Source organism: Carya illinoinensis, chromosome 4, assembly GCF_018687715.1.
Source record: "Carya illinoinensis cultivar Pawnee chromosome 4, C.illinoinensisPawnee_v1, whole genome shotgun sequence".
Taxonomy (NCBI): Eukaryota; Viridiplantae; Streptophyta; class Magnoliopsida; order Fagales; family Juglandaceae; genus Carya; species Carya illinoinensis.
Window position 1 is genome coordinate 36,243,831 of NC_056755.1, and position 72,089 is coordinate 36,315,919.

Here is a 72,089-nt window from a genome sequence, read left to right on the forward strand (position 1 = left end):
CCTCCTCAAGGTCCCTAACACCCACCCCTCATCACATGGGACACACAATTTATTCCAGGTCCGCCAATGTCTTTTCTTTTTCTGGTCCTCAACACCCCAAAAGAAATTAGCAAACATGCTGGAGAGTTTCCTCTTCATTGTCTTAGGCATATGAACCACTGAGAGCAAATGTATAGGCATGTTAGTTAGGACGTGTCTCAACAGGACTAACCGGCCACCTTGCGATAACAACCTGTTTTTCCAACCCGCCAGCTTTTTTGCAACTCTCTCTATAAGAGGATCAAAATGAGCAACTTTGAGCCTGCCATCCACTATATGAGCTCCCAAATACGTGATAGGAAAACATCCCTGAGAGAACCCTGTAGAAGCAAGGATGTCTCTTGTATGACTAGGCAATAACCACGTAGACCAGAACACTGCAGACTTATCATAATTAATCTGTTGGCCTGACCAAGCCTTAAAAGTACAAAAAATCTCCATCAAAGCCCTGACTGTCTGCTTAGAAGCATTAGAAAAAACCACAATATCATCAGCATACAGGAGATGAGACAACATAGGGGCACCTGAAGGCAAAGAGAAGCATTTAATTCTCCCCTCCCTCACCCTCAAGGAGATAAGCTGAGAAAGAACTTCCTGGACCAGAATAAAGAGATAGGGGGACAAGGGATCACCTTCGCGAAGACCCCTCTCTGATTTAAAGAAACCTTTATACGTACCATTCATCATGACCGAAAACCAAGGGGTAGAAACACAATTCCACACGAGCTTATAGAAATGTTCAGGAATCCCAAAAGAACGAAGGACAATCATAAGAAAATGCCAATCAACTCGGTGGTAAGCCTTGCTCATATCAATTTTCATAAACAAATTACCCCCCCTTACCTTCTTATGCAACATTTTAAGCACTTATTGAGTGAGTGAAATATTCTGAAAGATGCTACGCCCCTTAACAAAGGCACCTTGTTCAGGTGAAATGATCTTTGCAAGGACAGGAGACAAACGATTAACCAGCAACTTGGCAAAAACTTTATAGATTACATTATACAGGCTAATCGGCCGAAACTTATCAAAACTCAATGGGTTCGGCACCTTCGGAATCATCACAATAAAAGAGGAAGAGTAAAAACAAGGTAGACTAGTACCTCGAAAAAAATCCTTCACTGCAGCCATGATATCATGCTTGATGAAGTCCCAACATGCAATATAGAAAGCAGATCCTAGCCCATCGACTCGAGTCCGAGGCAATAGAAGCAAACACCTCTCTAACCTCAATATCCGACGGCTCATACAAGGAATCATCCCAATCACAATCCCCCAGACACGGCTAAATGAGAGAAGACAAATCAGGGGTAGTACCATTTCCAGACTGGCCCAAAAAGTCCTCAAAGTACTTCATAGCTCCCTCATGAACTTGATCCAGAGTAGAGAGAGTAACATTATCTGAAAGACTCATAGAATGGACTTTCGAGTTCCTACATCGTTGAGCAATAACTGCATGAAAAAATTTGGAATTAAGGTCTCCCTCTTGAAGCCATTTTTCCTTAGCCTATTGGGAGAGCCTCGCATTTTCCCGTTGCATCAAAGAGTCCAACTCTATCTTGGACCTCAACAAATCATTGTCAACCGTGGTAGAAAAGTCATTTTGGAGACTCTCCTCTAGCAATTCAATACGTTCTTCCAGTTCACGAATGCAACAATCCATCTTGCCAAAAGTATTCTTATTCCAGGCACGTAATATTGCTTTCATCCTTTTCAGTTTACCGGCGAGCTTAATCAGATTATTATCACCTGGAGTCTCTACAAACCAAGCCTCTCGAGCCACCCTGAGAAAATCTTTATGTAATAACCACATGTATAGGAAACAAAAAGGAGTCGGGCCATACCTGGGAAAGGAAGAAGTCAACTGAAGGACCAGGGGCGAGTGATTTGAAGTGCTGCGATTCAGAAGGCTGGCCTCAGCACCAGCCCACTTGAGCGTGAAAACATTATTGACCAAGATACGATCAAGTTTTGCCCAACTACGGGCAAGGCCCTGTTGGCCATTACACCAAGAAAATTGTTTACTAGAGAGCTTCCAATCTAACAGACCACAGCTATCAATAAAAAAATTAAACTCGCTCATAGCCAGCTGAGATCTAGGATTACCACCTCTTCTTTTAGAGTCATCCTGAATAATATTAAAATAAACCATAACAGCCCAAAGAATACCCGTACAATTGATACTGCTCAGATGGGCCCATAACTCACGACGTTTGATTAAAGAACATTTAGCATAAATAAAATAAACCAACAAAGACTCTCTATTGAATGAGAACAAACTTGTAAAGGATTGACTAGACATTGCAACCAAGTCCATATCTATCTCCTCTGACCAAAAAAAGCCATATTTTACCTCCCTCTTCTTCATTCGAAGCAGACTTATGAAACCCAATACTACGCGCCCACATTTGGATTTTATCCACTGCTTGAAACGGCTCAGAAATAGCTAATATTGAAATATTCCTCTTCTGTATCAACCCACGTAACCTTCTCTTAGACTTGCCTAAACCTCGAACATTCCACACCAAAATACTGTCAATCATTGAAAAGTTTGAGAGGGAGAGCCTTAGCTCTCTTAGATCTCCTTAGGACAATATTACTTTCATCATTGGAAACTCCCTCCCCTATCCGCGAGTCACCGAGGTCTGAGGTGTAATCCTTATTGCCATCACACACCAGAACCTTTCCTCCTCTAACAAAGCATCAAACCTGTTAGTAACTAACAAAGCTTTCCCCATACCCGAACCTTCCACTTCTTCCTCATGTGTTTCTTGTTTCTCCCTTTTTCATTTTTCCGGATAACTCGGAGCTTGGCTTTGCTGCTAGTTCAAGAGATTATGTAACACCCAGGTCCAGTATCAAGCTATTTTCAAAATTTTTTATTTTTTGTTTTATTTATACATGCGGAAAGCCCATTTGAGTTTACAATTATTTTTTTTTTTACTTTAAATAGATTTCGAGCCTAAAATATCTCTCTTGGTGGAATATAATTTTCTTTGGGTTTGATATTTAGGTTAAAAATCTTTTTTTGGGCTGAGATAATTTTTGTTTATTTATTTTTTTTAAAACAAGCTTAGTTTTTTTAAAAGTCTTAAACCAAGGCCTAATAAAGGTGCATTGTACACTACCATGAAAACAGCCCAGCCACCGTGTTAGCTCCACACTCATGGCCAATAGCCAAGCTGCACCACCCTGAGGCAAATCCACTGCAAAAGCTACCGAGATCTCCTCTGCACGATGGAAGGTGCAAGCCTTCTTCACCCTCTACTTCAGGCACCCCAAAATAGAGCATTACCAAGTGAAAGAAAGCCACGTTCCCTCCTTGGACAGCCACCGTTCTTGCCGGAAACCACCTAGATGAGTCACAGAAAGCTCCGTTTGTGGCACCCCCAGTCCGTCACGTCTCACGGTGAGCATCATCTCCCTCCCTCCCGTTAAGCTCTCTCTCTCTCTCTCTCTCTTCTTATCTCTCTTTCTCCATTTCTCTCTCTCATCACTCTCTCTTTGTAGCTCAGCCACTCTAATCGGCGCACCACTCTCAACCCAGTGCTACCGCTACTCCTAGCCACGCCATCGACATATACCCAATGCCATTCTCGAATCTCTATCGAAAGTTTTCTTTTCTCTTGGAGAGTTTATTTCGGTCGCATAGTTTTATGGTTTTAACTTCAAAAAATAGTGTTGAAAATTTCTACTTTAGTCCATGCATGTTATGGTTTTTACTAAAACACCCTTTAGGTGAGTTTATATTAAATCTAGTTTTCAAATAGAAACAATTTTGTTGCCTTCCCGTAAGGTTCTCTTGAAGAATGAATTTTGATGAAATGACAACTTTGCCCTTAGTTTTAAAACATGGTGTTTTAAGGATTTATTTTAGTGGGCTTGTTTCTACTTGGTTTCTTTTTATATTTTCTTTAGTGTGTTATGTTAAGTTATTTTGAAGTAAAAAGTTTTTTGGTTGAGTTTGGGTTCTAAATTGTTTTGGGTCGGGTGTTATTTCTATTTTAGCGACTTTTCATTTTTTTAAACGGGTTAGGTTTTATTTTTTCTTAAATAAACCTTATGAAAAATTGGGAATTAGGTTAAGTAAAAATTAATTGAATATTGAGGAATTTAGAAAGTGTTAGTATTTTCAGAGTTAAGAGAATTTTAGGCTTTGGGGAATTAAAATAGGTGTTGCAGGTGTAAATACGAGTTATATGCACATTTGGAGATTTATTCAAGTTACACGAATTTTTATAGGATTGTTAGTCGTTTGACACTTTTTTGGGGATATTCAAAGAAGCTAAGAAGTTCAGGTAAACATGGTTCCTATGCTAGACTTTGCATAAAAATAAAATGAGCTGAGGTTGATTTATGAAAATGTGCATTTTATGTTATGAAAAGAATTAGGAAAACAACCTCAATTATTTGTTTTAACATCATTTACGAACTCCGATGAAAGAGAAAGCATTTTTGTTATGACTGGTGTAGACTTGAGCTTATTTTCTGGCATTTTGTTTATAAATTGTGCAAAAGAGAGGGAATATGAAATTTTGTGCATAAATTATATTTTTGTGATCTGATTCTATTCTATTCTGAAGGTGTTCTGAACTCTGATATGATATGATGTGATTTCTAAAAACTTTTGGCATGACATTCTGACTCTAGATATGGTTTGTGGATGGTGATCTGTTTGACCTACCACGGGTGCTAATAGTGGCTTCTATTTGGGTTGGTACCAACTGTTCTGTTTCTGGTGCACCCACTTTAGAAACAAAGTAGTTTTTTTGGTGGTCTTTCCTGTATGCACACTCGGGGTTTCGAGAATAAATAAGGGGAAGAATCACATCTATTTCTACTCGATTGGTTAGCTACTGGGGTTTGCACAACCCTACCACAAGGGTTAAACATGACCTCTGATGTGATATGATGTTCTAGTATGATGGTGGTTAGTTATGCTATGCCAAGAGAATTTTGAATAAGAATATTTTTTTGAACTTTTGCACAGGTTTTTGATAACATGTTTATGCTTCCACACTATGAAAATGAAAAGTACAAATATTTTGTTTTGCATTCTGAACTCTGTAAATGCTCATGTTTGCACACTAGTATATGTTCTTTGCCTATGGAATTGTTGATTAGTCAACCCCTTATATTCACAATAATTTTCAGATGATTTTGGAATAGTTTAGCTGAGGATCAGGATTATGGAGCATGGGTGAGATGATTATTTAAGCATAGTGGATTACTTGTAGAAGATTTATGTGGATTGGCAAATTTTATTAAAATATTTTGTAGTATTTTGACGACTTTATATTTTAAAGTTTGTAAATATCTGGATGAAATGTGAGTTTTAAGTTTCAAGAAGTAACTGTCTAACCCCTCCAGGACCAGGGCGTTACAGATCAGATTATTTAAGCATAGTGCTTTAGTGATGGTGTTGTATTTTGTTGGAATTGGCATGTTTTAAGTGCACTTGTACTGAATTATGGAATAAAGTGGGGTATGTTAACTGTTCTTTCAGGAAGCACTTTGACATAGCATGCTCCCATTTCTATTGCAAATAAAACAAGATGTGTGTATCAGAAATGTGGAATATTTGGAAAATGATTTGTACAAGCTTAAGCTCAAGGTCGTGCACCTCTCGAGTAAGCCTTTTGAAAAAAAAAAGTGAGATCCGTTTGAAAGATTTCACATTTTTCTGATGATTTATACGTTATGTGTTTGTATTTAACATTACTCTTTCACATTTGGAAATCAACAAAACGAATCAAATTGCTATTACTTTTTGCAGGAAGAAAGTACCTTCGATTATTTCAGTTATATAAGTGGCCTGCCTGGCACTTAAGAATTACTGCCTTTAAGTTCGTACATCTACTAACAGGATCTTTGTCCATGTGATCGACCTTACAAACCAATTTAAGAAGAGTGATTATCCCTTGCATAAAGAATCTCACTGCAAGAAAATACGCTTTAGCCAGTGTTATTTGAAATGCTGCAAATAAAATTGTTGTAAATGGTTATTATTTACAGCAATTTTCACATTGCTGGAAAATTTTTAACACAAACCTGAACTTTCCAGATTGACTTCCCTTAAATTATTTGTTACAATGATTTTTCCTATAGTCCGGCAATTAACGGTGCTACAAATAAAAAAGGCTTGTTACGACGCTAAGAATTACGTCGGGATTGAAGTAGGGCCAAACATCTCTTTATTTCTCCCCAACAGTACATTTCCTTCCACGTGTTCAGACAATTCCCCCAACATGTTCTTTGGTAGAACCTTTTCTCCCCACCTCCACCTGCAAATCCCGACGGTAACCTCTATTTTGGTGCAAACAGAACGTTCGGTTTGAAGGCTTCACAAGGCATACATGTTCACGTACCCCTCTTTCCCTTTTCGGAGTCCCATTTTCCCACCCCCTTCTCCCCCTAGTTCTTGTTTCTCCACATCTTTCTCAATTCAATTCCGAGTAGTTCTCTCCCTTCGCTGAAAATTAGCGCACAGTGGATCTATATTTGGCTGGGAACTCACGGAGTGTCAACATTTTGCTGTTGACCGAGGCTAATTTTTAGGTCATAGGTTCTTTGTGAAGGTATATTTTCTTGTCCCTCTTATTTACATAATCACTCCCCCTTTGTGGTTGTCTTCCGAATCTGAAAACTACCACTAACTCACTGCCTCCACCCATTTGATGCCTACGCAAGGAATTTGTTACATTTCCTCTTAGCACGGCAAACACCAGTCCCTGTGTTTGATAGAATCTTCTGCGATTTTTTCCACAAAAGCTCCCCTTTTATGTTTTCCTAAATCTGCTATGTTATTGTTGCAGCATGATTCTTTTCCTGGTGGCAAAGGGATTTTGGTATCGCCTCTTCCCCTTCCTTTCCTCCACTCAGTTGCAATGATTTATCCATGGTAAGAACCTCTGTTTTTTTCCAATTTTATAAATGCATTTAGGTCAAGTAGAAATTAGTGTGTATGTTTAACATTAAATTTGCTCAGTTGTTTGGCTAAAGTAGTTAACATATTATGTTAATGAAATAGATGTGCTTTTCTCTTTCATTTTATTTCAAATTGCTATTTTATGCCATGGTGTAACCAAAATCAGGTTTCTTCATAATTTTCTTCAACACTAGTATACTTTCATATTCTTTCAAATTGCTTCGTCCAATATGCGTGCAACTCTATCCTCTAAATAAATATTTAAATGGAAAGAAAGAAAACAAGTGAAGCTGAAAATTGCATGCAGAGGTGGGTCTGCTGTGGACTTGTGTTAAAAAAACATTGACAACTCGAATGATAGAACAAAATGGCGATGTCCAGTTACATACAGAAAACATAAATAACTGTCAAAGTCTTGAGGCGCTTTATTTGCTATGTCATTTCCTGAGAAAATTCCAAACGTTTCCCTCCCATTAGGATATGGTCTTGTCGAAAATAGGACACATTTAATTAAGCTGCTTTTACTCGTGATAAATGAGGAAATTATTCTTCTAGTTGTAGTTTCTTTTCATGAAGTACTGCTCATGATGTTTGGGAATTATTATTGTTATCTATTCCATGCAGGAATTAATCATGAGCATCATGATTAGAATGAATTAATTCTTGTAGTGTGGCAGCTCCGGGTGATGTTTTCTTATAGCATTTCTATACAAGGTAAGGTTAGTCTTCAGTCCGTTTGCTGTACACTAGCAAGTGTGGAGAAACGGCCATCCTCATGACATCGAAAAAAAGGAAATAATGCGAAGGCAGTAGTACATAAAACAGTTAGTAAAGCCCCTAGCTATCCAACTTTAATTTAGTTCTGTACCAAAAGATATACATTCATGAGTCACATTAGTATTGGAAGATTGGAATAGCTAGGGACCTTAAATATATTCCCTAGAATCAATGATCACTGTCAGGGAAAGTTCCATGTAATTCAATATATAAAGTTCAACTTTCCAGGCAAGTTTTGAGAAATTCTCAATTAACTCCTCCTTGATTTGAATAAATATATCGAACTCTCTCAGCCGGACTCCTGATCTTGTACATATCACCCTTAATCCAACGTCTAATTAATATAAAAACAGCGAAAAATCACCAAAACGCTCCCCGTCCCTGATCAAAAGAATCACCATTATGCTATAATTTCTATTATGTTCTCGTGTGACAAAATGTGCATTTGAAATGTGATAGTCTCCGACGATGTTTTTCTTTCAATCTGAGTTTAGTGACATTTGTTTTTAGATTCGGCTGTATTGTTGTCTCTGTTTTCATTTCGAAACACAATGTCAACAATTAATTTCAACTGTCTTCTCTCTGTTTTCTTTTTTTGTATATGTGGTTTTTTGATTCGCTTGTTTTCAGTTGTATAAGTGGGACTTTGCACTTTTCATTATGTGGTTTTCCTCCGCTAAAAGTGAGGTTTTCTTTATAAAATTGGAGAGGGGCCACTCTTGGACATGTGGCTCTGACTCTTTCTTAAAAAAAAAAAAAGAAAAAAGTGGGACTTTGCACTGCCATTGGACATTAGGGGATTTTGAGAACTTGGCAACCATTATCTTTGTTTTGATCTTTGGGCTCCTGTAATGTTTTCATACTTAACCAAAGGCAGCAGATTCTGTCCCTTGTTCCACAGTCCAGAACAAAAACCCATGTCCAAAACTTAAATTTACCGATGTGAAAAAATTAATCACATTAAGAGCTAGAAGGTAGAACCACTCCTTTAACAATTTGTCTATTCAGCTATTAGCCCAAAGAGCATCATCCTAGATTTAATCGAGCGTTGGCAAAGGTGAGCTTCTGACTATTGGAATTGGCATTCTAATAACTTATTTACTTCACCCACCTTTAATTAGTTTTTGAGTATAGAAAAAAACTATTGATATATGGAGTGATGGTTCAGTTTGATACCCTTAATTAATATAAGTATATTAACTAAAGTGTAACTTTGAAGATAGAAAAATTGAAGAATAATATTAAATACAAGTTAGTTATGTGCAAATGATCTTATAACCCTTTTAAAAAAAAATGTGTCAGTACTCCATCGAAAGAGTAGAATTATATTCTATTTTGAATTTGCTTTTTCTATCGAGTGATATACATTATTTAATTTCAATTACATGATAAAATTCCTTAATTAAAGAGAAGGTGTCGGTCAGCTAACCTGAAGAGGGTAATTACAAAAGTTAAATTGTTTGAAGTACAGATGGGTCCAGGGCACAGCAAAAGCTAGCTTTTGGAATGATATATGATCTCAAAGACACAAGTTGGTAGTTCTTGGAATATAGATCAGGATAATCGGTGAGTAATTGTCCCGTTGTGTTTTCCATCTTGCACCAAATAATTAATTTGTAAAGTATTCAGGAGGAAACTTTCAACAGATGAGAGATATTTCAGGATGCCAACCCCGAACCATGCATAGGGCATGATACATATGTGGGTCCAATATTTCATTTTCATTCTTCTGAGAAACCCACCAATCTTTCTATCTGTTGCCCTATTGCCGATAATGCTAGCTAGCTAGTCATTGGTCAATACCCACTATCTGGCCATCCTCATGATCTCAATTGTCAGTCTGTCAATTGGCTGCAAATAATAAATTGCCAATGCGTTTAACTAATATAGCCTATTAATATAATTATTATATTTGTTGTAAAATAATATTGTTGTAAAATAAATTGTATGACCACCTTGAGCTAGCTGACATATTCACAGTGCATTGTGTCAGCATAGTACTGCATAGTAACTGGCACAGTGAATGGCCGACATATGCACAGTGCATAGTGCCAGCATAGTACTGTATAGTAAGCTAGCATAGTAATTGGCACAGTGAATGGTCAATATATGCACAGTGCATAGTGCCAGCATAGTACTGCATAGTAACTGGCACAGTGAATGACCGACATATGCACAGTGCATAGTGCCAGCATAGTATTGCATAGTAAGCTAGCATAGTCCCCTTTGTACGCCTATATATATCGTTGAATTCTTTAAGAAATTCATAAGTTTCATAACCTCTCTGAGCTCTATATCTTTCTCTCTCCTTTTGAAAGTTTTATAACACGTTATGACTCTCTCTTTTGAATGATTTCATAACACGTTATCAGCACGAAAGTTCTGACGATTTTGAAGCTAGTAGTCGTCTACTTCAAGTAAGTTTTTCAATATATTTTTGTAGTTTCCAAAATGAATATGAAATATTACATTACTTAATGAAAACTCCATCTTGTCTTCTATTAGCTGAGCAAAATAATGAGCTTTTGTTAAGAAATCACCAGTCACGTCCTACTGGTTCTATATCATTCCCTGAAGTGAATGGTACTAGATTTACATCATTCCCAGAAGCGAATGGTGCATCTTTTCAAAGAAAAAGAGGACGTGGACGTGGTAAGAAAAACTATAGAAGTGGAGGTCCTAGAAGTGACCACACTAAAAGGGACAACAATAGATATACACCGTACCACCAGAAGTGGTTCAACTCAGAGAAGGGCAAAGGTCCTCAAAACAAATTTTTAAAGAAAGATGAAGATGGATGCCATAGATGTGGTATGACTGGACATTGGGCTCGTATCTGTCGTACAGATAAGCACTTGGTTGACTTATACCAATCTTCTATAAAAGAAAAAATAAAGAAATTTGAAACAAATTTTGCTGAACCATCATATGCTTTAGATTCTATAGATGGAGAAGATATTACAAGCCTTGATGTTTCTAATTTCTTTGAGGATTCTAGTGGTAGAGTTGATCATGAAAGTGTTCATTTTTAATTAATGTATTTCCTTTATCTTATTATAAAATATTTTTATATTCTGCAATGTTTTGTAGTAATGAAAGTTTTATTTATTCTTTTATACTTGTTATAAATTATTGATGATATGATTTATCTGAGAATGGAAATGGAGCATCCCTGAAGGATCGCCCTAAATCAATAATTTTATTGAATATCTCATATGTGTGATACTTGTACCAAAAGCTCATTATGATTTATGCACCTGAAGTTGCATAATTAAAATTGTGGAAAGAATATATATTTGAATGAACGTCTCGAATGTGCTCCTGAAGTAGCAATATCGAGTATGCTCCTGAAGTAGCAATATGAAATGCAAACGTTCACAATATATTCTAAATTTGTATCAGGTCTTTCAGTGACTGAGCAAAATAATGAGCTTTTGATAAGAATCATTAGTCACGTCTTACTAGATCTATATCATTCCCTGAAGTGAATGATAATGAATTTATATCATTCTATTACCTGAAGTGAAAAGAATGATGCATTTCATTTAAAGAAACTAAGAGATTGGACGTGATAATGAATATCTTTTCGGACCAGAAGCTCGTATTGGAAAAGCTGTAAGCTTTCTCTTTGAGATGATATTATACAAATTATTGAATCAAATATTATGATGCATCAAAAGGTTATATGATTCAAAATATTTGTATCTTTTTATGGTTATCTTGATCATCCAAAATCAATTACGATAAGTCGAATGATTTTCATATGGACGTCCATAAAAGAACCAGAAGATTCTTTTACTATAAAGTCTTACCACCAGAAGTGGAAAAAAAATTTTTCCAGAAGCAAATAAGATGAAATAATTCGACGTTATCCTGATGTGAACCAGAAGTTCAGATGATAATTAAATTTTGGATGCAATAAGATAAAAATGTCTCATATTCTAGCTGCTAAAATTCTAGCGATGATTGAAGTCCCTGTAGGACAATTAAGAAATTCAGCAGTATAAAGACATGTATAAAGGCATGTGAGACTATCGATACAAAAGATAGAGTATCTCAAAAGAGAAAGGCACAAATAATTTGGTGCTCCTGAAGAGGCCATACCCACAAAACAAGCAATAAAGTCCATCCAAATTCTCTGTATAAAATTCTCCTATATAAACTCTTGAAGAGTGCCTCCTGAAGAGGTTTTTCATGAAAATGTCTTCTTTTGAAGATGGACAGGTACCTGAAAATAATGAGATCTCGTTTCATTTCATGAATAATGGAGAAATTATGGATAGAAATAAAATCGTTGTCGACAACGTATTTCCATATGAGATGGCAATTGACATTACCAGAAGTAATGATGAAAGTGAATCAAGAATCGTCGAAGAATACGACGTAAAATATTGGCCAAATTTGAAAGAAACAATTCCTGCAGAATTGATTCACTAGTAAAATATGATGCATCGGGACTTATAGTCCAAACACCTAAAGATGTGATGCTTGTTGAATATCAGTGGGTATTTATGGAAAGGAAATAAAAATGTGATATATAAATCACGAGTCAGTTTCTCAATTCCTGCAGAATTGATATCACTAAGTAAAATGTGATAAATATGGACTTGAAGTCCAAACACCTAAAGAGGTGATTTTTGTTAAATATCAGTGGATATTTATATACATGATATAAAAAGCCTGAAGCTTTTAATATGAAAATGTGATATAGAAATCACAAGTTAGTTTCTCGAAGAAACAATATTGATATGAATTTAAAGTGGTTGAAATCATATTGAGATTTTTATTGGCTTGAAAGTTACACTACAAAAAAAAGCAAAATTGGCGGCGTTTATATCCGTGGCGTTTGTTTATGCGCCGGTAGATATAAAATGTTACCGGCGCTTAATATTTCCGCCGGTAAATTATTGAGATTCCCGGCGTCTACATTTTTACGCTGGTAATAATGTATAGGTTTAGCGGCATTTATAACAACGCCGCCAAGATAGCAATTATGCGCCGGGAAATTAGTAGTTTCTCGGCATTTAGATTGTTACGCCAGTAATAATATATATTTTTGGTGGCGTTTACACAAACGTCATATTTTATTAATTATACGCCGTTATATTAACCGTGTTTGCCGGCGTCTTTAATGTACCGTCGGTAATAATATATAGCATCAGCGGCGTTTCACAAAATGCCGACAATTAATAAAGTTTACGCCGATAAAGTATTGAGTGTTTTGGTGTTTATTTCGTTTGAACAAATGCCGGCCATTGATTAATTTTACGCTGGTAAATAAGTAGTTTTTCAGCGTTTATATTGTTATGTAGGTAATAATTATATAGCATTGGTGGCGTTTACCAAATGCTGAAAATTGATCAATGAAATGCCGGTAATTGAGAAATGCGCCGAAGTATTTATTGTGACGCCGGTAATAATATATAACCTCAGCGATGAAGGCTATTATAAATTTATTGATAGTAAAATAAATAATAAAAATAATAAAAAAACTTATTTAAATGATACGAAAATACCTACAAAATCTTAGTTTAATTTCTAGGATGCCCTACCTGTAAATGCCATATATCGCATTCCAGTTCTGGAGGGAGGGAGGTTAAATAGAATTAAAGAAGAGAGTTCACGTATCGAGATCTTAATATGACGCTGTTTAATTTTTTCCTTTAATATTTAATAAATAATGTATAATACAGTAATGTAAGTATTGTGCATTCATTTTAAAAATTGTGCAAGTGTCGTACAATATTCCTTTTGAAAAAAATAGTCTATTATTAAAAATGTAATCTTTTAATATGGATCTCTTATTTATTCTAATTTTTTAAAAAAGAATGTGGCGTTTGCGAATTTTATGACAAAATATGTTAAACATCATACTAAGATTCACAACTTCCAAAAAGAGTAGTAAAACATATGCATAATCTAGCAGTTATCCTTTTATAATCCATCCTAATTCCAACTTAGCAAAACAGAGCAAACGTCAATATATGGCATAACCATAAATTTAGTCTTAATTAAGGAAAGTTTCAAATACCATTAAACAGAGCAAACGTCGATATATGACAAATACCATAAATATAGTCTCAAGTATAGTCTAACTTGTAATCCTGACCCTCAATCATTGTCTTCATCTTCCTCTTCTTGTTCTTCATCTTCCTCTTGATCTTCCTCCTCTTCAGCATTTTCCTCTTCTTCATCTTTCTCTTCCTCTTCATTCTCATTTTGATTTTGTCTTGAAGCCTTAATATAAATTCAAATTAGAGTCCAAAAATTCCAAAATAGGGTTAACTGATATCAACTAAACATATGTGGGGTACTCACCTGTGCATGCACGAATGTGTTTACTAAGTTCCGCAATTTAGTTAATTCGTTCTGCATTTTATCAAACTCTTCCTTCGATATACCATCTTCTTGGTTTGAAGTTGGTAGTGAATGTTGAGAAGTTTGCCTTGTAGGGGTTGGCCCAAACCCCAAACCGCGCACACGTCCAGGCCGTTCTAGGCCCATAACTTTCGAATAAACATCATCTGATTTCCAAGTCATGGTTCCTCCAGATCCCATTTCTATAGGATTTGTGTCTTGTGTTAAAAGTTCCTCCATCTCAACCTGTAATAGACAATTGAAAAAACACATTATTCTCCATCTTATAAATCCATTAAAATTAAAAAGTAATAAATTTGAAAATAAACATACCACTTTCTTTCTCGTTTCATAATTGTAGTGTGTGCCATCCTTTTTCTTATGGGTCTTGACAAACAATTGGGCTCGACTTGGCAATGCCCCAGTTGATTTTTTCTGCTTCCAATCTTTTAGATTAAACACATATATCGAAAACAAAGAACTAACAAATATTCAACAATAAATAAATATTAAATAAATAAATACCACATCATGGGCATGTCTTGCTAAACTTTTCGATCCTCCGCTGTGAACAATCACCTGCTTCTTACGACACTCCTTGTTTTTATTACATTTTGACTACAACATCACAAAGATTATGAGAATTATGAAAATAACTAGCTGGTTGACTTTATAAATATATAACAAAAATGTGCGCACTGTTACCATATATTCTGGATCAAATCAAAGATTGGTCAACTCTGCCAGTTGCTCTAAGTCCACTATATCGGGACTTGCCCTTGCCACAACTTGTGCTGCAGATGTGTCTTTTTCATTAAGTAACTTTTTCTTCAACTCATGCTTCTAGTCTTTCCATTTCTTCCCCAAGTCCTTTAGTATCCATTTTTTGAATACATCCAATTTGTCATCAGGAACTTTAAACTTGCCCTACAGTCAAAATAAATTTACAAAAGTGTGTCAGTAGCTTTCTAAAAACAAATTTCAAAATATACCTATTAATTATTAATAATGTTTTAATATGATGTTATAAAAAACCATACATTTATAAGACCCCACGCTTCCTCCTTCACGGTATTAGGCACCGATCTCCAATCTTTGTAAATTATTGGAACCAACTTATTACTTCTCGCTATCAGACCACCAAACCTTACCACCTTTGAGTCTTGCTTTTTTATAGGTTGACCAAGAAGATTGAGCTCTATTTCAATGCGCTCCCCTTCTGGAAGATGCCAAATGTCAGGAATTGAGTGCAATGGTCTCTTTACTCGATCGCCAGTACTATCTGCAAAAATGGATTTAGTTACATTGTTAGTATTTTGTAAATCTTCATTCATAGTTAAATAAATAATAAGTAAGAAAAACAGAAACATACCTACGACGACGACAAAGCGATCTCTAATGTCGGAACACGAGTCGACATTTTCTGCTTCTGAACTAGGTGCTATTGGTAAAGATGTGCATGGCTCGGTCTCTCTGCTCATCTCCATATGTGTGGATAGTTGTCCTCCCATTTGGTTAGATGGAGAAGGTTGGGTCTCTTGCTGTGAAGATAATGATGGTTGTGAAGGACAATCTATAGAAGGTGATGACTCTACCATCCTATTAACGGAAAGAGGTGGCCCATCGACAGAGGGTAATGAATGGGCCGCCCTATCAGATTGTGTCTCACTATGGACAGCTTGTAGTCTTGTAAATTGTCTTCTCAAGTGTGGTATGGTAGTCTTTGCCTTCTTTTTTGGACCCATTGTACCTATACACAAAAAAAAAATAATAATAAAAAAAATTGCATATATGAAAATCAAAAGAAATAATAATATTTTGAGCATGAAATGAGATAGATTTATGTGATAAGAGATATCATATTCCTAACAAAAAAATTAAAGAGAGGGTAGTCACATGTCCATTAGTGACCCCTACCCGAATTTATTAATAAACCCTCACTTGTGGCGGAGGAATACCGTAGTAACAATCAAAGTTCTTGGATTTTACAAAAATATAAAACAAAATTAAAAAACCCAAGTACCAACAAAATGATATAGCAAAAACAGTACCACTAAACAGGCCTATATAAAAATTGATGTAAACAAGCCTATAGAAATATAAACGAAACCTCAACGCTATTAGCGAGTTTCGATTGTCATTCCATCTATGTCATTTCGCGTCCACACAACATCGTCAATACCAAGTTCAATAGCTTCATCGTTGGAAGTGTTAATACAATATTCATTGACGAAATATTCATCCTCATCATCGTCAGTCACTTCCTCTTCACCAGTGTCATACACGTCTCTTGGTTTTGTCTTAACGACGACGACCCAATTTGGGCATCTTTCATCTGCCACATAAAATACTTGAGATACTTGAGAAGATAAAACAAACGGATCATCAGTTATCCGACTACCAGTGTGTACTAGATGAGAAAAATTTACAATAGTAAAGCCAAACTCGTCCTCCTTGAAACCTCTACCTTGAGTAACGTCTGCCCAATCACATTTGAATAACACATATCGGGATCCATCATAATACATAACCTCAATTATGCGTGTTAATTGGCCATACCAAGCAGGGTCATCTTGATCAGTACACACACTAACACCACAATTTTGAGTTTTCTTCCCATTTTCGTGATTCCTAGTGCGATATTTTGTGCCATTGATGACAATTCGTTTAAATTCTTTGGCAACTCGCATGGGTCCTTTAGAATGCATTACGACTTTATGGCCCAATTTGCTTCTTCCATTGTCATCCATTTTCATTACCTGAAAAGTTGGATTATTAGCATTGATTAAAATGATAAAAACTAGCTACAGAGGCATAATAAATTAATATTGTGATACAATATTGAATGGTGTCTAATCCATACATAGTCTTGGAACCAATTACAAAATTTGTCTTCGTGCCTCTTCTGTAGTTCATCATTCGATAAATGATTCCCATCAACTGTATGCCTCATTATTTCCAAGTGCATCCTATTATATGTTTCATATAGGAAATGTCTGTTACAATTTCACAAATATAAATTAAATATAATTTAATTCATAGGTATCAAGCATTGCAACTCACATGCAGAATGAAGTGAAATCGTCAGAGTTGAAGAGAATATAGCGATGTGCTTGGGTCCACGACATAAAATCGAGGCGAACGTCAACAACTTTCCCTTTAGAATCATCCGGGTTCCTAGATGATCTATTGAAAACTGTTAGAGCGGATTCTAAATAACGAGAACAAAATGTCAATAATTCCTCCAGCAAATATCCTTCAGCAATGGAACCTTCTGGCGCAGCTTTGTTATGCACATGAAACTTAAGTCGGTGAAGGTACCTATCACATAAATCATTAGATGACTTTTATTATTTTTTAAAAAATATGTTCTTACTTTAATGGACGCACATGACTTTTAGTACAATAACTAAAGCATACCTTTCAATGGGATACATCCATCGATAATGAACGGGTCCTCCAAGCTTACATTCTGCAACTAAATGTATAGTCAAGTGAACCATAACCGTGAAAAATGATGGCGGAAATATCATTTCTAATAGGCACAATATGTAAGGTATTCTAGATTCCAATCGGTCCAAATCTTCAAGCCGCAACATTTTGGAACAAACTCCCCTAAAGAATCCAGATAGCTGGATTAATGGTTCTATTACCTTCTTAGGTAATGATCCACGTAATGCAATTGGCAGGAGCTGTTGCATCAGTATATGGCAATCATGACTCTTCATGCCCACTATAGTACGGTGTTGAAGCTTGACACAACGTGAAACATTTGAAGAATAACCATCTGGTACTTTTACATTTTGTATAACCTTTAACAAGTCTTCTTTTTCTTTGTTACTCATTGTGAAAATGGCAGGAGGCAAATATGTCTTGTTTGCATCTGTTGTAATCGGATGAAGTTGTGGTCTCAAACTCATCTCTTGTAAGTCAAGGCGTGCCTTTATGCCATCTTTTGATTTTGTATCAATATTTAATAGTGTGCCAACAATATTATCGACCACATTTTTTTCAATGTGCATCACATCAAGATTATGACGCAATAAATTATCTTTCCAGTATGGTAAACTAAAGAAAATACTACATTTCTTCCATGAGTGTTCCTTAACACTAGTCGACCCCACAACTCTTTTTCTTTTACGATCTGTTCTATCATTACAATTTAAATCATCTAATTGTTCCAAGATTTCATCAGGTGTTGGCATAGTAGGTGAAGGATCAATTTCTCGTGTACCATCAAATGTTTTTGCCATCATTCTCCACCTATGATTACTTGGCAAGAATCGTCTATGCCCCATATAGGAAAACTTTTTTCCATGTTTCAGCCATCTAGATCGTGTGTTACCCATACAAATAAGACATGCTAAACGACCTTTCGTACTCCACCCAGACAAATCACCATACGTAGGAAAATCATTTATCGTCCACATTAAAGCTACGCGCATTGTAAAGATCTCTCTAGAGCAAATATCATAGGTTGGTGCTCCAACCTCCCATAATTCCTTTAATTTTGATATTAGAGGCTCTAAGTATACATCTATATTCATTGAAGGTGATGATGGTCCCGGTATAATCAACGATAGCATGAAACTTGATCGTTTCATGCACATCCAAGGAGATAAATTGTAAGGTACCAACATAACCGGCCAAGTACTATAAGAAATGCTCATGTTCCCAAAAGGATTAAAGTCATCTGCAGATAAACCAAGCCTAACATTGCGGGGGTCAGAGGCAAAATCATCATGTTGTGTATCAAACGTCTTCCAGGCCATGCCATCTGCTGGATGCCTTAATACCCCATCATTTGTACGGCCCACAGCATGCCATTTCATTTGTGAAGAAGTCTTCGATGACATAAAAAGCCTTTGCAACCTTGTTTTTAATGGAAACCACCTTAATATTTTCGCTGGACTTCTTTTACCTTTTTTAGACATATCATTCATAGACTCTTTTTGCTTCCACTTTGACGCTCCGCATACCACGCATGTTTCCAAATTCTCATTGTCCTTCCAAATTCAAGTTAATTCAAAATATAACTCTAATAAATTTATAATTTTTTAAATGTATAAATTTTAAATTATAATTTGGGTCGAAAAAAGTTTTAGACATTAGGTTGAGCGGGGGGCGCGCGGGGCGGGTTGAATATATTAGTTTATATAAAATTTGTTAAAAACTTGAAGTTGAATTCAAGTTAATTCAAAATATAACTTTAAAAAATTTATAATTTTTTAAATTTATAAATTTTAATTTATAATTTAAATTATATTATAATTTGGGTCTAAAACATTATCAGATATTGGGTTGAGCGCGGGGCGGGGTTGAATATAGTCATTTATATAAAATTTGTTAAAAACTTGAAGTTGAATTCAAGTTAATTCAAAATATAACTCTAATAAATTTATAATTTTTTAAATGTATAAATTTTAATTATAATTTAAATTATATTATAATTTGGTTCTAAAAAAGTATAAGACATTTTCCGAAAAAGAAAAAAGAACTGAATGTCACTTTAATTAACTCTTTAATCCAGTTTAATATATATTTGTTGATCACATGTTGAGTTTATTTTGTGCATCTTCCGATCATGATGATGAATAATTTATATTTTATATTACCCACTTGTAATAATAATAAATGTGGTAAAAACACGTTTTCTCACTTTGAAGTATCATTTTTTTAATTAAATCATATTCAATATATTAAAAATTGCCTTATATATTGGCTTATCTCTTAAACTAATTATAATTCACATTCAAAAGATACATAAACTTGACCAAAGAAATATGCCACCAGATTTATTATTCGAAACCAACAGTAAAGACGAAGTAAACCAATCCTAACATATGAGTAGTTCGGTTGGTATTAAGTCTAATAAACGTGGGGGCATCATGTGTGCATATATATAGCCATATATGAGTTGTTAAAAATTTTCCCACAACAAAAACGGGTCTTCCAAACTTGAGCGCCAACTTCAATTTTTGTCAAATATTTAGGGAAAACTTGAATTTCCCTCTCACTGCTAATTAACCAACCCGCTGCAACTCGTCCACCCTCCCAACCAACGTAAAACCACGGAAACAACCCACCTCAAATATTCGTACACCCACACATCTAATTTCAGTCAAAACAAAAACTAAGTTGGCGCCTTTAGCTCACCTCAAATTTTCATAAAATTTAAATTTCCCTCCCTAGTGTATACGGCATTACACGCTGCAAACATTCCTCTTGATCTTATTTCTTCCTTTTGCATCTAGGTTTCAAAGTATCAGCCTAGGAGTTACCAGCACCACACACGCCTTCTCCTGGTCTCCACACCGTTCGAAACCAACCTCCATCTATGATGCTCTGTTTTGCTGCCCAAAAACAGACTTTTTTGACTGAAAACGCACTGCCCTGAAGCCACTAGCCCGCTGGTTGCTGCTGCTGCAAACGACGCCTTTGACGACAGTAGAATATGATGCTCATGCAACTTGATGGGGGGAAGATGAAGTGGCATGGGTAGGTACGTACGTACGTATGTGCTTGCCTAATCAATCTCACTTGCGAGTTGCACCTTCTTTCAATTTTTGAATCTGATCAATTTGAATGCATGGCCAAGGTACGGTAGCCAATAGAATAAATGCATATGCATGTCCCCTTTAAATTGTGCACCTTTTTCTTTTAAGCATTGCACCAAAAGATCACGATGAGTACTATATGTGTTGATTTATTGTGTTACGTCTTTGCAACGAAACTGAAGACTAGTACTTTTGGTTGATTCACGAGAAAGAATTCTTAAAAAACTCCCTTACAAACTGTCATAATAACTTTATTATGTGATACTTACGTACATTACATTGAAAATTTTTTAGTTTTACTGTAAAATAGATAAGGACGGAATAAAAAATTATATAAATTGTATTTTATAGGGACAACTTTATAAATAGTATTTTACTTTTATTTAAAGTAGAACGGATTATTAATTGAAGTTCTTGCATGTGAAACGTAGAGGGAATGAGGGTGAGGCAACTTGGACTCTAAGATATGATGTGGCTACTATTCTAATTAGAGGAATCATATTTGCAGATTTATGGTGAGAGGCCAAAATTCTTGGCTTTAATTATATATATTCATATTTTTGGAATTTTTGGGGTCACATATATATTTATTTATGCATATATATAAAAATATTATTTCTTGGCTCTTAGAGAACATTGTTTTTGGATTTAATAAAATAATAATTAAGATATCTTTATTTTTCTTATTTTTGTGGAGATTCAAAGATTTTAAATGGAGTAGTTAGAAGAGCCTTTTCACATTTTAAGGAATTAGGATAAGTAGCAATTTATATTTTTCTAGAGGGCCAAAGAGTTTTTTATTTTTATTTTTATTATTATTTTTGTAAATTTCGATTCGAGCTAAAGAGTTTTAGACAGAATTAGAACTTTAGCTTTAAGGGGCCAAACACACAGTACATATATATACATAGTTAACTTTAAAAAAAATAAAGGATATCATATTCTCCTTATGGAGGAACTAATTGAAGGTAATTTATATAGAGTAAAAAGTTCAAAAATAGAATATGGACATTATAAATATATCACAATGACAAATTACAGAGATTATTTTAACTTTTAACACTTATATATACACACAGAGTATATATATATATATATATATATATTTATATATATTGCAATCGCAAATCTGTTTTACAACAATATTAAATGTAACAATCGGAAAATAATTCACTTGAAAATAAAGATGTTAAGGGAGGATATATAGAAAATAATTGCAAGGCTTTTTATTTATGAGAGAGAGAGAGAGAGAGAGAGAGAGAGAGAGAGAGAGAGAGAGAGGGAACCCTATATGCGTGTGGATGCGCATGTACTCCTTAGAATTGTAAATATCATTTGTCTTTACATGCTATGAGACATTTGGGTTTTGGGGGAACAAGATCTTCAGTTTATTTTAATGTCTATATATAAACAATTTAATTTGTGATGAATTAAATTATGACATTAATGGATTCAGTGGCTTCTCATTTCCTCTACTACTATGTGGCATTTCCCTATGATTCATTACCATGGTGTTATTGTTGTGGCTTAATTTGCGATATGAAGGGATTGCATTTTGATGCTTCTCCAGATTTTCCCTTCTTCGGTTTGTACTCATTTCTTTATTTATTTAATTTGCAGAATGCACTCACTTTGTCCAGCTGTGTGGTCAAAGCATAGACAAGGGATTGAAAAAAATGTAAAAGGAAGATTACATAACTCGTTGTGTAGTTATCAAGTAACATGGAGGTTAAAAATATTACTCCTATGATTATCACATCTTGTTTCAACATGTATTATTTCTTTAAAACATATTATTCTCTCTATTAATTTAGTATGACTTTTTGATATTTTCCAGGCTCAACAATTGCACCACAATTTTAGAGAACTATTGGATAAATGTGAAGAACTACCTATGAAAGAAATGCTCCTAAAGCTAATGACAAACAAAACGTGAAGAAGAAGAATTATCCATGGGGAACTTTTATGTGTTTTGATTTGTAATTTTTTTATTATATGAATAGTGGCCCATTATATCATATTTATTATTAATTAATATATTATATATTTTTTATTGTGGGATATCATATTATTGGTATGTCCTAAATTTTGTTAATTAATGCAAAGCACTGGTAATATATTTGTAGTGGTGTTTATATTAATGTCATTAATTTAAAAAATGTGCTGGCATTTATAATAAATTGCAATACAAAAAAGAAAACTCATGGTGGCGTTTAGATAAACACCGTTAATAAATTCAATTTGCCGCTAACGTATTATTAGTGGCTTTTTAATAAATGTCGCTAATTTATATGATGCGCTGGCAACGTAATATGGCGGCGTTTATGTTAACGCCGTTATTTTAAAAATTGGCGTTGTTTAGATAAAAGTCGTTAATAAATTTGACAAAATACTATTAGTGGCATTTAAATAAATGCCGCCAAATTATATGACGAGCTGGTAGTTTACTTGTAGCGGCGTTCAGATAACCGCCATTAAATTAGGTCATTGGTGGCGTTAAGATAAACGCCATTAAAGTATTCAATGTGCCGCCGCCAACATATTATTAGTGGCATTTAAATAAATGTCGCCAATTTATATGATGAGTCGACAAATTAGTAGTAGCGGCATTTCTCGTAACGTCGCTATTTTAAAAAGTAGTGGCAGTCATATAAACGCTATTAACAAATTCAATGTGCCACCACCAATTTACTATTAATGGCATTTAAATAAATGCCGCCAATTTATATGATGCGTTGGCAATTGTTGATGCAGCGGCGATTATGGTAACGCTGCTAGTATATGCCAAGGATGGCAACGATAAAGTGGCGGCGTTTCGAGAAGCGCTGTTAATGTAGTTACTGTGGTGGCGTTTCAAGAAATGCCGCTACATTGATACAAACGCCACTAATGAGATTTACAAATACCGGCATTTGTACAAACGCCAGAACAATGAAAATAACGACCCTCCACTACCGGCGGACGGTTGCGCCGTTAGAGAAACGCCGCGAATTAATTAGCGGCGTTTTTTTGGGTAGTTGCCGGCGTATAACCGACGCCGGCAAATTTGATTTTTTTTGTAGTGTTACCGAGAGTTTGGATATGCATGATTAATTGCATATTTATATGGATCATTGGATCATGATATATATATGAAAATCCCTGAAGGATAGAAAATGTTTGAAGCTTCTAATATGAATACATCTGGAAATATATATTCTATCAAGTTTCAAAGATCCTTATATGATCTAAAGCAATCCAAACGCAAATGGAAACAAGCTATTATTGCAGTTTATATATATGATTTAAATGTCATTGAGGCTCCAGAAGAGCTCATAAAAACTGCACATATTTGAAATATAAATCTGTAACCCTTGCGGCTTCAAGGGGAAGATGGATGATGTTATTAGTCATGAAATACCATCTTTTAATACAATTAATATTTCAGATTCATATTATGGGTTTGATATGAAGTGTGCATTATTAAAGAAGAAATGAAAGGGAGCACACAGAACATCTACCAAAAGATAGAAACACAAATATGAATATTTGTGAAATATTATTTTATTATCTTGAAGCAAGAATTACAGAAATTTGAGGCACTTTGCCTCATTCTTCAAACGCTCTTGTTCTTCAAGAATCTACGTGGCATCCCTATCTAAAGGGGTGGGCAATCGAAAAGAAGATTTAAGCAAGGATTTTAAATTCCTATTCTCTTGCTTTATTGGTTCTATCTTCATGTTAGACTCCAGAAGAAGTCGCTGAAGTATAGCAATATTCTCGTGGAGATTGTCAACTCCACAAGTTCTGGATTGCAGTCGCTGAGAAAATGCGACAATGGATGATGAGTATCGGGTACCGAGACTCACAAGCTCATATATAGCTTCATTATCTGACCTATGAGTCAGATCATTATATTGCATGATAGCACCTGTGGTAGAAGTAGGAACAGCTGATGAACAAGGTGCAGAGTACCTCATATATTGGCCATGAGAAGATCGCTGAGCCATTGCAGGATAAGAATACAGAAAGAGATTGCAGAGTAAAAATGCAGTATGATTACAGAAAAGTGAAGAAGATGAGATGCGAATGAAGATGAGCTGAATATCTCTTTTATAGAGAAAATTATGATACAGCATCTCTCGTGAAGCAAGAGAAAAGAGACGAAATATAGCTTCATAGCTCTGCGGCGTCTGACAGCACGCCTGACACCTACAGAAGATTTGAAAATCCGCGGTGCTTGTCTGATCTTAAAAGGTTGGCCACCGTTTTTATTAAAAAATGAGGTTAGCGGTTTAATGTTGATGAATTCTCCACTAACTGTGTTATTTACAAGAACTCCAGAAGAGTACAACTCCAGAAGAGTAGTGATGAGCAGAAAGATCCAGTTGTGATTATTTTATCAACATGGATCAAGTCCACAGTTAGTTGGATGTACAGATGCGAATTATCTTTCAGATACACAAGAAGATCATTGCAATTCATGAGAAGAAAGTTGAAATTGATATCAAGAAGGTACGGTCAAGTAAAAATCTGGCAGATTTATTCACTAAAGCATTACCAACTGCAACATTTAAGAAGATTGTGCAGAACATTGGAATGTGGAGACTTGAAGACCTGTTATCATGCACTTTTCAGGGGGAGTAATGTCTTGAAGACTTATGCTGATTGTACTCTTTTTCCTTCGCTAAGGTTTTATCCCACTGGGTTTTCCTCTGCAAGGTTTTAATGAGGCAATCCTAAAGCATTTTACGGTACGCATGAATATTGTACTCTTTTTCCTTCACCATTGGTTTTTTCCCACAGGGTTTTTCCTTGGCAAGGTTTTAATGAGGCATATTCATTATATGTGGTCATCCAAAGGGGGAGTGTTGTAAAATAATATTGTTGTAAAATAAATTGTATGACCACCTTGAGCTAGCCGACATATGCACAGTGCATAGTGCCAGCATAGTATTGCATAGTAACTGGCACAGTGAATAGCCGACATATGCACAGTGCATAGTGCCAGCATAGTACTGCATAGTAAGCTAGCATAGTAACTGGCACAGTGAATGGTCGATATATGCACAGTGCATAGTGCCAGCATAGTACTGCATAGTAACTGGCACAGTGAATGGCCGACATATGCACAGTGCATAGTGCCAGCATAGTACTGCATAGTAAGCTAGCATAGTCCCCTTTGTACGCCTATATATATCGTTGAATTCTTTAAGAAATTCATAAGTTTCATAACCTCTCTGAGCTCTATTTCTTTCTCTCTCCTTTTGAAAGTTTTATAACACGTTATGGCTCTCTCTTTTGAATGATTTCATAACAATATTTTTATTATAAAATATATTAACAAATCTGCATTAATTTCATTAATGTAGCTTCTCACTTATAATTCACAATTTATTATTACAATATGTAAACAAAAGAAGTTAAAACACCATCTTCCTACAAGATTGATTCACCAAGACATTTGTCTACCATAAATTTGTTTGTTTAATTATTTCATTACTCCCCAATTACAATACAAGCACATTTATACTTTTATAATATCACTTTATTTAGGATTTGTCTATTACACATCCTAGCATTAATTTATTGCTTTAAAAGGCATTCGATTTCCAGGCTCTTTAGTTTCTAGATTGTTCGATTTCCAACCTTATTTCAAAAGAGGCTACACTTTTGCTTATTACTCTGCAAAACTTAGTTTTCTATTTAAGATGTCATTTTTTGTTTCATTGTCATCTTGGAATAAGCTGATAGTCAAGTGTCATCTTTGAATTCATGAATGCTACTTCATCTTGTAAATTTACTACAATTTTGCTTATTTCTCTGCAAATATTAATCTTCAATCCCTTTTTAAGATGTTATTTTTTTTAATTGTCATCTTGACGAAAGTTAGTCGAGTGTCATCTTTATAGTCATTATAGTGACACTACACCCAAAATAGAGACTAAAAGTTATCCTAGCAATCCATTGGAAATAGAAAATTTAAAGTTGGTTAGTCATGGTTGTTCATCTGACAGTTTTTCTCTCAGAAACTATTTTCAAATAAAGAATATAATCATGGTAAATCTCTACGGAGAAGAGCTTTAGAAATTGAACTTACCCTAATTTTAATGCTATCATACATAGTTTATTCATGATCTGGAGCCTAATCTTTGTTGATGTTCCTTAAGATTGAACATGCATAAAAAGAGGTCAGTGGTTGGAAAAATGTTGCGTATAAGCCATACAATGTGTCATTGCCTCATTTTCACTTAATTTTCAACTTCTAAGGGTCCCACAATACACTGCTGAAAAACACAATACTATTATAAAACTCATAATCAAATAGTCAAATTATAATCCAAAGATTATAATTCAGTTTATTTATTGAGGAGTTATATCAAATCAATACAATTTCAAACCTTATTTTTTTTTGTATTCTCTCGTACATATAAGAGAGATTTGAAAATAAAGAAGACATAATAAAACAAGCAACCATAATAAAACATTAATGGGAATGAAGAATCCCCTGCCACTTCCCCCCGAGACTTCAAAAGAAAGAAACATCACCATTGGATCCACAAATTCTGCATTAAAGAGTGAAATTTCAGTTGCTGCATGCATATTAAGGATGATCTTCATCTTCTTCAGAATTCTCAACCTTCCCATTGACAGAAAACAACATATTTATAAATATTAATAAAAGCTTCAATTATCAAAGTATCTTCAAATATAATTATCTATTTGTATCTTAACAAATAACAATGAGCATTAAGTGTGCTAAAAACACCAAAGTTCTAATCGAATACTAATATATTTCTACCATGTAGTGCGTTAAGATATGGGAGAATACATAATATATATATTTTTCTGTTGCATAGATTCCTTTTGGTTGAAAGTGCCATTCTTCTTGTTTTTGTATATTGAGATGAAAAATGATAAATACACGTCACTTTTTACAATATTTTACGTAATTTTATTTAAAATGAAGGGTATTTTTATAAAATGATTTATAAAAATAACATTATTTTATAATTCATTTTAAAATCTATATATGAAATATGTTGTTTGACTATATCTATGTGTGCTATGTGATATGCTTTAGGGAAGTTTTAAATTGACCAATATTTCTACGGTTCTATCAAGTTTTTTATTTTTCTATTTATATTAACTATTTATTTTATTTTATTTTTGATAGATATGGAGGCTTCACCTAGTGGAAGGTCAGAAGGGAATCCAAGCCCCACAATCCCGTCACTAACACCGAGATCTAGACCCACTTCTAAAGCAGCTACTTCTTGTGCAAGTAGCCGATTCCCAATGCCAGTAGACATAGAAGATGAGGATGAGTTTAATGAGGATAAGGAGATGGGTATTGGGGATCTACCACCTCCATCTACAACTCCATCTCAACCACGAAATACTAGAAAAAAGTCTTGGACATGGGAGCATTTTACCAAGATTCCTGGTAATCCTGAGAACCCACAGGTGGGCAACTTTGCAAATGTCATTCAAAGAAGCAAGGCACCGCTGTCTTAATAGCCCATCTTGGAGGTTGCCAGCGATATAAAATGTCGAAGGGAGAGACAGCCATTGATTAGACCAAGCTCAGTTATGAAACTTCTACGGCTACTGATGGTACACAGATTAAGAAAATAGTCATCCCTCAATACAGTGAGAAATTGGTGAGGGATATGCTTGCAGAGATGATAATTGAAGATGAGATGCCTTTTACCACAGTCGATAAAAGAGGCTTCCGAAAGTTTGTCAAGACTATTGAGCCAGATTTCCATTGCCATTATGGTATACGGTGATGCGTGATTGTATGAAGAAGCATGCAAAAGAGAAGGCTAAGATGAAGAAGATGTTCACTACCACTAGCCAGAGGGTGTCATTTACGACTGACACATGGACTTCCATACAGAATGTTTCCTATATGTGTATCACAGCACACTACATCGATAGTGAGTGGAATTTGAGAAAACGGATTATTGGGTTTAAAGAAATTATTGATCATAAGGGAGCATCAATTAGGGCATTGATGGATGATTGTTTAAAGGATTGGGGAATTCAAAAGGTTCTATGTATTGCAGTTGACAATGCCAGTGCCAATGACACTGCAATTGAATGGTTCAAGAGGAATACGAGTGTGAAAGCTGATGTCATCCGCAACCACGAATTTATTCATGTTCGATGTTGTGCTCATATCCTTAACCTAATTGTCAGCGAGGGGTTAAAAGAGGTTGACGATTCCATTACCAGAGTCCGCAACATTGTGCGGTATGTGAGGGCTTCCCCTCAAAGGCTGTCCAAGTTCAAGGCAATAGCAAGTCAGCTTGGGATTTCATGTTCTAAGACATTGTGCTTGGATGTGCCGACTCGATGGAACTCGACATATCTTATGTTGGATGTGACACAAAAGTACCAACGAGCATTCGAGCGGATGGAGGTGTTGGATGGGGGCCTCAAGTATGCTTTGCTGGAGCCTGCAGGAAAGGGGCTTGGTGCCCCAGACACACATGATTGGACTAGTGTGGGGCATTTTGTGAGATATTTGCAATTTTTTTATGATATGACTATGCAGATATCTGGATCCGCATATACAACTGCAAACTTGTTCTTCAGCGAGCTCTCAGAGCTTCACTACCACTTGCAAGAAGGTTGTACTGGTCAATGAGGACTATTATCTAGTATGGCTACGAGGATGCAGGCTAAATATGATAAATATTGGGGGGATGTTGAGAAAATAAATAGATTACTTTTTGTGGCTGTAATCCTTGACCCCCGATATAAGTTGGCCTTGATAGAATTTTGGGCAAATTCCACAATGGGGGCAGTGAAGGCTGCACGGTTTATTACAACGCTTAAAAGGAATCTTGATGACTTATATTCCCACTACAACAATAGTGGTCAGCCTTCATCCGCAGCGGGCACCTCACACTCGATTCCGACACCTCTCGTGGATGACCGTAGCTCAGATGACTCATTACATCCACCACGTCGAGGTTACAATATTGTGAATCAGTATGATCAACTAGTTGCAATGAGGAATATTATGCAGTGTACTTATGACATTGAACGGTATTTTATGGAAGTGGTCGAGGCACCTAGCGATGTATTTCAATTATTAACTTGGTGGAAGGTTAATTCCACCAAGTATCAAATCCTTTCTCGTATTGCCTGAGATGTGCTGGCCATTCCTATCATGCCTCTGAGTCGGCATTTAGCACTGGAGGTCGAGTATTGGATTCTTACCGGAGTTCACTGGCACCGTCAACCGTAGAGGCCCTCGTTTGTACACATAACTGGTTAAGTGATACACCCATTGGACTAGATACCATTGGCTTTGATGCTGATAGCTATAAGCTTGAATCGGGTAATTTTATTTGAGTATTTCAATTGATTTATTTAATTCTTTTTATGATTTCATAAATATATTAACCTTATATTTTTTATTATTTCAAAGATATAATTGTGAACCCTAGCATACTTGCCGATGACTGATACTTGGAGTGTGGCTAAGTTGATAAACTCCCTTTAAATTTTATTGGTGAGAAATGATAAAAATATTTTATTTTTAGCAATAATAAATTTTCTGAATCATTCTTTTTTCCTTCTTATTGATTGTGACTTTTTATTTTAATTTCAGGTATTACCAAGTTACCAATGACAAACCATTCGGAATTGGAAGATGTTTTAATTTTTGTATTGGAAGATGCATTCGAAGATGTTTTTATTTTTGTATTGGAAGATGTTCGAAATGAATTGTTTAAACTATTATCAATGTTTGGAACAATTGATAGACGTAATATGTATTATATTCAATTTTTTTTCTTTATTCTTTTTTTAGTTTATGGATCGGAATTGGACCAATGAGGTCCGAAATATATCAGAGTCGGATTGGACGGGGGGTCGGAGTTCGACTCCGACCGGAAATCTTCAGAATTCCGATCGGAGTTCCGAACACCGAACTCCGAACTCCGATCGGACTCGGAGTCGGAGTGCAATTTCGCTTCCGACTCCGGTCGGAATTTCAAATTCCGACTCCGTCGGAGTCGGAGCCCAGCCCTAACAAGTTTCCATTGCAGCTCCTACTTGATGTGAAGTTGGGCTAAACTATCTTGAACAACATCCCCAATGTGGGCTTATATTGGCCTGGTCATCATTACATCAATCATCTGCTGTATTACAAATTGGAACTGTAAGATTACATTTATGCTTTGCAATCACTCGCATTTCAAACTCTCTTGCACTTTTGAACCATGTTGCATCAGTGTTTCTGTGCGCAATTTAACTTAACTAGAACTGTACAATATTGCTACATACTAGGTTTACTAGATTGTGTTGAACAATCATAAAAAAATCAGATTGTCTACATCGATCAAAATTTCTAGTTTAATTGACCACACAACTTAATTAGTTGAATGCCCTTGGTCTTGATAAACATGAACACACATGTTCTTGCAGGTGTTCTTTTCTACATTAAACTCAGCCTCATCTTCTCTTTTCCCCAAACTACTTGAGCTCACTCTTCATTTCTTTGTGAACCTTTGTGCATCTTGTTAGCTTTAGTGATGGCAAGGTATATTCTTCGTTGGTTTTACATTATTAGAATACAAAATGTTGAAGTTATTGGACCTTTAGTAAATGTAAATATCTCTTTGTTATATTTGACAACTCCCTTGCTTCTATTCATAGGAGTGCAAGTAACGGTGTGCATTTAAATAAAAATTAAGACTTTATTTGAGTGGTTCCACCTGAAATGATCTAGTACTGCCCTCCAGTTTTTCCAATACCATAGACCTTAGCCACCTATACATTCTTTGGAGTGTTGGCGTTAATAATTATGCCATGATTTAGGCCATCGCAAATCATAAGTATACTGTTTACAAACTACATGCCCACCAATCGGAATCCGCTTAGTACCCACATAACTTGAATAATTTCCTAGTAGCTTATAAGTTCTGAACAACGTGTCTAAGCAATTTGCTGTCTGATAATATGCCTCAACTAGTTTATGCCTCAACCAAGACTGAAATTCCACTACCTTCCACTATGGCTATTGTGCATGGTATGAACTTCATCAACCATTTCTTCAACTCATTTGTTGCATCACTTTTATATAAGTCAATGGATTTGAAAACCTTTTTCCATTAAAAGGCTTTCCATACACAATGTTCCTTGTGCACTCTGCGTAGCTAACTAGTTAGGAAAATTTTAATGACTCCCTAACATTAACGCTGTTTATATTAAATTATAGATGGACAAAAGTTGGATGCACCTGAGCGATAGACTAATGTCACCTGCATATGCCGAAGGAGTTAACCAATTCTTAATGCTTGCACAAAACCATGTAAGGGACCAAAACCGCATACGGTGTCCATGCCGCATCTGCTATAATAATTTGTGGATATCATTCCCTGAAGTGTAGAGTCATTTGTTCATAATAGGGATTAATCCAAGTTATACACAGTGGGTATTTCATGGGGAGGATGAGACACAACATTTCAATACTGGATCTTATGATGAGTTAGATTATAATGGTGGGGATGATTATATCGATGACATCGACCAGCTGTTAGACTATGTGCAGGCGGGCTACATTCTTCAACCCGCCCCACGATAGCACCGTCGGGGCCAACTCGACCACCCATGGTTGAACACATCCCAATGTCTTCCTTTGCACAACTACTCGATAATGCTCGTTGTCCACTTTATCCCGATTATACAAAATTTTCAAAGTTGTCGTTCGTTGTAAAGCTGCTACATATTAAGACCATTGGTCATTGGTCAATAAAGTCATTCAACATGCTCCTTAACTTGTTTTAGTCTGTCTTTCTTGATGCTGAGTTGTCACAGTCATTTGAGGAGTCAAGGTCATTAGAGCGGGGGCTAGGGTTCAAGTACCACGAAATCCATGCATGCCCCAACAATTGCATATTATTTTGGAAGGAAAGTGCTGATAAGAATGCGTGCCCTATATGTAATGCTTCAAGGTGGATGTCAAACACACATGGGACATGGGTTATCCCTCAAAAGTTTTTATAGCATTTCCCGTTGAAACCTAGACTGCAGCGGCTATATATGTCTGCAAAGATAACAATTGATATGCAATGTCATAAAGAGAAAAAAGCTTCAGATGAGACAGTTATGAGGCATCCAGTCAGACTCTCAGGATAATTTCACTAAAGACCATGCATGGTTTGTAGAGGATGCTCAGAATGTTAGACTCTATCTGGCTAGGGATGGCTTTAACCCCTTCAACAATTTGGCTAAACCTTATAGCATATGGCCAGTTATTCTCGTACCGCATAACTTGCCTCCTTGGCTATGCATGAAAGACCAATTCTTCATGACATCTCTCATCATTCTAGGGCCGAAATCACCAAGGTATGATATTGATGTTTACTTGCAGCTGTTGATCGATGAGTTGCTTGAACTTTGGAAACATGGGGTAGCTATGCATGATGTGTCCACATCGGAAACATTCATGTTGCATGCGACATTATTATTGACAATAAATGACTTTCCAGCCCTGGGGAATCTTTCTGGGTGGTCAACTAAAGGAAAACTAGCATGCTCACCATGCAACACAGATACAGACTCAACCTGTTTGAAGTATGGTCAAAAGTATAGTTATATAGGACACCGTCGGTTCTTACTGCTAGACCACATTTGGAGACGCCAAAAGAATTTGTTCAACCATAAAGAAGATCACTGACTGCCACCATAGGTTTTATCAGGTTCAGATATTTTAAATCAACTATACATGCTCGATGATCTCCAATTTGGTAAATCTTGTCAGAAGAGAAAGCGAAGTGCTGATGAGTTGAATTGAACGAAGAGTTGCATTTTCTTCAAGTTACTCTACTGGTCAACACTGATGCTGTGACACAATTTTGATGTTATGCATATTGAGAACAACATTATTGATAACGTCTTTGGCACTTTAATGAACATTCCTGAAAAAACAAAGGATAATATTAATGCACGACGTGACCTTGAGATCTTCGGTGTAAGAAAATAATTACATTTGAGGCTTGAAGGAGAAAGGGTTACAGTGCCACATGCTTCTTATACATTACATGGTGATGAAAGGACTAAATTTTTTGAGTGGTTGGTGGATATAAAATTCCCTGATGGGTTTGCTGCAAACATCTCGCGATGTGTTTCTATGCGCGATTGCAAAATCTCTTGGTTGAAAGCCATGATAATCATGTATTTTTGCAACAACTACTTCCTATAGCAGTGCGCGGCTACTTAAGAAACAACATTTCCCTGCATTGACTGAGCTTAGCAGCTTCTTTAAGGAGTTGTGTTCGAGAACACTTGATGGAAAATTGCCTATCCCAACTGGAAAATGATATTGTCCTCATCCTGTGCAAACTGGAGATTATTTTCCCTCCACCATTTTTTGATGTTATGGTCCACCTTGCTGTCCATCTACCCTGTGAGGCAATACTGGGTGGTCCAGTGCAATATAGGTGGATGTACCCATTTGAGAGATACCTGGGCAAGTTCAAACGGTATGTTAAGAATAAAGCTCGCCCAGAAGGTTCAACTGCAGAGGCCTACATTCACCTCAAATGCTTGACATTTTGCTCAATGTATTAGAAGATGTTGAGATGAAGTTCAATCGAGCGGATTGGAATGTTGACAGTTCAAAAGAGGAGACAATGGATGGATTTGCCATTTTCAACCAGAAAGTTCATCCTTTTGGAGTTGCCTCTAATATCCCTTTAGATCATGAACTCCTTGCCTCAGCCAGGTGGTACGTGCTTAACATCTGCACAATGATAGTGTACTACCTACAGTATGTACACCTATTATCTATGTTCTTTATTTACTTTCTGTTGAGCTTTACCACTACCTACAATGCCTATGCATATTATCCACTACCTGATTTTACCAATTTGGCCACATCGTGATTTGTCTGCAGATAACATCATGAAATGTGTTAGCGGACGAACCCAACTCCAGTTGATCACACACATAAGAAGGACTTCGAACTATGGTTCAAGACGCGTGTAAGCTTTCTTCTGTGCCTATGGGTATTTTTGTCACATTTACAATTTCCTTAAATAGTGATCACTATAGAACTAGTTATCTTTCTCTTACAATTTTCCAATATTGTAATAGGTTATAGGCCAATGTAACCTCAATCCACTTGATGTGTCTGCTGATTTATACGCACTAGCCTGTGGTCCTGAAAGTTGGGTTGCATCATATGCTGGTTGTATTATAAATGGAAAACGGTTCCACACAAAGCAGCGTGAAGTCAGAGACACAAACAAAATTTAGGGGTTTTGTAACTGGTGACAATCAATCTAATAATGTAGACTTCTATGGTGTGGTTCATGATATCTTGGAGATACACTACATGGGCTGACGACGTTTGTACCTATTCAGATGTGAATGGTTTGATGTTGGTGATCGAAGATGAGGGGTATGAGTGGATGATCATATAATCAGTGTCAACATGGACCGAACTTGATATAAGGATAAAACCTTCATCCTAGCATGCCAGGCTTCCCAATGCTTTTACATAAAAGATGAACGGGTCAAAGGTAATTGGCATGTAGTGCAGAAATGTATATGATATTCCACTAATAACAATGGTGGTAGAAGAAAAAGATGTGAATGAGTTAAGTGACGCTGATGCCTATCAAGAGAATGAATCATCGCATCATTACGCACCTGTCCAGGGTCATGATGTGCTTGTCCCAACTCCACTGAGTAGGAATGATATTGAACCCAAGTGTGTTGATGCATGAGAAGCAGGTCGTATAGATAACGCAGGACTTGAGGATTTTATGAACAATGCTGAACTTGGCTCTAGATCAAGTGATGGTTATGGTGACAAGGAAGGTTCTGAGGAGCATGGTTTTATAATAGAGTTCGATCCCGTCTCAGAGTAGACTTATTTAGTGATAATGTCTTGAGAATTTATATAATAATCTGACTCTAATGAAGGTTACATGGAGCATCTTGCCTTCAGTCAAATACATATGTATATCACAAGTCACTAACAATTAAGATAGTGTTTGTTCCTATGTGATTAGCTGCGAGTCCTCTTAACTGATGCATGCTAGATTTATTTATTCATGTGCAGTGATGTTGGGAAAATGCTGGACCTATCAATCGTAGTCAATCTTGCAGTAATTTGGCTACGTTAACAATGTGGTAATTGTTCTTTTGTTTGTGTAGCTTTATGAATTAACCTATCAATCGTAGTCAATCTTGCAGTAATTTGGCTACATTAACAATGTGGTAATTGTTCTTTTTGTTTGTGTAGCTTTATGAATTAATCTACCAACATATTAATGCTCATATATTTATGCAGGCCACAACTAGGCATCCAAATGGTTGTGCCTCATATGTGTTGGGGACAATTCGTTGATGCTGGTGGGAGCCCTCCGTCCAGAAATTATAACGTCTAGCTTGAATCTAACAAAATAATAAATATTTAGTGATGTTGCCCCTACCCCCCTCCCAAAATCTTAAAAAAATGCCTATCTTAATTAGAATACATAAATGGCTAATGACCGCACAACCTTTCTATTAAGAGGACATAATATTTACGGATATAAAATTGCAACTTACTGGTATATAGCATAAGGTTGTTGATTTTCATAGAAAATGAAAATGGCCTCCAATCATGGTGCAATTCCATGAACAAAATTAATAGTGTGTATAGGACATGATGGTTGAGATTAGAAGCAGGTTGCAAAATGGTATATAGAAACAACTATAAAGTATGTTCGTAATTACTTGGAATGCTGGTGCAAACAATATTGATGGTTACTCAAGCCATCCTTTTTCCTATTGCAAATGGAAGTTCATCAAGCAGGTTTACAAAGCAATGTGTTTTCCTGAAAAATAGCCAGACAATTGTTTGGAAAATACACCTCACTTACTATTGATTTTGTGGTTTATTGGAAACTAAATTCATTTAACTTACTTCTATTAACTTTAGTGCAGCTATCGTAATTTACCTCACACATGGAAGTGTTAAAGAAGGGTGAGTTGGATAAACATAGGCTTGCTGCATTTCAGGAGTTGCACATATGTTATAATATTGCTGTACCCTCCATGGTGTGCCAACCATTTTAAATTATTTTTTGGCATCATGGACAAATTGGTCTAGAGCTGAATTTTCAAACACACCAATGCTTTTTTGGATTTTGCCATTTGGTGTCTTTTATAAAGTGATTGAAATGAACTTTTCAGATTAATTTACTTGATATTACAATTTCTATTACACTTGATTCCAAAAGTTGAACTAGAGCATGGAGTCATAAGTTTTAATAATATACTTCATATTTATGTAGATTCCACAATTTGATTGAAAATGGTCAATTTTAATTTTCTATATAATTATTGAAATTTCAGATTTAAGTAAAATTCACAACAGGTTATTTAAACATTTAAAAATGTGTTGGGGGAAAATGTATTATAAAAGAGGAAAGATATAAGGATGGTGCATATCAAAGGTGGGAGACTTGTAAAATTTTACTGCTTTTAAGGGTATAACTGTAATTTACATACATAGCTCAATGATTTGCACCCATCCCATAAAAAAATCAAAAAGTTTAAAAGTTAAAAACCCCCAACTTTGTTATCTGCATGCAGTATCTCCAATTTTACAATTTCACCTCTTATCTTCGATATATCAGCAATGAAGGAAATCTCTCACTACATCACCAGCCACTCCAGCAAAGCATTGAAGTTATTCTAGCTAATTATAGGTCACTGATACCTTCAAAATCTTCCTTCCTTTCAGCAATCAGAAGGATTCACCATAAGAGTAGCCTGGTAGCAATTCTTTCTAGGTGATTTTGCACTACTACCTGGGTTAGTTGGTGGATGAGTTGGCTTGTGCACTTCATATAATATCCCTTTCTTGCATTGCAAATAAAGTCTGGTTAAAGGTATGTAGCACACGTGGTTTCCTGATTTCTTGCAAAGCTTTAATTTTGTTATTCTTCCTTCTTAGTCTAGACAGTACTCATATATTGATGGGTTTGCCCCATTTATTTTTTTATTTTTTGCTGAACGTTCGAAGCTTATTTCGTGGTGATAAGCTCTATTAGGTTAGAAAATGCACATGGATTCTTTTACATCATCATTTCCTCAAAATCTGCATGCATGGTTGTATAGGTGATATGCATGTGGAAATTACTTTTGAGTTAAGCCCACAGTAAGGTAGTTAGTCAGGAAGAATTAATGTTGGTTATATTTATAGTTCCAAATATCACTTTTGATGGTTATTTTGTCCATTACAGAACATTAAAAAAAAAAAATTGCTTTGACACTCCAAATGTTTTTTTCCCAATGCGTTTACACATCAAATTCTATGAAGGAAGTCCATTTACAATTAGTGATTTTAAAGATAAAAGGGTCTGTATTTCTCATCACTATGGTGCATTATATGCATTTTAACTTGCCAATGGTATTTTGTTTTTGACAGTCTGTGTTTTATGTTGGAATGCATTAAAACGATAGACTCTTCCCTAAATTGATCGTATTGGTCATTAAGATTTGGTAGTATTTGATTTGAGTTCAAAGTTCTACACCAACAATGACATGATTACTAAGCATACAAAATGAAGATGGTGAATAATGTCCACATTTGTGCCATGTGTAAGGCAATACTTTAAATTTATGTGCCATGTGTGTACCTAGCCTCATGGTTTAAAATTGCTTACAGTTTATTTGAATAGATATGACATTCAATCTACAATATAAAACTAATGTTGCTCTAGTGTAGGACGAGGAGCCACAATGGAAAGCATATTGAAATTGTAAAAAAACACTTTCACATACAATCGATCTCGTGCTTTACTTAAGGCCACAAATTTGCGAGGAAAGTGAGGCAAATGAGGACCAACATGGGTGAAGAAGGTAAAATTTCAATAACACATTGATTTTTCCTCTATACCACTAGATTTACCAATTGTTGTATGAGTGGGGTTGGTTGAATTTTACGTTAACAATCCATGCCTGTCCATACATCGCTGCATATAATTGCAAATATATGTTTTTCTCAGGTCAACAAATGAGGCAAAGTGTCCGAGGATGGGGGAGAGGAAGGGGAGTGCGTCCTAAACGGAGCGGACCCCCCTGGATTTCAATGCTGACCACGCGGTGCAATCCTGAGGGAATGCACCCTAGAGCCAGTTGTGGGGCCAACCTTTAATCTTCCTACAGAATCTCCAACCATAGAGGAGGAGACTTCCTGTCCTTATTTGATCCCAAGACCAGTGATTACAACTGCTAACAATGGTAATAAAAATGATGAGTATTTCTAGGCTATTTCATTAATGTTTTACGTTAATTGGCCACCACTTAAGATAAGTTTACAAGTTAAGCTTTAGTTGGAAGCATCTGGCTGGTTGTTTAGGGGATGCTGCCACAGAGGATGTAACAGTATTAGTACCTACCCCGGCACAGAAGAAACGTAGACGTGGCCCAGCCAACTGCACTGAGTTCGAGAAGTTTTGTAAGCACGGGCCAATACATTTGAAGATCAATGATGGGGAGATGGCACCATGTTGTTCTAATGCCTGTATGTTCACAACAAGGATAACATGGTTATTGAAACACCATGCAGACATGAGTCATGCAAGGTGGACGGATGTACCCAAGCCCGAGAAGGATGAGTTGATGGAGCGCATCTGGGTAAGACAGCTAATACATGCATTCTAAATTCCTTACTTGATGAATATAGAAATGCAAGTATGCTACTAACAAACTCAAGTGTGTAGGGTGACTTTGAATTGGATTGGGAGAAGAACAATCATCAAATGGTTGTTTGGAAAGCCCTACGTAAGCGTTTTAACGCTTATCACCATGATTTGCACAAGAAGTATATGAAGTTTGCCACTCATGAGGAAGCATTGGCTTCCGAGACTAGTATGGTCAACCCAATAGTATGGACTAAACTTTGTGAGAGATGGGGAAGTGATTCTTTCAAGGTATCCATTAAAACTAATTTGTGAATCTATACATGTATATGTTGAGTTTAGACATAAGTTCTATTCTTATGCTAATCACTCTAAGAATATAACTAACATTGGCATTATCATGGCAGAAAATGTCAGCTAGAAATAGAGAGAGTCTCAAGAAACTCGAAGTTAATCGTAAATGACGTACATCGGGGTGTAAGTCATTTGTTAGGGTACTCAAAGAAAAGGTAAATAATTTATATAAGTCAGAAGGAAAAAGCAATAGCAGCAATATTTCTTCCGTTGATTGAATTAATAAATCACATTTATTACTTATGAATGCATTGATGCTGTTCATATTTTTGGTCCAATATTTCTTTTTCATGTCAATAGTTGTTTGAATTCAATCTCCAATTTTCTTTATATCAATCCACTGATTATCATGTTCACCAAATTGCATTCCAATCATCTAAGTTGCATAGGTCTGGAATGTATAATCATATCTGTACTTTATTTGCATCCTGTGCATTTTGCTCACACTTGATATTCCTTTTCTCTTCTATAAACTAATCTTCATGTTGATGGTTGTCCCGGACATTTTGTGTTTCCATCGGTTATGCACATGATCAGTTGGTTTTACATAAAAAGATACCCCCAAATGTATGCCCTGTAGTAACACAAAACTTTCACGATCACATATCAACCTTTATTTAAATGATCTTTGTGCAAATGTCTCAGATTATTTGCCACAGTTCAATTTATATGTAGCAAGGCTGGAAGTTGCCTATCTTTGTCACATGTTTATTCATTCTGCTTTTTTATGTTAGCACATGTAATTTCACCTATTATCATGTGTGGCTAGATTGTGTAGTTAAAGAAATATTCACTACAGTTTTTGTTATGTGTGTTACTCATTTGTCTACAATTTCCATGCTACACACTATCCAGCGAGTAGACAAGACCAACGTAGTGGACTTCTATCGACACACTCGCTGGTCAAAGAAGAAAGAGAAGTTTGTGACACCAGCAACGGAACATAATTATGTGAGTAACATACTGTTTTCAGAGATGGATGTAATGTTTCATATCTTGTATACTTACTAAAATAATGGTGTTACTGTGAATATGGGAATAGAATGTACATACCCATGCGTGTTTTAATGTTGTTACAGAACAAGATGACCAGTAGAATGGATACATTAGAGCTTGAAAAACGGACGGATGAAGCAGGGAAAGAAATATTTAGGTCGGTACTTGGCCAAAGAGTAGGATATGCACGAGGGTTAGGAGAAATGGTAATTCCACTCTACAAGAGAAAATGATCGTATACGAGATAAGGAGTATGCAGAATTGGTAGAACGACATAAGAAAGATGGTCAAACTCACAAGCATGAACTAGAGGCTGTACGGGAAGATATGAGGAAGATGATGGAGAGGCAACGTGAATCTGAGAAGAAGATGATGGAGAAGCAACGTCAAACTGAAAAATTATTGATGTCCTTAATATCGGAAAGGCAGTCGTGCTTAGAAATGCAATAGAGGCAGCCGTGGACTCAAATTGTGAGGCAGCCATGGGCTAAATTGCAAAGGCAGCTGTGGTCTGAAAAGTAGAGGCAACTGTGGTCTAAATCGCATGGGTAGCCAACATAAGAATTTGAGGAGCTGGCTTCCTTAGATTCAATCTCACCCACTCCTTGGTCGACTCCATGAGCTGCATGCAGCTTGTGGATGTCCCTTTTTGGGAATTTTTGGTAGTTAGGTGGGAATTTTTGAAGGAATTTAATAGCTTTAAAAAAATGAATAAAAGATCCGATTACAGATTAATTAGCTAAATAACTAGATCCGTAACCGCATTCGAGTGGATAGAATAATACTCTACCTACCAGGATCCAATCCAGACAGAGATTTCTTAATTTTGAATTGGATGATAAAAAAATTAAAAAAAAAAAAATCTAATCTAGTTGAACATTCCTAAATGAAAATTAGAGAGAGATGAGAAAAACACACATTAAATGATGGAACGTTCAATCGTCAAATCAAAGAAAAATCTAGTTACAAGCATAACTGTGTACTAATGTGTGCACCAATCTAATGTAATTGGTCAAAAGGTAGATTTTAATGAAAACATTGTTAATTTAAATTTTGAATATAAAAGACTCAGTATTAATATGTAGATTAGTATGCGACTTTGCTTGTACGTAGCAAAACTCTTAGAAAAGTCGATATGATTATTACACGAGCAGTGCTACATCCACTGAGGATGTAGCACGACCTCGGTCTTGAAAAATATATATATATATATTGTGAATTTTTTTCATTCATTTTTTATATTTTTAAATTAAAAAAAAAAAGAAATTCACAAAATTACTAAAAAACACTTCCTTAATCACTAAGTATAAAAAAATAAAAATAAAAAATTTGTATCGGGACACAACGGGACATAAATCATTTCTCTTATCACAAATAAAAATACAAAGACGTATTTGCCTATTTCTCAATGCTATCATGGCATTATGACTCGTTGTTACCGCTAGCACACTTTTAAACTTTTCTTTTTAATTTTTTTTCATATTTTTTAATATATTTAAATATTTTTTCTTATAAAAAATACACCAATACATTTAAAGTCACTTTCTTAAACATTAAGTAAAAAAAAAATGGTAGAGGGTTAAAAGCAACAAAAGTCTCCTCTCTATCTTCGAAACCAGAGGTGCTGAGGGAGTGTCATTCACGTAGTCAAAGGTTTACAATGCAGAGTGGGGAGGGAACTAGGACGGAAGGTCTGGAGGACATGCGGAGGAAGTTCAGGTTGATAGAGAAGGAGGATGCGATGTTGGAAGTCGATAGAAGCGGGAATGAGGAAACATGACGAAAAGGAGAAAAAAGCTTAATTGGGAAGGTTTGCTCAGACCGTGCGGTGGGGAAGGACCTGATTAGTAACACAATGGCAAAAATGTGATGCCCCGGACCCCCATGTATGGAAACTAGGGAATTGAGGTATCCACCAGGATGATGGCAACATGGGTCATGCATTCCATCGCCACGTGTTAAGTGTGTGTACATGCAACACGTGTACAACAAAGAACGCAACGGAATAATTAAGGTCAGTCGACTAAGTACCAGAATTTGCTTTAAATACAAATTTGCTTAAACATAAGTGTAACAAAAATATTACAATTAACCAGTAATAGCATCATAAAAACCAAAATACATAATTTAAAAATAGGAAAATAATTTCCAACATATACAAGCAAGAGGCACCCAATAAATCCTCCGGCAGAGCCACATCCTTAGGCTTGGCCTCCTCATCACAAAAAGTCTACAGTACTAAGAAACGGTATTAGAGATAAGTAATAATCCAAACAGCCCACAAGATAAAAATGCATTAAAGTTACAACAATATGCACGAACGTGAAGCCATATGCATGAGACCCAACAATCATCATTTCCAAAAATAACCAATTTTTCACGCACACCAAAATACCATTTTGACCCAAAACATTTTCAGTCCATTAAAACAACCACCATTTTTTTTTTTTTCCGAAAATGGCCCAATAACCAATTATCAGAGCACTGTAGGCAGGAATTGCAGGCCGGACTCTACCACCATCCCTATAGTACCTCTGACTCAAGCCGTTCAATCCAATCATTTCAAACACACCCAAAAATCATTTCTCACTTGAAAACCCCATTTTCAAATATACACAAGAACACATATGCAATTACATGAAAACCCAGCTTTCATTTTACAAACATGAACATGCATGCACTATGCAATGCATATGATAGGATACAAAAATATCCAACAACAACCAATCCCAACATCAATCAATCATAAACACAACTCTGTCATCCAATCCAACTAACCCTCATACTCCTCGTACTTAGTCCGGCACAATCAACCAATCACAAGTATTGTTAATGGAAAAATATATTTAAACCTTAAAGATCGTTTGAAAAATACTTGCAACGCTATAAAATAACTTCCGAATGATCAATAAGCTTCAAAACGTGGCAGAAAGGCAATGTCACAGTGCAAAATGCACTGTGGCCGTGGGTCACAAAATACCCAAATTTGAATGGGATCAAACAAAGATTAGGGCTAGGGTAGGGCGTAGGGGTACTGGTGAAGCTAATGGAAGTGATGGTTAGCTATGGGTGGCAAAACAAATGGCAATGGAAGGTCAAAAAGCCCAAAATGGAAAGTAGATTGGTTGAGCTTCACAAGTGACGGATCAGAGCTGGGAATGAGTGGTTTGGGTTGCTAGAGGGCTGATGATGCTGTGGTGAAGAAGTGGTGGCCGACGGTGAAGGCACGGCGGCACGGAGAGCACAAAACCATGTGGCTTGAAGCCCTGCGTGGAGGAGCTACGTGGCATGAGAGGGGCTGAAAATAGAGGGGTGAGGTCCCGACGCACGACGACGGCAATGGGCGGTGCACTGCGAAGCTGGAAGAAAAATAGGCCGCTGCTTCCAACCGTGCGTGGTGCCTAACAGCGGCACTGGGTGATCTAAAAATGGAGGGGGGTGTTCACCGGTTGGAGGGGAATCAAGTCGGGTGGGCGGTGTTGACCACGCTGGCGAGTAGCAGTGGCTATGGCGGATGAAGGAAACAAGCATAGAGAGAGAGAGAGGGATGTCGTGTGCGGGGAGAGAGAAGAGCAGGGAAGAAAAGAAAAAGAAAGAAGAAAAAGAAAAAAGAAAGAAGAAAAAGAGATAGGAAAAAGAGGAGAGAAAAAAAAGAAGGGAAATAAATGAGGTCCAACCCTCACAACTTGGGTCACTAAACTGATTTAACGAAAATTATTTTTAAAACAACAAATTAAATAAAATAATTTAAACGTAGTGACTATATAAAATAAAATGATAAAATCCACCAATACAATAATTTTAAAGCTCAAAAATAAACTAATTAAAATTAAAAAGCAATTTAAATACAAAATAATAATAAATGACAAGAAAGCATATTAAAATAATTTCACCACTTAAAAATCAAAAAATAATACCCCAAAAATTTCCTTTAATTTAAAATAAGGAAACTACTAGTTATAATAATTTTTTAAAAATCATTCAATAAAAATATATATAAAAATGGGATATCACAAAAAATATGGAGGATCAGCAAGAGGGCTTCCATCCAAGAAGTTGACAAGAATACTTTTGTTATTACATTTGGGACACATGTTGATATGTATAGAATCCTGGAAGGTAAACCATGCTTATTTGATAACACATTGTTCCTGTTTTTGCCTTATGATGAAATCATGCGACTAGGAAAAATAGCTTTTGATCGTGAAGTTTTTTGTATGCACAACCTGCCCCTCGGTTGCATGTCTATAGAATGGGGCAACCAGATTGGAAGTTTTGTGGGATGGGTCATATAAGTTGACGTTGTATGATGGCATAGGGTGGGGAGGTGCCTACGTATCAAGGTTGAATTATTACTGAATAAGGCCATTGCTAGGGGCCAATTCATTAATGTTCAGGATTCAAAGCACTGGGTTCACTTTCGTTAGGAACAATTACCCAATATCTGCTTTTAGTGTGGTTGGATCCTGCATGTAGATTAGTGGTGTCAATCCAACCGAGTTCGGTCAAGGGAAAGAAGGTGCTGTATTATACTCACAGCTCAGGCACTGGCTTCGTGCTAAAGGAAATCCTAGGAGCGGGGTCTTTTTGTCTAGATATGGTAGTGGAGAGGGGGGAAAGGTAACGGGGTTAGAAGGTGGGTAGGTGGATTCGGAGGCTTCCGAAAGCAATCTGGCAAAAGGGCAGCTTGCAAAAGGTCTGGACAAGGGGCAGGCCAGTACTACTTTTCCACTTTCCGTTAAAAAGAGAGGCAATCTAGCAAATGATTACCAGGGACAATTTGCAGTGGGTTTAGAGGAAAGAATGAAAGTGACAAAAGTGGATATAACCTCTACCTTAGGGGAGAAAGTACTACCAAAAAATTTACAGGAGAATTTTAGGCAGGAGTTTGTTTTTAAGACAACTACTGGGCCAGGGGAACGAAATGCGCCTTTCTGTGCATCAGGGCTATCCCCTGAACTTCGGGGGCCCAAGGGCCTGGATCCTATTTTTCTAACAGCTAGTGAGTCTGTAACTAGAAAGGTCGAGAAGCTGATCTCTACTCTAACTTTGTTGAGGCAAGGGGAAGGATGCAGATGGAAATGCCATGCTCGTGCCCAAGAGAAACCTGCTGGCCTCTTTGTCCCCACTAGGTCTCATGGGGAAAAATGCAATGTACAGGTAAAAGATGATAGCTCTATTCCTTTAAAAAAAACCCAGAAAATCGCCTATTGTTGATAAGTTGAATGACTGTGATCAATCCTCAGAATTGGCAGCGGCTACGAGTCAGCCCCACCAGGAGATATGAGGATCCTCAGCTGGAACTGTCTGGGGCTTGGGGATCCTCAAACAGTTCAAAGCCTTTACTTGTTAGTAAAGGAGAAGATGCCCAATGTGGTCTTTCTCATGGAGACTAAACTGTCTTATGTTAAAGCCCACAGTGCTGCTAAGAAACTCAAATTTGATGGTTGTATAGTAGTTAAGGTGGTAGGGAGGAGTGGAGGGCTTATGCTCTTATGGAAATAGAAGGACATTTTGGACTTGGTCAATTTCTCAAACCATCACATTAATGGAATGGTGAATGATGAGCAATGTAATTTTAATGGCTTCTGACCTATTTTTATAGGCGAGCACCCAGTCTCTAACTTAAGAAGGCAGACTTGGTAGTTACTTTCATCCTTCAAGCCTGAGAAGGGGGGATGGGGAGTTATAGGAGTTTTTAATGACGTGCACTTAAAGGAAGAAAAGGTGGGGCGGAATCCTAGAAGTGAAAAATTAATGTGTATGTTCAGAAACATGATAGAGGAGGGAAGCCTTTTTGACTTGGGTTGGAAAGGTAATAAGTATACTTTGTGTAATCAACATGAAGATGACACTTTTACTAAGGAAAGACTTGATAAAGTTATCACTAGTACTCCATGGAGAATAAAGTACTTTGAGGTTTCTATGGAGACCTTACCAGCTATTTGTTCTGTCCCAATACTACTACAATGCAGTATTGAGAGGTTCTCATCTCACAGCTTTCATACCTTCTTCAAGTATAAGGAAAGTTGGAATAAGGAGGATGGTTCTAGTGATGTAGTTTCTGAAGCCTGGCAAAGCAGAAATGGGACGGAGAGAGGTTTGGATAAGGTGATAAGTAAGCTAGACTCAACAAGAAAGGGGCTTAAATAGTGGAACAGGAACTTGGTTAGGGTGAGAACCAAAGCTTTTAGGGAAAAGTCTTAGCTTTTAAGTAATCTGCAGTGTTGTGAAGGACCTGGAAATATGCTAGAACAAAAAAGGTTACACCAGGAACTCGACTTTGTATTGGACCAAGAAGACACAAGGTGGAGGCAAAGAGCAAAGAGACATTGGTTGAGAGGGGGAGATAGAAACACAAAGTTTTACCATGCATGCATGAACCAAAGAAGGAAAAAGAATACCATTAAAAGGGTGATTGATATGGAGGGGTCAGAATTGAGTGAGAAGGATGAAATAGTTGCAGGTTTTAAGAGATATGTTTCTTCAGTTTTCCAGTCTTCACAGCCAAGCTTAGTCTGTATAGAGCATTGTCTTCATGGGATAGAACCAAGGCATATAGCTGAGATGAAACAACAATTAGAAAAGGACTTTACAGTGAAATAAGTGGAGGTGGCTTTCAAACAAATGTCTCCTTTCAAGTCCCCAAGACCTTATGGGCTTAGTTCCAGATTCTATCAAGAACATTGGAGGATAGTGGGCCCAGAAGTGACTCAAGCTGTCCTGGAATTCATAAAAATAGGAAAATTGCCAAGGGATTTAAACCACACTCACTTAGCTTTCATTCCTAATGTAAGCTCCCCAAATTTAGCACATGAATTTAGACCAATATCTCTTTGCAATGTAGTCTATAAACTGATTTCAAAGGTGTTGGCAAATAGAATGAAATGATTTTTGGATAAGGTGATTTCTTGGAATCAAAGTGCTTTTATCCCAAATAGATTGATAGCCGACAACATTATGGTAGCTTATGAGGTACTTCATACCATGTAGTCAAAACAAAAAGGGAAGGAAGGGTCTATGGCTATTAAGTTAGATATGTCAAAAGCCTATGATAGGGTTGAATAGGACTTTCTAGAGGCATTGATGCTCAAGCTTGGCTTTGGCAAGAAATGGACTGATTTAATGATGGAATGTGACAAGTCAGTGTCTTACTATGTTGTCATTAATAAGGTTCCAGGGGATGTTATTTTCCCCTTAAGAGGATTAAGACAAGATGATCCTTTGTCACCTTATCTGTTTTTAATTTGTGCAGAAGCTCTCAGTTCTCTTCTGTATAAAGCTGAATCGAGCGGCCTTATTAAGGGAGTGGTAGTGACAAGGGGTGGGCTAAGGATTAATCATTTACTTTTCGTTGATGACTGTGTAATCTTTTGCAGAGCAAAGCTAGTTGAGTGGTATTTGATTCTTGACATCTTGGTTCAATATGAGGAAGCATCAGGTCAAACTTTAAAGAAAGAAAAAAATAGTGTCTTTTTCAGCTTAAATACAATGGTGGAAACAAAGGACTTTATTCTGCAGCAAGTGAATGGCTCGAGGTGCAATGACTACAATAGATATGTTGGCTTCCCTACTGTCGTAGGGAGGTCTAGGTATAATACTTTAAGAAGTTTGAAGGAAAAGATTTGGAAAAGGATCAACAGCTGGAAAACAAAGTTCTTATCCTCAACAGGGAAGGAAATCCTGATTAAGAGTGTCTTGCAGGCAATTCCAGCTTACTCAATAAGTGTCTTCAAGCTACCAGTTTTGCTCTTGAAAGAGATTGAATCACTCTTGGCTAAATTTTGGTGGTGCCATAAAGGAGTAGGGAAAGGCATTCACTGGAAATCCTGGAAGTCTCTGGGTTCAATTAAAAATCAAGGGGGCTTGGGCTTTAGGGATCTCAGTAGCTTCAGTAGAGCTCTCTTAGCCAAGCATGTTTGGAGATTGATCAAGGACCCTAATGCATTGGTCACTCGAGTGTTTAAACAAAACTATTTCCAAGACAGTGATATAATGGATGCTGAACTGAGAGGTTCCCCTTCTTTCATATGGAGAAGCTTATGTTCTAGTTTGGGCTTAGTTAAAGGGGGAATTTTTTGGAGGGTAGGGAATGGAAGAAAAATAAAAATATGGAAGGACAAGTGGTTACCTCATCCTGTGACCTACCAGATTCAAACTCCCATCAACACTTTAGACCCTGAGTCAAGAGTGGAAATATTGATTGATGAAGACAGCATATCCTGGAAGAGAGATATGGTGGCAGCAGTTTTTAGTGAAGTAAAGATTATTTGCTCTATACCAATCAGTAGCAGAGGGTTTTGTGACAAACGGATATGGGTGGCTTCAACAAGTGATAACTTCTCTGTTAAATGTGCTTACTTCTTGGAAACTATGCTACTGAGCAGGAGGGCAGATGAAACCTCTTCTAGTGGGGGTGATAATGGGGTGTGGAAAGTAGTATGGCATCTAGAAGTCTCAGGGAAGGTAAAACTGCTAATCTGGAAATGGCTAAGTAATATTCTCCCCACAAATGATAACTTGTTTAGGAAAAACATAATTGAGATGAATTTATGCCCAATTGTGTCAAAGAGATAGAAACACCAGTGCATGTACTATGGGAATGTCTTGTTGCAGTAGATGTATGGGGTGAGATCACCAGTTTTAGCAAATGGACAAGGCACTTCTCTGATTTTTAGTTGCTGTGGACAGAAATGTTGATGAATTTGGGTCGAGAAAGCCTGGAATTGGCCTCATTTTTTTCTATCACCTATAGGCTAGGAGGAATGCTTCAGTTTTTCAAAACACTTTCAAGAAACCTGCTACTGTTGTTGTTGTGGCTCAAGCAGATCTCTCCATGTATAAGGAGGCCAATCTTAATTGCACTAATGGAGCCGAAGGGAGCCATGAAAGCAGACCTGGTCAGTCATGGATACCACCTGGGTGGTCCTACTTCAAAGTAATTTTTGATGTAGCTTTCGACAAAGATAGTGGAAGAATGGGAATGGGGATCGTCATTAGGGACTTTGAAGGGGGCCTACAAGTGTGTTTGACAGCTTTGAAGGAGCATGTTTCTTCTATCTTTCAAGCAGAACGTTCAGCCCTCCACAGAGCCATGGAACTCTACATCGAACTAGGACTGAATCAAGTTTGTTTTGAAGGGGATGCTAAAGCTACTGTTGATGTTGTCATCTCCAAAAATGAAGATAACTCTTGGCTCAGTCAAGAGACACAAGATATGCAGCAGCTGATGGAGCTTAACCGTGCTTGGCAACTTTCTTTTGTATAAAGATATGCTAATATAGTTGTTCACACAACAGTTAAGCTAGCAATTAGAGATAATACTGAAAAAGTCTGGTTAGAGGATGGTCCTATTGAGGTCACAAACTCAATCATGGATGATTTAAGTTTGTATGGCTTCCAATTTATCTCATCAATGAAATCGTTTCCTCTTCTTTTTTTTTAAAAAAAAACAAAAAACATTAAGTAAAAAAAAATTACCGAGCAGTCAACTAGAGCAGTAAGTCTTGGGCAGCATAGTAGCTTTTTTCTTATGAAAATATGACATTTGTCACCAACAGTAGCCCATCAGTTAATGACCCACATGCAAAAGGCTTTTTCAAACTTTTATTTTTTTTTTAAATTATTCAATAATCAAATTAAATATCTTTAAATCTGAAAAATATGCCATTTAAATATTTTATTTAATCATTATCTAAACATAAAATCAACACGAAAATTATTATTAAAAAATATATATTCAAATAAAATTTCAAATTTATTATTTATTTTCACAAAGTTTAATATACAACTAGTTTAAAAAATAATCAGTCTATTTTTTTCTCATTTTATAAAACTTATTAAATATTACATCTAAAAACTTTCCCAAATGTTTTTTTTTTCCTTCTTTTTTCAAAATCAAGCAAACCAAACGTGTCCAAACCCTATCCAAACCAGTGAGGAAATGTCATATTAAGTATGAAAAATTGTAGGAGGAACATGCTACTACTTGATCTACTTGAGTCTTAATTTAGGCCAACTCCATGGTGGACATCCACTATGGGGTAGCCAAATCGGGCCACCGCATGGTAGCTGGTGCCACCAACCATGAAGAGCAACCTCGATTTTTTAATTTTTTTGTTTTTTTAAAAGCTTTTAAAAATTTAAAAACTAGTTTTTTTATTATATAAATATATTTATTTTTTAAATAAACATTTAATTAAAATTATTTTGTAAAAAAATCAACTTGCCACATTGCAATCTCTTGTTGGTCAATGTAATTTATGTTAATACCAAAGGATGGAGAAATTTAAGAGGGTTATGACTAAATATATATCACACAAGTATCTAGATCAAAGTAATTAAATGCATAGTTAAAACAATTCTCCTCTCTTTTCTCTCTGGAAAAGGGGTGGAGTGAGAGTCAGTGCGCTAGAGGTACGTGAGTGTGAGTGCGAGGGGGTTATAACAAGAATATCATATTTAAAAGGTGGTCCTAGTCAATTTTAGGAAAGATTTTGGTGGTTAATTGTCGTCAGGTGGCAGAGGATATGGAAGGCCATGATGGGGGGTGAAAACCTGGTGACGGAGGGGAGTATCTTTTGCTAAAGGATGGAGGATCTAGAGGAAAATGGAAAGGTTTTAAGCTATGGGAAGAGGAAGAAGCTGTGATAGAAATTGAGGAGGACTTGCCATGTGAACTAGGGTTGAAGGAGTAGAGGTTTGTGATGGGGAAAATCTGCTTGATGAGGATGAAAAGTAGAGAAGCGGTGGGGTCAATGATGGCAAAAATCTAGAGGATAAGTAAGGCTACTCAATTTATTAAGGTGAGTCTGAACACCTTTGTCAATGAATTAAAAAATCTACCCGAGAAACAAAAAGTTGGTCAAGGAGACCATGGTTGTTTGACAACCAGATACTTGTGATGAAGGAGTTTGATGGATATACTCCCTTACAAAAACATTAGTTTCGATACTGAAAGTTTTTGGGTAAGGTTTCATAACCTGCATTTATCGTGTATGACAGAAGAGAGAGGTGAGCAAATTGGGAGTACGGTGGGTAAAGTAGAGGAGGTGGATGTGAGAGATGATGGACGTTGTTGGGGGAATTTTTTAAGATACAAATCCTTTTCGATTTGACTCAACTGCTAGCAAGGGGTAGAATGATGAAGGTAAAAGGCAATAGCTTCTAGATCTCTTTTAGCTATGAAAAATTGCCAAAAATATGTTTCCCGTGTGGGTGTATTATGGATGGGACCAATGGTTGTAGTAGTCAAGGGGAGAGTTCAAAAGGAAAAGAACAACAATATGGATTATAGACGAGGGCCAGGCAATTTCAAAGAAACAAATTCTTTAACAGTGGGGCTAGTAGGTATGAAGAGGGTAGTTGGTGGGGGAAGGAGGGAGGAAATATGGATCATAACGGGGAAAATGGGGGTGAGAAGGAGGGGGAGGAACGAAGGCAGAGGGAAGTGAGTTAGGGAGAAAAAAGTGAGAATCTGATTAGAATTGTAAGAGAAGATTAAGATGGAGCGATGAAAAAAGAGGAAAGTAGAGAAGAAAGTAAAAATTATGAAGAGAAGGGAGAGGAAAAGAGGGGTGAAGGAGAAAGGGAATTGGTAGAAGGAATAAGGGAGATAGTTTGTGTTTCATTGTAGCCACAAGAAGAAGAAATGGCTACTAGGGATGAGGGAGGACTGCAAGATGTAGTAGTAACCTTTAAGGAGGGGAGCATGGTGGAGGTGGATAAGCTTTTTAAGAAGGGGGTTTGGAAGAGGAAGGCTGGAATAAAAAGAAAGCAAGAAGGGGCAACTTACAATCGGGAAAAAAAAAAAAAAAAAAACCAACGGTGAGGTGGAGTTTAGGGATATTGACAAGATGAGTAAGAGACAAAAGTGGGAAGGTGGAGGACTTTCAGGGGATATTACTGGTTTAATGGTGGAGGTTGAATGTCAGCCCCGCCAAGTATTATGAAAATATTGAGTTGGAACTACCAAAAGTTGGGAAATCTTTGGATAGTTTGTGATCTCTGTTCTATATGAGAGAAGAATAAACCCAACTTAGTTTTTAACATGGAAACTAAGATTAGAAGTAAAAGATGTTGGAATGTGAAAAAGAGGTTGGCTTGTGAGGGATATTTTATGGTGGAGGCGGTGGGAAGAGGGGGTAGATTGGTTTTATTGTATGATTTAAGGGTGAAAGTAGATATTATAAATTTTTCTCAAAGACATATAAATGCATGGGTAGAAGGTGAAGGAGAGAGTAGATGGATGCTTACCTGCTTCTGTGGACAACAAGAGACAATAAAATGGAAGGAAACATGGCTAATGTTGAAAATAATGAAGCCAAAAGGTGATGAAGGTTGGTGCATAGTGGGGGATTTCAATGGAATTCTGACTAATGATGAGAAGTGGGGAGGGAAGGCAAGACACGAGGGTTAAATGGAGATGTTTAGGGATGTACTGAGCGAAAGAAACTTATATGACCTGGGATGGAAGGGGATACGTACACGTGGAGTTACTCTCATAATGATGAAACATTTACTAAGGAAAGGTTGGACAGAGCAGTGGCAAATCGGCAAATCTTGAGTGGTTGGATATTTATGAGGCATGGGTGGAAGTTTTAGTAGCTAGAACATCTTATCACAAACCTTTGTTAGTCCACCTAAATACAATGAGAGAAGCTATAGACACACAAAGTAGGTGGAAGTAAAGACCTTTCAAATATGAGGCCAGCTAGGCTTTAAAAGAGGATTGTGAAGGGGTCTTAAAAAAACACCGGGGGGGGGGGGGGGGGGGGGGGGGGGGGGAGGAAATAGAAGAAAACACTAAGCTGTTACAAAGTTTGCAAGTAGAGGAATGCTATAGTAATGTGGATGAAATCAGAAGGGTAACTACAGAATAGAACTTGCGACTAGATAAGAAAGATCTCTAGTGCAAACAAAGGGAAAAAAATAATGAGGGCTGCTACATGTTCGAAGCCTTTTATGTGCTGCATTTTACGCTCTAACGTGGTACTCTACGATTTGCAACCCATTTATGTTTGAGTGGTGATACCCGCACTACACTTTACACTACACTTTGCACAACAGCCCTACTTGGCAAGTGAATACCTTTTTTTTTTTTTTTAGAAAAAAAGAATTGCATAAGAGGGAAGTTGGGAACTCAAATATAAAATTTTCAAATTTCAAAATTGGACTCTCTCTAATCACCCGTGGTTCTCCCTCAAGCCTAAGGGCCCCAAGACCACACACACAACCATTGCCCACCATCGTTGCCACTGTCGGATGCCGACAATAAAGGCTATTGCCACACCTAAACTCTCGTTCACTCTCTCCTGAGCTAAAACCAAAACCTTTACACAACCCCAAAATCGACGTTGCCCCACGGTTGTCCCTTCATTGAAAAATAATCACCCATCACCACATCCATGTTTCAGTACTTGTCTTTGTGTATGTCTCCAGACATATTTTTGATCTTAATGTCTCCATAGTAGCCTTGCTTTTGTGATTCTGGTTGCAAAACTTTTAAATTTAAATGGGTATGCTTTTCAGAAGTGTTCATGTGGGTGTTTAGTATGTCAAAATCTTATATTTAATTTGAAACAATAGGAGACTACTGACTTGAAATAGCATCTATAGAACAGTCAAAAAGTTTCCAATATGAAATCAAGTGTCATTTCATTAAATCAAGTGGCATTTCATTTAATTGACATGGAGATAATGATCGAGAGATATTGGGTGAAAGAGAGATGATCGAAAGTTGAGAAAGAGAGGGCAGAGGGGTGCGACTTCCTCTTGAATTTGTGGTTGTTTAGCCGTTGCGGTGGGTTCTGTTCGTTGAGATGTGTTGGGTAGAGAAAATACAATTATGCTATGTATAGTTGTGGGTAGAAGTTGGCATGCAATTGTGTGACCAGGCAAAACGTGAGGTGTGCATCAATAAAAAATTAAAAAACAAAACAACAACAACAAGAAGCATACTCAGATAAAGTTACAGTGAAGAAACCTAATTCACGTTCTCCTAAACCCAGACTTTCTCCCAGTTCAGTTCACAAATCACTTTCTTCCACTTCCAATTCGCTTATTACTTAATCTTCAGATCTTTCCCAATTCACAAACCTAATTTCAATTCTCCCAAACCCAATTTATAACTTTCTCCCAAGTTCCAATTCGTAAATTGCCAAATACGTCAAACAATTTGCAAACCTGTATACTTTTTTTCTAGTTTTAGTTCTAGAGCCTACTGATACATTCAAGATTTTGTGATGGCTAAAGATAAACCACCACTGTGTAATGTTATGGAAACTAACTTCTAATTTAATCCATAAAAAATTAGCGAAACAGATTATAAATGTGAGTATGAAATGAAAAATACAAAAACATATTTACAAGAAAAAAATTGTTTCTTTTGCTAGGACCACAATTGCAAATTTCATAAATAAAATTTTCAAAAGCCATCAAAGTCAAACTTTGGCAAACATAGGAGAACACACTTGTGGGGTTGGTGTAGACTGGGTTGAGCAGGTCGGGAAGGGTGAGAAAGCTGAGAAGGAGGAGTTCCAACTTAGTGGCACTATTGATGATGCTCGACGGGTTTGTGGGATTCAGCCTTCTCACCCTCGACAAGTGAAAATCTCCATGTTATTGCTTCTACCTAATTTGAGATGAAGAGGGAGAAATAGAGGTTGAAGAAGAAGGGGGAAGGGGCTTTCTTTATGAAATGTTGTCGTTTTATTAAAGTGACGTAGGCTACGATTGCACCATGATTGTACAGGGCACTTATATTTAGCTTTTTTTTAGAAAATAAGCTAAACCAAACTTCATTTCTTTAAAAAGGAAAAACAAAATAAAAGAAAAGATGATGTAACTTGAACATTGACTACAAGAAATCTGGTCTATTTCAGCAATTTCATAATCGCCAAAAATAATATCGTTGGGAAAAATCACTTTTGCCACGATTAAAATCCCTGCAAAAAGCGGAATCAGATATAACCAATTACTAGCCAGGTCATTAATAAAAACAATTGCAACGATTATGAAATCGCTAGCAAAATACAAAAGCTTTTCCCAACACTCTAAACTACGTCACTTTACATTCTTTGGGCACAAATTTACTTTTCCCCCAACCCCGCCCCCGATTTCTTTCATCCTCCATTCCTTCTCCACTTCTCTCTGTTCCTCCCTTCTGTAAAATCGCACGAGCACCATTACTCCACCCATTTCAGCCGAACAACATCTTCATTTTCGATGACCACCCCCACCCGATTTTCCGCCCACGGAAGTTGAACCAGACTCGATTGGCCTCTTTCTCTCTCATCTTCGTCTCTCTCTCTCTCTCTCTCTCTCTCTCTCTCTCTCTCTTCCCTCTTAACTTCGAACCCTAGGGCATTCACAGTAGACCCTCTCTCTCTCTCCACTACAGATTTCTTGTGGTTTTGGTGCTGCATGTGTTGTGGGAGTTCTTGGATTTCTGAGTTGCCGATCGACGGTAAGGCCCTTCTCCTTCTCTTCTTCTCACGAACACACCCACATTCACTTCAAGTTATAAATCAGATGCGCTTCTTTTCTATCACAGTATTGTGCATTTATTTTATATCCAAATTGAACAAATAAAAGAAACTAGGAACTAATTTTAAATAGATGGTCACTTTCCATTCTGAAAGTGAAAATCGCAGCTCAATAACTGGATAAAGTTAGATTTTCCAAATGGTCTATAATGGCTTTAGTGTTTTTAAATTTATGCTGCTGGCCTGATGTTTGTATTTATTATCTGATTTTATCACTATGTTCCATTAATTAATCATGTTTCTTAGTTTGGTCTATGCAGTGAGTTTCTAGGGTTTTTATTTGAAATTTGTGCTTCTCTGAGGGCTGTATTTATCTGATTTTCTCACTTTGTTCCATTAATTGATCGAGCTTCCTCATTTTTCAATGATTGTTGGGTTTTGATTGTTGCTTTACCTTAGGTACGTTGGTTGTATCAGTTGCTTGGACTCGGTCCCAGACATTTCTGAGTTCTGATCTGTTTCTTGGTAAGGTTTATATTTTCTTGTTGCATGGATGATTTTGTTTTATTGGTTTTTTTCTGCCACCGCTAGTGGTGCTGGTGGTGATGTTGTTGGTTTTGTTGTGATCATTTTTCCTAGCCTGCAAAAATTGTAAAAGGTCTGAATTATTTATTTATTTATTTCTTTTAAATAGGTATGATTTTGCTGTGAAGTATAAAAGAGAGTATAAAAGATTCCTCTGCATGATTTTACTTTTTATATTCCATACAGATCCATTTCTATGTTAGGATTCGACAAAGAATCTTTAGTTTATATTAAGGGGGCTCTGAAGCGATAAATTTTTTTTTTTTTTTTTTTTTTTATAGGAACTAACAACTTCATTGGAGATAAAATGATTACAGACATTTATCAAACCATAAGGCTTGAGAAAGAAAGTCTGGAATACTACCCCACCACATATCAATACCTTCTACTCTCCAAGCATTTCTAGCAAGTAAATGAGCAGCTCTATTGCCCTCTCTATACACATGAACAAAGGAAACACTTGAAAAATAATTACATAAACGTTTCACTTCTGAAAACAAGTTGCCTAGCAAAGAATTTGACATATCTTCCTGTTGCAAAGCTTGAACAAGGAGCAAGCAATCACTTTCCACCTCAAGAGCCGAGATACCCATTGAAATGCACAACTGCATGCCACGGAAAACAGCCAGGAGCTCCACAGTTTCAGGATCTTCTATAGCTAGCTCAACTTTTGAAACAGCCATAAGAACATGCCCAGTAGAATCACCCAATATATCACCAATACCAGCTCTATGAGCATCTGAAAAAATGGCACCATCAGTATTAAGTTTCAGCACACCTACAGGAGGAGCTTTCCAACTAAAATGAGACTGGGCTTGCATCCGAGATTTAATCACCACAGCTTTATAACTATGTAAAAGACCCAAAGAATGGGAAATGACATGAGAAGGAGAGAGGATTTTGTGATCAAATTCAAGTTTATTCCTCCTAAACCAGAAACCCCATGCAAAACAGAAAAATCTTGCCAAATTAGACAGATCTTGTCCAGCAACAAACTGCATAGCCAACTCAACAAAACTACTAGGACTAAGATTATGTAACATTGGGAAAAACTGAGCCCAAGAAGCTTGCACCTGATTGCAAGTGAAAACTGCATGCAGTAAATCTTCTACCGGGAAAGAACAGAACCTGCAGCAAGCACCCTGAAGAACCTGTTTCTGCATCAATTTAACTTTAGATGGAAGACTATCCATACAAGCCCTCAAAGCAAAAAACTGGACTTAGAGAAGTACCGAGCTTTGAGTAGCTTGTGTAACACCGAATTATTATTCTACGCCAACCTTGTTTAGCCAAAAGAGCCAGGTTGAAAAATCTTAAATTTTTAAACCCCAATCCACCCCTACACTTAGCTTCACACATCTTGCGCCAACTAACCCAATGAATCCTTCTTTCCTCTCTTTTTTGCCCCCACCAAAAATTTGACATGAGACCCTATAATTCAGCACAAAAAGAAGCAGGCAACAAGAAACAACTCATCGAATAAGTTGGAATCGAAAGCGCTACAGCCTTGAGTAAGATCTCCTTTCCCCTTTGAGACAATCATTTTTCCTTCCAACTTTGCAATTTTTGCCAAACCCGTTGCTTTATAGATTGAAATGCCCTGGTTTTCGATTTACCCACTATTGGAGGCAATCCAAGATACTTCTCATACTGCTGGATATCCCCATTACCCCACAAAGAACGAATCTCTTGCTGTAGCTCGTGACTGACATTGTTGCTAAAAACCATAGATGTTTTTTCCTTATTAATTTTCTGCCCAGAAACTAGTTCATAAACATCTAATACCTCTTGTACCCTTTTATTCTCTTCCACATCTGCCTTACAAAAAATAACACTATCATCCGCAAAAAGCTAATGATTGATGTTAGGAGCATTTCTGCAAATTTTCAGCCCAGAAACATCCTTTCTAACCCCAGCAGCATTCAGCAGAGAAGAAAGACCTTCAGTACAAAAGATGAAAAGATAAGGGGAGAGAGGATCCCCTTGTCTCAACCCCCGAGTAGGAATAATAGGCCCTTTTGGAACACCATTAACTAAAATAGAAAAGGAAACTGTTTTAACACAATACATCACCAAAGAAATGAAGCTCGGCTGAAATCCCATAACTTCCATCACCTTTTGAATAAAACTCCATTCGACCCTATCGTATGCCTTGCTCATATCTAACTTCAAAGACATATAACCTTGACGCCCAGACCTCTTGTGCTTTAGATAATGTATCAATTCATAAGCAATTAATACATTATCCATAATTAAACGACCCGGAACAAAGGCACTTTGACTTTCCCCAATAATACAAGGCAAAACAGCTTTCAAACGATTAGCAATGACTTTAGAAATAATTTTATAGGCCACATTACACAAACTAATGGGTCTATAGTCAGCAACAATGGAAGGGCATTTCTTCTTAGGAATAAGGGAAATATATGTATGGTTAAGAGAAGTAGGAAAAACACCTGTATTTAAAGCTTGAAGGACCGCACCCTTCGTGGAAGATCCTACCACATGCCAATATCTCTGAAAGAATGCAGGAGACATTCCATCGGGTCCTGGTGCCGAAGAGGGGTTCATTTCTGCCAACGCATTCCACACTTCAGATTCAGAAAACTGTTGACTTAGTTCCAAATTCATCGCTGGAGTAACTCGATCAGAAAGTGCATCCAGAAAATCTGTTGAGCTTCTTGGATTAGAACTCTCAAAAAGAGCTCCAAAATAGTCTAAAAGAATTTTATCACGCTGAATACCAGTTCGCCACACCCCATCCCCATCTTTTAATTTATCCAGCCTATTCTTTCTTCTTCTCTGAGAAGCTTTCATGTGGAAATATTTAGAGTTTTTATCACCCTCTTTCAGCCACAAGGCTTTTGAACGTTGTCGCCATATAACCTCGTCTCGCTCCAACCATTTCTGAAAATCTTATCTAGCCTTGATATGATCAGCTTTGCATTCTCCTGTTGGATCCGAGACATTTAGCATTTCCATATTCTGCCTAGCCAACTTCAGTTGCTTCTGCACATTACCAAAACAGTTCATATTCCACAAATTCAATTGAAACCCACACTCCTTAATATTATGAATAATCTGATCCAAATCATGACCCCCTTCTACACCCCTCCAATTGGCTTTAATAATATCATCACAATCCTTTTCCCCCACCCACATGTCTTCAAAGCGAAAAGGGCGTTTAAAATGCCCATGCTCGCTATCAGCTTCTGTAATCACCCAAATGGGAGAGTGATCAGAATAAGCGGCCACACCATGAGAAACACCTGCAGATGGGAAAAAATCACACCATGGTTGGTTTGCCAGTACACGGTCAAGTCTCTCACAAATACTCCACTCACCTCCTCTCCCATTTCGCCATGTAAACTGGTTACCTTTAAACCCCAAATCCTTTAGCAAACAGTCATCAACCACATCCCGAAAAGCATTTATCTGCCAGTTTGGCCGAGGTAAACCACCACATTTTTCCTCATGATGCAAAACTTCATTAAAATCCCCAATCACCATCCACGCCTCCCCATCCCGTCTATTTAAATAACGTAGCACATCCCAAGTTTTAAAACGTTGAGAAACTTCCAGAAAACCATAAATACCCGTGAGGTACCAAGTGCCCACACCCATAACATCATCAATCCGAGCATCAATATGACAAGAAAAATAGTTCAAAATAGTTAAAAAAAATATCCCTACCCCACAATAAAGCAAGACCACCTTTTCTCCCATTACAATCAACAACTAAACAATCAACAAAACCCAATTTAAATTTGCATACCTCAAATTCCTTTGCATTCAATCGCATTTCCTGGAGAAACAAAATGTCGAGAGCTTCTCTCCGCACCAAATCACAGAGAGTTCGAATGCCCCGTGGGTTCCCAAGCCCATGGACATTCCAGCTGAGAATTTTCATTGCCTTCGGCGGGGCTGAGCAACAGCCACCGCCGATGTGGAGTCATCAGGATATTCAGACAAATTACCCCGTGAAGAACCTCCTCGTTTGGTCGGTCTTCCCTTTTCATAATCATCAGGAGAAGAAGCCTTTCGTTTCAGGGCTAGAGAGGAAGAAAGAGAGCCCTTAACTACAGTATGAGAAGCAGAGGAAATACAAGACATCCTCTTCCATTTCCTGCTAGAGATACCATCAGGTTGATCCACCGAAACTGGGTCTTGAGCTCTACTGCCCAGCTCTTCGCAATCAGAACAAGCCCCTTTAGTTTCCACAGCTTGCAAAGATGGCCCAAGCCCCGGCCCATCATCCAAAGCAAGCCCATCCGACTTAAAACCCAAATCAGTAACCGAAACATCCTTAGAAAGAGGGATTTCCGTTTTAGGAATTTCATCAAGCATATGGTCGACCCCCTCACCAGAAATTTGAATCAAACCATCACCATTAACCATTTCCCCATTTGCAGCTAATTTTCCAATCCCAGCAGGAACATAACAGTCTAAAGCCTTACCATTTAATTCCTTAATCTGGTCCGAGAAAGCAGGAGACGTTTCATCCCGTTTTCCAGCTGCTGCACAATCCCCTGAGACCGGAGAAGCTAGTGGAGAAGCACGACGGCCTGATCGCACCCCAGTTCGTTGATTCCAAGTTCATCCATCACTAAATAAGTGCCCATAACTGGAGGCCCTTAACCAAGAACCATACGGGAAAGAATCTTCAGAGGCACCCGGAACTGCTTGTGTTCTACGTTCACATTCCCGATCTCCATGACCCAGACAACCACAATAGAAGCAGAAATTAGATAAACGCTCGTATGAAAACCGAACCCAGTATGATTCTTCTAAACCCATGGAAAATCGGGTACCCCTCAGCAAAGGCTTCCTCACATCCAGCGAAACTCGAACCCGAAGAAAATCCCCCCACGCCAGTTCACCATTATCCAAATCAACTTCTATCACCCTCCCGATTTTCGCACCGATACGTAGCCCTACTCGTTCATTCCGAGCCCGAAGAGGAAGGTCATGTAGTCTGACCCAAAAGGAAGCTTCACGGATTTTTATTTGCTGAACCTGTTTACTTCCGTCCACTTCCTGGACTAAAAGAAGATGCTTATCGAAGGACCAGGGGCCTTCTCTTAACACTTTCTCCTTGTCACGCAAGTCTTCAAATTTGGCCAAAAAAAGATTAGAGTGAAGATCTCGGAATTTCACCCCATGCACCAGTCTCCAAGCTTGCTTCATCGTAATCTTGAAAGCATCCCGGTTAAAATGTTTTTCAGTGAAAAGGGATAACACTAAACCCTTACCATTACACAGAGAAGATTCCTCCAAATCACACGATTCCACCACAACTACCTCCTCCTCCTGTTCGGTCAGAGATAATCGTTGATACAAATAATCTAAATCGTCCTCCATGCCGTCGCTACCTAACAGGGAAAGCAAAGAGATGAAAGGGACTGTCGTACGGCAGAAAAAGACCACTACAAAGACCTAAGTCTTAGAGAGGAAAAAGCCCTAAAGCGATAATTAAGCATCCTTTATAAGTATTAGACAAAATTATATATATATATATATATATATTATATAACATGTTGGTGTTAGAAATTAGTTAGTGAAATTGAAATAGTTCGATTAATTGCTAGTGAACAACTGTAATTCGAAAAAACTGAATCTCCTTTGGAGGAGAGAGTTGCAAAGGAAGAATCAAATAAGTTGGTAAGCATTTCTGTAATTGGATTTTGTGTGAATAGCTGATACCTTTATGTTTCTAGATCTCATTTCTTGTGGTCTTATGACTAGGATACGATTGAATGCCATAGAAAAGAAAAAGAAGCAAGGGTTGAGGGTGAGAAGTTGCAAGCTCTTCTTTCATCAGACCTTGAAAAAACTCGGCAGGAGAAATCAGCTGCTGAACAAAAGGTAAACTCCTTGCTGTTATTTTTGTGCACCCCTAGGATTACTAAATAGCTTTTTTATTGGACAGGTGCCATAAAAAAAAAGAATTTGCTAAATAATGAACCCCTTAGACTCAATGGTTGCTAAGGGGTTAAAGTTTGGTTGAACTGTCCAATTACATCACTTATGATGCTTTCTCCATTAGAATTTATTAGATCTGCAGGTAGCCTCCTTTGAGGATATGTATAAGCGAGCACAAGAGTATAATGTGAGTTTACAACAGTACAACAACAAGCTTCAAAAAGATAATGAAACACATACCGAGTCACTCAAAAGAGTTGAAATGGAGAAATTGACTATTGTGGAAAACCTTAGCAATTTAAGGTGCCACAACAAGGCATTATAAGATCAATTAACTTCATTCAAAATGATGTGTCTTATGGGAAGTATTCATTTATATGTTTATTTTTGCCACCGGTTTTTCCATACTGAATTTAATGATATTCAATAGAGTTCAGCAAACTATTTTAGAGAGGTTTATTGTTTTTTTTCTTCTTCTTTTTTTATCTAATTCTTTTATTCATTTGTTCTCCCAATGCAGATATACGTTGCGGAATGCTGAATATAGACTCTGTCTGGAGAGAAACCTTGATATGCATGAATGAATTCCTGAAAAACAAACTCCAGAAAATTCTAAACTTGATTTACAAGGGTTCTTGCTTAGCAGCATGAGGACAGTTAAATTATCAGGAGAATATCAAATTGCCATCCAAATTTGATAAACTTAATGGAGGCTCGTCAGAAAATGTTGATATTCAACACATCAATGAAATGCCTTCAAAAGCTTCACAATATATTCTTCATTTTCAGTCTCGTTTATCTTCAGCTAGAAGGTATGTTCTAGAACTAAGGTTTTTTTTTTTTCCCCAACAGATTAAGAAGTTAGAGTGTGTTGTTTATTATTATTTTTAATATCAATGAATGATTAGATACTGGCATTACAAGTTGGGCATATTTTCTATTTATCTCAATATTTAAAATCCATGTGTTATCCCCTGCTTGATTAGGGAAATACTGTGGTAAATTTTGCAAAAAGAGTGGTTAGTAGATGAACTGCAAAGGTCTAAAAAAGGCAGTAGCTGTGATTGGAATTTGGGCATTGTTTATATTTATCACAATATCACAGTTGAATATTCTTGAATTTCAATTGATTAGGTAGTTGTGTGAAAACCACAATTTACACTTCAATGATTCTTTGACGTTGATGATGTTTCTAAGTTCTTCTCATTACCTCTCATCTTTGATTGTAACTGGGTATTTTGCATGTCTCACTTTTGTTTTTATGGTTTTGGTTCTGATCTTTGATAAGCTTTTTAAAGCCCCAATGAGCTAGAAACATACTTGTTTTGTAGGTGATGACTATTCTTTCTGCTCTTGTTGCCAAATCATGTAAGAGTCACACTTTTCTTCTAAAAATAACTTGTCCTTGTATATTAATTTCTTTATGCTTGAAGAAGCAGTTCCAATCTTTGATCAGTGTTTTTTTTATACTTGTAATATTAATTGTTTTGTGTCTTATGCTGAATGTCAAACAATATTAGATAATTAGTTAGTTTCACATATGTTATGTTTGCTTCGAAATTGTATATTTTGGAAGATAATGAAAGAATATCAGGCATATGGCACTTATTAAAGGAAAAAAAAAAGAATATCAGTCATGTAACAACCCGCTAGAAATTTAATGGTGGAATTTTGATAGACTTTAGGATGCTCGTGACAACTCCGTAAGTTTTCACGAATCGACTTATCGCAAAGGTTTTAGTCTGTCAACATAGTCAGTATTATCACTCACTATGGTGTCAAAAATACAATTTTAATTATTTGAGTAGTTAAAAGTGTCATAATACGTTATGGTCCACGCCACTAGAGTTAGTTGATTATTCAGGATTTTATGGCGCAATCACTCATTTTCATAATTTCGGACGAAATGCATGTACGAAACTGTGAAATTAATTTTAGGGGCACTTCGAGGTTGAGTTTTGGAAAACGATTTTTACTGTAAATTAATATGAATATTTAGGATTTTTCAGTACTAAATTTATTATACATTTTTTTGGAGTGAATAGTAACCTCGATTAGCGTATTAAATGCAGTGTTTTCAAAATCACAGCGCGGAATGTCCAAATTAGGTTAGAGAAGTTTTATTTGGACACTTGCCAAGATCTTAGCCACACATAGTGAATAGTATTAGACACTTGGCTCAAAGAGAAACCATTAAATGGATTTGTGAAGGAAATCAAGGTGTGAGATCATGCCACCTACGCAAAACTTTTTTTTCATCTGATCAACCAAATTGAGCCAGATCAAAGAGGGTTTCTGTTGAAACCCTCAATGGTTGGAATTCAATTGAAAATCCCAAAAGCATGTTGAAACCAAAACCCTAAACGGTTTCCCCAAACCCTAAATTTGGCCTTCAAACCCTTTTTTTATCTAATTTCTAGCATTGTGTTTAATCACTTGATTAAATCACTTCCATATGCTATTACTTTCTCAAATTATTTTTATGACATCATTATCCAACCTTTTAAACCTTATAAATTTGATTGGGCTAAGAAAAATTGGATTTGGGCTTGATAGCATCTGAAAACCTAACCAAGCCCCATTTAAATCCCAAATTGAAGCCCACTTGGTTGAGGCCCACGAATTTGGCCACTTTGGCAAAGCTTCTTGAAGAAGTTTCCTCCCCCACACAGCAGACCATCCACTATCCTTGGCTGCACCCAATAGTGCCTTGCGGTGATGGAGAAACCCACCTCATCAACCTCCATACCTCACAACTTCTGCAGGCAGTCATTTCCCCTCACTATTCTCCACTTTATGTAACATAACCACCTCCACTCAAGGATCATTCAAACCCATATCTTCCCCCTCCAAAAGTATAGAGTCGTGCAAGATACACTTCTTTCCCTTTAATCACTTCTTCACCCCGTTCTTAGAGAAAAACCCAAAAGGGCTCTCGCAGGCAGATTTCTTGGTCTTTTTACGTGGAAAGTTTTGGCCCTTTTTAGGTATTTTTACACTATTACTCCTTCATAAAAGTTGTTCCTATTTGAGTATAATTTCCATAGATATATTATTTGTATCATTACATGGTCATTTGGTTAGTCAAAAGTAATTGTAACCATGGAAAGGTCATTTTGTGTGTAAAACTGGAGAGTATGTTATGTTTTGGAGTTTTTGACCAAGCTAATGGACATATCTTGGTCCAAAATTTTATGAAGTGTTATTAGCATGTGCTTATGAGTGTTCATTGAGGTTTTTTTTCTTGAATAAAGCTTTTGGTGATAGATTTTCTTAAATCTAGAAACTTGAAAACTGGAAGTGGAAAAACAATTTTTCTTTGGAGAAAGTTTGAATATTTCGTGGATTGATCTTACTCTAAAGGCTTTGATATTTTAATATAATGATCCAAAGTCTCTTATTTTAATGTTAGAATGTTATTTTGAAGATATTTAGTATTAGTTTCAAAGATATGATTTTTCTACGCAAGAGGATTTCAGTTAGGCCTAAGATTTGATGTTTCTGGATTAGATCCATGTTTTATTGATTTTTAGCCATGTGATTTTAAGTTTGATGGCTGGATATTCTTTAGAACACATTTCTAAACCATTTGATGCTTTATTTTAAAGATCCCACCTTCTTAAGCAATTGATCAAGAGATTAATCAAAGCTAGTTAAGAAAAAAGTTTATGTTTTTGGACCAAGTGTAAACCAAAAACTCCAAGTGTTATTTTGTGATTTTGGTGACTTTAGTTTGATGATTTAAAGCATGGTTGATCTTAAGATTATGTTCTGAATATGTTAGAAGTAAGATTTGATTTTTTGGAATTCTTGGAGATGTTTGATTTAGGGTCAAAGCTTGTGATTCAAGTGTTTGGATCTCTTTACAAAAAAGTTTGGTGTTGATTATTAGCTTTTTCTAAATGGATTTTTTAATTATGGTTTTAAACTTAGGATAGGAAGACCTTTGTTTGCAAAATTTTGGTTTAAGCATGAGTTTTGAAGTTGGAAGGAATTGTAACAAAAATTCAAGATAAATGGCCTACGGATGTTTCGGTCATAGTATGTTTTCCATAGTTGTGATTTGTTTTAAATTTTTCTGAGTTGATATTTAAGTTTAGGACAAAATTTATATAAGGAATGTAAATTTTGGAAATTTTTAGAGTTAGGATGTGAAATCCTTAAGTTAGGGGTAAAATGGTCATTTTTTCACATGTAGGGGGTAAAATGGTAATTTTACTCTAATTCATCTCTTTTACACTTTTCTAATTGTTAGTAATTAAATTTCTAACTTTTAGAATATCCTTTTACAATTCCTTGTATTTAGCGCTTTATTTTCATATAACGCGACAAACGAGGTAAGTTAGCTTTTAACTTACTATCAGTTTACTGTGTATGTATGATAGGTAAGGAAACTACAATTTATGTATGTATGTTATCATATATATCATGTCATTCCATGTCATTACATGTTTATCTGTTATGAATTATTTATTCTATCACAAATATTTATCTATTACACAATCTATTCTATCACGTATTGTTATATGTTATAAGTATGATATATTAAGTATGCCACATGTTACATGTATGTCATATCATGTAATATTCACCATTGCAAATATATTATGTTAAGTAAAGAAGTCAGATCAAGTTTATGTTAAGTCAAGTTTCAGATCATGTTCATGCTAAGTTATTCATGTCAATCACAACCCTATGTGCTAGGATGTGGTAATATCCTAGTAGAACTCCTTTGTTCATGTTGGAGTGTCTAAGATGAAGTACAGTCAACAGGTTTCGAATGAGGCCTAACTAGCTGGTCACCGGAGTGCACATGACACTAACGCCGACGGTGCCATATTTTATTTTACGTGTGTTCACAGCAAGTGTAGCACAAACAATTCATGGGGCCACAACAACTGTAGAGCATGAAGTATGGGGCCATAACAACTGTGGAGCATACACAACGTGAGACATAACAATTGTGACATATAGAATACGTGGGACCACAACAACTGTAGAGTACGTATTAACACACTCACAGCTGGTGTAGATACCTGCATTATGATGTGGTAATCGGCAGGAACACACGGCTCAAGGGGACTCACGTAGCACCCATATGGTCACGTTATTAATTAAGTCTATTGAACAAGATTCCAAGTTCATGTCAAAAAGTTAAGAATAAATAATCATGGTAAACCCATGAGATAAGAATAAGCAATTATGGTAACCCCATGAGATAAGATCATGGTTAACCCCATGAGATAAGAATAAGCAATCATGGTAATCCTATGATATAAGAATACACCATCATGGTGACCCTATGAGATAAGAATAAGCAATCATGTTAACCCTATGAGATAAGAATAAGTTGTAGACCAAGTTCATGTTATGTTATGTTATATTCACGTACATGTTATGTTCATGTTCACGTTAAGTTTCAAGTTCATGTTCATATCATGTTATGTTCATGTTTATGTTATGCTCAAGCTTACGTTCATGTTATGTTATGTTCATGTTCACGTTATGTTTTAAGTTCACGTTCATGTCATGTTATGTTCAAGTTCACGTTCATGTTATGTTATATTCATGTTTACATTATGTCTCAAGTTCATGTTTATGTCATGTTATGCTAAGGTTTATGTTAAATTCAAGTTCTTATTTATGTTCACGTTTATGCTATGATTCAAGTCCATATTATGTTTTAAGTTCACGTTCATGTTATGTTGCTAGCCCATGTTATATTATAAGTTCAAATTCATGTCATGTCAAGTCAAGTTCAGTTCATGTTTTAGTTCAGGTTATGTCAGTTATGCCAAGCTATATGTCAAGTTATTCTATGCTTACTTACGACTTTAATTATGCATTCATGCTTTTACGGCCATGCATGCATAATTAACCTGTGTGAAATTTTCCTATTAACTTACTGAGATTTGTTATCAAATCTCACCGTGGTAGTCCCAACTACCGTTCTCCCCGAATGGTAGGTGATATGTCAGGATCAAAGTAGGAAGTGGACATTGGTACACTGAAGGAGGTTGACTAGACGCCGTAGACACAACCCAGAGCTTACAGCTTCCATAGTTAATTTTTGGACAAAATTCTGGCCTCGTTAGTCGAGTTACAAGAGTTACTCGACGAACTTCCTCAATAGTGTATTTTGGTAATGTAAATATGGAGTCTGGCAGCCCATGTTTTTGAAATTACAGTCTTCTGAGACTCATACTGAAATCGTGGATGTTTATTCAAGTTAAGTATGCTTGGATTACGATGTAACTATTTGGGATATTATAAGTTTGGTGCATAGTATTGCTCAAAAAAAAATTATCCGCTGTGAGTATTGCATAATGCTAGATGCATGTTAGGAACATTGCATCTTATATGTCATGAACGAGGGTAGGTAACCTTGTGTTGCATGTTCCTACGCTTCGAATGTCCGTCCAATCCCAAATGGAATTTGGGGGCATCACAAGGCATATGGTAATGGGCTAAAGATGGAAAACTTTCCGGTCTTCCTTTTCTCTATTGTTGTGCATCCAATATATTTTGCTAGTTTGGCTAGAAATGGCTGATATTGATTTTTCTTGAGTTTTGCAAGTTTCCATAGAATTTCTTCCTATTGGACATGTCTTGTTCACGATTAATAAGGATCATTCGAAACAGTAGCCCACTGCTCATAGGGTAAATGTACTTTATCGCATTGGGCTTATCTTTCTAAACCTTGAAAAAGTACTAAAGGAAATAGATGTAAAATTGGCTGAAACCTTGGCGAGCATCATCAACACCTCTTCATGGTCAAGGTTGTGATTGGTGATTATGCGATAATACTAGCATAATCAACAAGCTGGCCGAAATGGTGTTGCTGATAAATAGACCAACAGTTCTGCAGTTGTTACTGAAAAACATAAGGTGGCATTAGGTTACTTTTCTCCATGACTCCTTTAGGCCAATAATGTTTTGATAGTAAGCAACCACAGCACTTGATGTTAGATATTGCAGCATTGTGATTTCTTTCTGTTTAAAGTTTTAACCTTTTCAAAAACAAATTCGTTTGACTTCATATTGCAGTACGGGATAGCACAGATGTACATGGTCACGAAGATGCAGCAAAAGAACATGACTAGTACTGAAGGGATTGAAGTATTAGAGAGCAGACCCTTTGAAGATAATGTGTATGGAACGGGTCAATACACTTCTAAAGTTTATCGTCTACAAAGGAAAATTTTGAGTGATGAAAAATGTTATATAATGTAGTAGAAAAGAAGTTGTTATCCCATAGGTTGCGTATTGAATATGGAAATGGTTTTGTTCTATTATTTCTGTTCATGAGCCGATCATGCCTAGAAAATTGTTATTTTTTTGCATAATAAACTCAAATTCTGATTCCTAAACCATACTTGGCATTCAGGTATCCACTTTACTTCTGCTTTCTTTATTATTGATAGGAGTTCTCTGGTTTCTTTGTATAGAATGTCATAACTTATAGACTTATAGATATTATACCCTTAATGTCAACATCTTTCTGCAGCAAAGTTCCTTCTTGGCTTACGAAAGTTGCACTAGCTCATGCTCTCGTTATGAGAGAGGAAGCCTGGAACGCATACCCAAGATGCAAATCAGGTTTGTCATGTCTCTAGACATTACTCATTGGATGTTTCTTTACTTACTTTTATTAACATCTTTTGGTTTTTTTTATTATCTGCAAATGGATTACCAGTACTCAACGTAAAAAATTTCTCTTAATTCCAATCAAACTTCAATTTCATTAATATTTCTGGAAATACTATAGTTCACAGCAGTGATATATTCTTTGGTTTTTCTATTTTGTAGTGCCCACACTTTTCAAAGTTTCAGTTAACCATTGAAACTGTTCATAGTGAAAAGATATAAACTTGAGGAAAAAAATATATTGTATTTCTGAATTGATGCATTACAATTCAGCACTGTATATATATACAAGTGCACCCACAATTGGTGGGATTACAAAAGTAATTAAAAGGATTGGATTACATTCAGAAAAGGAAAGTACAGAAGCTAATTACATTGAAAGGAAAGTATACAAGCTAGTATCAAGGAAAGAAATAAAGCAGGACAGTTGACACTTTGTCATCTTGGTCTGTCTTTCCATATCTGTAGTTGGCCTTCACTTGAGCCACTAATTAAGCCTCCATCATCTCCATTTAATCCTCCATTTGATGATGGTAATGAATCTGAATATTCTCTAACATCCCCCTTCAAGCTGATGAGTGAGGGAGTCACTCTCAGCTTGTCTCGTAGCAGTAAAAATCGTGCTGAAGTAAGCCCTTTTGTGAAAATGTCAGCTATTTGATCAAGTGTAGGAAGGTATTTGATAATGATATCCCCATTCACAACTTTCTCTCGAATGAAGTGATAATCAACTTCTATGTGTTTTGTTCTTGCATGAAAAACTGGATTAGTTGCCAATGATAGTGCCCCTAGGTTGTCACACCAGAGAGTAGGAGCTGCATTTAGAGGCACCTGAAGTTCTTTTAGAAGCATTCTGAGCCAATAGAGCTCAGCTGTGGTTACTGCAAGTGCTCTATACTCTGCCTATGTGCCGGATTTGGACACTACACTTTGCTTCTTAGCACTCCAGCTAATGAGACATGAGCCAAGGTAGATAGCATAACCAGTAGTTGATCTCCTATCATCTAGGCTCCCAGCCCAATCTGAGTCACTGTATGCATTCAGAGTGAGTGACCCCTTGGTAAACAACAAGCCGTGATTGAGTGATCCCTTTAAGTATCTTAAAACCCTTTTGGCTGCTGTCCAGTGAGCAGAGGTTGGAGTGTGCATAAACTGGCACAATTGATTTACAGTGAAGCTAATGTCTGGCCTGGTTAGAGTTAGGTACTGCAAGGCTCCAACAAGTTGTCTGTACTCAGTTGCATTTTCCAAAGGATCACCATTGTTTTGAGAGAGTTGAGAGCCTGCTGGTAGTGGTGTCTTGGCTGGTTTTGCTTCAGTCATTTTGAATCGAGAAAGCAAATCCATAGTATATTTTGACTGAGAAAGTAGCATACCAGTAGATAAATGTTGAGCATGAATTCCAAGGAAAAAATTTAGAGAGCCAAGATCCTTTATAGCAAAGTGTTTCTTGAGGCAGTGGATCAAATCTGTCAAAGCTGGAACATTATTGCCTGTGAGTATGATGTCATCAACATAAACCAATAAAAACATGTGGATGTCAGCATGATGGAAAACAAAGAGTGAGTAGTCCACTTTAGATTCTTGGAAGCCAAATGCAAGTAGAGTTGTGGCCAGTTTGTTAAACCAGGCTCGAGGATGCTGCTTAAGACCATATAAAGATTTGTGAAGTTTGCAAACATGATGAGGATGCTTTTGGTCTTTAAATCCTGGTGGCTGTTCCATATATACTTCTTCTTCGAGTGTCCCATGCAGAAATGCATTGGAGACATCAAGTTGTTTCAAGTTCCAATTGTAG

General features: G+C 36.7%; 1 protein-coding gene and 3 long non-coding RNA genes across 4 annotated transcripts; 3 read left to right on the forward strand and 1 right to left on the reverse strand.

Annotated features, from left to right (window-relative positions):
- Positions 1–6,203: 6,203 nt before the first annotated feature.
- On the forward strand, positions 6,204–8,230 carry LOC122308154. Its single transcript, XR_006241938.1, has 3 exons — positions 6,204–6,617; positions 6,855–6,940; positions 7,592–8,230. It is a non-coding gene; the product is annotated as an uncharacterized LOC122308154 (long non-coding RNA).
- An 11,816-nt stretch (positions 8,231–20,046) lies between these two features.
- LOC122308155 lies at positions 20,047–22,711 on the forward strand. The gene is made up of 3 exons (XR_006241939.1): positions 20,047–20,699; positions 22,279–22,386; positions 22,496–22,711. It is a non-coding gene; the product is annotated as an uncharacterized LOC122308155 (long non-coding RNA).
- Positions 22,712–38,672: 15,961 nt separating this feature from the next.
- Positions 38,673–40,771, forward strand: LOC122308153. Its single transcript, XR_006241936.1, has 5 exons — positions 38,673–39,297; positions 39,384–39,593; positions 39,710–39,811; positions 40,512–40,607; positions 40,736–40,771. It is a non-coding gene; the product is annotated as an uncharacterized LOC122308153 (long non-coding RNA).
- An 18,867-nt stretch (positions 40,772–59,638) lies between these two features.
- LOC122306460 lies at positions 59,639–60,232 on the reverse strand. The gene has a single exon (XM_043118889.1). It carries the CDS (start codon positions 60,230–60,232, stop codon positions 59,639–59,641), a length of 594 nt encoding a protein of 197 aa, XP_042974823.1.
- Between the last annotated feature and the right edge of the window lie 11,857 nt (positions 60,233–72,089).

Excerpts from the sequence above, each read along its gene's own strand:
- LOC122306460 (XM_043118889.1), bottom strand. The coding sequence starts at position 60,232 with ATGGTGATTGGGGATTTTAATGAAGTTTTGCATCATGAGGAAAAATGT.